At 33.9% G+C, this 72,089-nt stretch overlaps 3 protein-coding genes, 1 long non-coding RNA gene and 1 pseudogene across 4 annotated transcripts; all 5 read left to right on the top strand.

The window, feature by feature from the left end:
* Positions 1-23,872: 23,872 nt before the first annotated feature.
* LOC120124626 (ethylene-response factor C3-like) lies at positions 23,873-24,669 on the top strand. The gene has a single exon (XM_039143249.1). It carries the CDS (start codon positions 23,992-23,994, stop codon positions 24,667-24,669), a length of 678 nt encoding a protein of 225 aa, XP_038999180.1. The 5' UTR covers positions 23,873-23,991.
* Positions 24,670-30,562: 5,893 nt separating this feature from the next.
* LOC120124625 lies at positions 30,563-33,858 on the top strand (annotated as a pseudogene).
* Positions 33,859-36,239: 2,381 nt separating this feature from the next.
* LOC120124680 lies at positions 36,240-36,784 on the top strand. The gene is made up of 3 exons (XR_005516294.1): positions 36,240-36,271; positions 36,399-36,530; positions 36,700-36,784. It is a non-coding gene; the product is annotated as an uncharacterized LOC120124680 (long non-coding RNA).
* A 2-nt stretch (positions 36,785-36,786) lies between these two features.
* Positions 36,787-37,241, top strand: LOC120124624 (transportin-1-like). Its single transcript, XM_039143248.1, has 3 exons — positions 36,787-36,900; positions 36,976-37,053; positions 37,164-37,241. The coding sequence occupies exons 1-3, from the start codon at positions 36,787-36,789 to the stop codon at positions 37,239-37,241; spliced, it is 270 nt and encodes an 89-aa protein (XP_038999179.1).
* A 2,393-nt stretch (positions 37,242-39,634) lies between these two features.
* On the top strand, positions 39,635-41,454 carry LOC120124673 (cytochrome P450 93B16-like). The gene is made up of 2 exons (XM_039143279.1): positions 39,635-40,566; positions 40,675-41,454. Exons 1-2 carry the CDS (start codon positions 39,736-39,738, stop codon positions 41,317-41,319), a joined length of 1,476 nt encoding a protein of 491 aa, XP_038999210.1. The 5' UTR covers positions 39,635-39,735; the 3' UTR covers positions 41,320-41,454.
* The last annotated feature ends 30,635 nt before the right edge of the window (positions 41,455-72,089 follow it).

Here is a 72,089-nt window from a genome sequence, read left to right as displayed (position 1 = left end):
TCAGAATGGTAGAGGTGGCAAAATGGGTAAACCTGGTACATCTGAGACTGCATCTAATCGTGAAGGCAGAATTACTGCAAGAGTTTATCACATCAAGACTTATGATGATAGAGATGTTCCTGAGATTATAGCAGGTATCTTTTATCTCTTTGATGAACCTGTGTTTGTATTGATTGATCTCGGTTCTACATACTCGTATATTAGTACAAAACTGTAAGAGATAGGGGAATTTTTGTATAACCTATTTCTAGGGATATTGTGGTAATCAATACATTGGGTCATAGTGCGAAATTTTATTGGATTTGAAGCGAATGTCCGATAAAGATACAAGAAGTAGAATTTCCTGCAAACCTATTAGAATTGCCCTTTAAGGAATTCGGGATAATCTTAGGCATGGATTGGCTATCTTCCTACTATGGTTGGGTAGATTGTCATTTGAAGAGATTGTTTTTAAAGGATACAACGGGTTCAGAGATTATATTTGTTGGAGAAAGGGTAAATCCCTTATCCAATGTGATTTCAACTTTTACTACTAAAAAAATTGTTGTCACGGGGATGTCAAGCAATTTTAGCTAATGTGTTGGATACCAGAACTGCTGAAGTTAAGTTAGAAAGTATTCCAACTGAACGAGAGTATCCAGAGGTATTTCCAGATGAGCTACCTGGATTACCTCCAGATAGAGAGGTGGAGTTTGGGATTGATGTATTCCCTGGTACAACGGCCTATTTCGATGGCTCCTTATCGAATGACCCCAATAGAGTTAAGAGAATTAAAGGCTTAATTACAAGAGCTACTGGATCGAGGATTTATAAGACCAAGTATTTCACCTTGGGGTGCACCGGTGTAGTTCGTGAAAAAGAAAGATGGATCAATGCGTTTGTGTATAGATTATCGACAGTTGAACAAGGTGACTATAAAGAACAAGTATCCTCTTCCAAGGATTGATGAGTTGTTTGATTAGTTTAAGGGAGCAACAGTTTTCTCTAAGATTGATCTTCAATCAGGATATCATCAATTAAAGATTAAAGAGGAAGATGTTCCAAAGACAACTTTTAGAACATGGTATGGACACTACGAGTTCGTAGTAATGCCGTTTGGGTTGACAAATGTTCCAGTAACATTCATGGATTTGATGAATAGAGTATTTCAACCTTATTTAGATCAATTTGTGGTGGTATTTATTGATGATATTCTGGTATACTCGAAGACAAAGATAGAACATGATGTTCATCTTCGTACTGTGCTCGAAATACTTAAGGAAAAAAAGTTATATGCCAAACTATCAAAGTGTGAGTTTTTGTTATCAAAAGTTACTTTTCTTGGTCATGTTGTCTCGGCAGAAGGCATAAGAGTTGATCCTAAGAAATTTCAAGCAATATTGGAGTGGAAACCTCCAAAGAATGTTACAGAGGTTCGAAGTTTTTTGGGACTTGCTGGTTATTATCGAAGGTTTGTAAAAAACTTTTCGATGATTGCTTCTCATTTGACCAAACTTTTGCAAAAGGATATTTCATTTGCTTGGACTGAGAAATGTCAAGAGAGTTTTAAATCTCTAAAGAAGATTTTAACAGAAGCACCAATGTTGGTATAACCAGAATCGGGCAAAGAGTATGTGGTGTACAGTGATGCATCTCATAATGGTTTGGGTTGTGTACTTATTCAAGAAGGTAAGGTGGTAGCCTATGCTTCTCGACAATTAAATACCCACGAGAGGAATTATCCTACTCATGATCTTGAGTTAGCAACGGTAGTTTTGACTCTAAAGATTTGGCGTCATTATTTGTATGGTGAGAGATGTCACATCTGTACGGATCATAAGAATTTGAAATATATGGACTCAAAAAGAGCTCAATTTGAGACAAAGAAGATGGATAGAATTTTAAAGGACTATGATTTGATCATTGATTATCATCCAGGCAAAGCAAATGTTGTAGTAGATGCACTTAGTCGGAAAACTTTTGCAACTTTGCGAACTATGGATATGCGACTATTGTTGAAAGAAAATGGCACACTATTAGCTAAATTAAAAATAAAGTCGATGTTTTTAAATCAGATAATAGAGCTATAAAAGAAAGATGGCAGATGCTTGGAAAAGATTTCACTAGTGGAAAAATGTGAGACTAAGGACTTTGAAATCAAGTTAGATGGATGTTTGTATTACCGAGGAAGAATCTATATTCCACATGATGATGAGTTGAAGAAAGATATTCTTTCTGAGGCACATTATAGTCCACTGACTATGCATCCAAGCGAAGGCAAAATGTATCATGATGTAAAGAGTTGATTTTGGTGGCCGGGTATGAAAAAAGCCATTTCTGAGTTTGTTGTTACATGTCTTACGTGTCAACGAGTGAAAGCTGAACATCAGGTGCCTTCGGGATTGTTACAACCAATTTCTATTCCAAAATGGAAGTGGGAGAGAGTTACTATGGATTTTGTTACATGTCTACCATTGACATCAAATAAGAATGATTCCATTTGGGTAATAGTTGACCGGTTAACTAAATCAGCACATTTCATTCGTTGCGAATGGACTACGTCTTGGATAAATATGCAGAGTTGTATATCAAGGAGATAATTCAGCTACATGGAGTGCCAGTATCAATCATATCTGACGGGGATCCAAGGTTTACTTCAATATTTTAGATTTCTTTGCATAAACCATTAGGTACTCGATTGAATTTCAGTATGGCATTTCACCCACAGACGGATAGTCAGTCTGAGTGGACTATCAAGACATTGGAGGATATGTTGAGGGCATGTGTTATTGAGTTCGAAGGATCTTGGGAAAAGTATTTGCCTCTAGCAGAATTTTCTTACAATAACAGCTATCAATCTAGTATTAAGATGGCTCCTTACGAAGCTTTATACGGAAGAAAGTATCGGACACCATTAAATTGGTTCGAGTTAAAAGATCGGGATCTGGTTGGCCCTGATTTATTGAAGGAGATTGAGGATAAAGTGAGGATAATCCAAGATAATCTCAAGATTGCAGCTGATCGTCAGAAGTCTTATGCATATTTGAAGCGAAAATAGATTGAATTCCATAAAGGCGATAAAGTTTTTTAAAGTATCACCTTGTAAAAAGATATTTCGTTTTGGACGCAAAGGAAAATTAAGTCAAAGATTCATTAGACCTTATGAGATATTAAAGAGAGTTGGACCAGTGGCTTACCAGTTAGCATTACCTCCAGAGTTGGAAAAAATAAACAATGTTTTTCATGTGTCGATGCTTAGAAATTATCGATCATATCCTTCACATGTTATTGCATCATAGGAAATTGAGATCCGACCAGATTTGACTTATGAAGAAGAACCAGTTCGGATCTTAGCTCGAGAAATCAAATATCTGCGTAACAAGACGATTCCTCTAGTCAAAGTGCTTTGGCGAAATCATAAAGTCGAGGAAGCTACGTGGAAAAGAGATGAGGAAATGAGGAAGCAATATCCTCATATGTTTTCATCATAAACGTATTAAAAATTCGAGGAGGAATTTTATTTAAGGGAGAGAGAATTGTAATACCCCAAATTTTTTGTTAGTGACCAAAATGTAACTTTTGAAGTTTGGTGGCCAAAGTATAAAACTTGGAAAATTTTAGGGAATTAAGTGATAAATTTCCTAAAAAGAATTTTGTTCCATAAATAGATAGTTTACTCTTGAGGGTGAGGATTTATAGAAATCATATTTTTGGAATTTGAATTTTTAGTAAAGAAAAATTAGAAAGGGTTAAAGCCGGTAATGAATCAGTAATTCAGATCGAATTGGAATTTTACAAAAATTTGAAGGATGTTATAAAATGGTTGGAAATATTATTTTAATATTTTGGATAAGAGAAATTGGTTGGGAAATGTTCAATTTTTCAGATTTAACCGAAACAGTGGAATTTAGTGACTAAAACGTAATTTTTGAAAATTCATGGGGAATTTCGTAAATCAAAGTCAAATTAATTCATCTTTGACTTTGAAAGATGATAAGGATGAGGTGTTTTGGTTTTATGGTGAATAGGAAGATTCATTAAGGGTATTTTGGTCTTATCTCAATTAAATGAATATTTTATTCATTTATAGTGGAATTAAATGTAAACTAATATGAAATGCACCCAACATTTCATCCAACTTGCTTATCTTCTTCTCCAAGCTACCGTGGGTTTCTCCTAAGGTGAGAGAAAGCTTCAATTCAATTTTTAAGCAATTTCCTTAGGATTTTGAGTATGTCGTAAAATATAAATTGTTATATGCGAAAAAACGCTATCATTTTGTACCAATATTGCATGATAATCTTGATGGTGTTCAAAGATCCCAAATTCTATAGTTTGTGTTCATATAAGGGATCATGAAATTGATGATGAATCTTGATGTTTGTGAGGTAGTAGATTCATATTCAAGCATGTATGATGATTAGAACATGTTTAATCTTTCTAGAACTTGTTCTTTAAGTTTCGGCCATGGATTATTTGAGTGAGAAAAATTATGGAAAAATTATATAAGGGTTGGAAATGATGAAGGAAGTATTTTACAAGCCTTAGAAAAATTAGGGGATCATTTTGTAATTTTTTGAAAAATTGGGGATCAATTTGGCATTTTTGGAAAATTGATAGGTTGTTGTGTAAGTGTTATATAATTTATGTACTATGCTGGAAATTGTTTTTTTTATAATTCAGAATTTAATTACCTAAAGTAAAGTTTAAATACAACCAATCAAAAGTCACAAAATCAAAAGAAATCGACCTATACAAAAAGATTGGTTAGACTATACCCCAAACATCACAAAGCTTAAGATTAGTATATCTAGTCTATTAATATTAGTACCCTTAGACGGATCCCAACAACATCTTTAACTTCCTTGAGCAAGTATTCCACCATTCTATGACGTCCTAAGAAGATTCTTTGATTTCTTTCCTCCCAGATGAAGTAAAGAAATGCAGTCCAAGAAATTTTCAAAATGGTGGTAAAGAGTGACCTCCCTTTCCATGAAGAAGTTTCCCTTGAAACCATTTCGACCCATGTCATGGAAGATGAATTCATCCCATTAAGCTTTATAATAGCATTCCAGAGAGCTACTGCCAGTGGGCATTGCGTGAAGAGGTGGTCCCTTGACTCCATATTAGTGCTACAGTTTACACAGTGGAGATCAGTGCAAATTCCCATTGTATTGAGTCGGTCTCTAGTTGGCAACCGGTTGAGAATTATCATCCAGGCAATCAAACTTAACTTTGGAATATGTAATGGGAACCAAATTAATTTGTACCAAGTTACTTTCTGTTCTTTGAATCGGATCAAGTCCCATATATCCCTTGTTTGCACAGGATCGACTGAAATAATCGGTGAAGCTTTTGTCTGCAATTTCAATAGTCTTCTTATACTCCAACTAACGTTTACACCATCTTGGAACTGCCAAAATTTCTGTTCCTTGAATACATAAGCTTTAAGCCAAGCTACCCATAGAGAACCATTGTCCGCAAGAATTTTCCAAATGAGACTCAGCAGGCATGCTCTATTCCAAGTTTTAATATTTTTCAGTCCTAATCCTCCTTCGGATTTAGGAAGGGTAATTTCCCCCCAGTTAATTCTTGTACCAGCAGCAGATTTATCTTTTCTTTTCTAGAAAACCTGAAGCAGCTTTGTTCCACCTTTTTATGGATTAAAGCTGGCAGAACAAGTTGCATGCACCAGTAATTGCAAACATTGAATAAAATAGATTTTATGAGTTCTAATCGCCCTGCGTAATTGATATTTCTCCCGGACCAGATGTGAAGCTTACGTTTGATGTTATCAATAAGAGTTTGTCAATCCTTCTCGGTAAGCTTGCGGGTAACTAAGGGAATTCCAAGATAGCGAACATGTAAATTTCCGACTTGAAACCCTGTGATAAGTTTTACATTCTCAATGGTTCTAGCATGAATACCCGCAGAAAAAATCTTACATTTAGATGAATTCAACTTGAGTCCAGAGACTTCATAGAAATGATCAAGGATACTGAGAACTCCAACCACTAATTCAATATTTCCTTTTCAAAATATTAGAAGGTCGTCAGCGAATGAGAGATGAGTAAGACCTATTTTCCTACTTTTTGGATGAAATCCAAATATACCTCTTTCGGCTGCCAAGTTAATCATTCTTGATAAGATATTCATAGCAAGCACAAAAAGGTAGGGGAAAGAGGATCTCCCTATCTTATACCTTTAGCACCTTTAAAATATCCAATAAGAGTCCCATTAAAAGCAATCGAGTATCTTGCTTGTGTGAAACAAGCTTCGATCCAATCAATGAAAGTGTCAGGAAGAGTAAGAGCTTTGAGAATATCATAAATGAATCCCCAATGGATGGAGTCGAAAGCTTTATGTAGGTAGATTTTCATAGAACATCTCGGGGAAATAATCTTCCTTGCATAACCTTTAACCATCTCCTGAGCAAGGAGTGTATTATCAATTATGTTTATTCTTCTAATGAAAGCATTTTAATTCAAAGATATAATCTCAGGAAGGAAATCAGTGAATTTCTCACAATGATTTTTGTGATAATCTTGTAAATCACTGAACAACAGTATATAGGTCTAAAGTCTTTTACAACACTCGAATTGGAATTTTCAGAACAAGAGCAATTATAGTAGAGTTAAAAGTCGGATGAATAGAACCATTATGAAAGAAAAACTTTACTGCTGCAATAACATCCTCACCCACGATAGACCAAATAGACTTGAAGAAATAGGGTGTAAATCCATCGGGTCCAGGGGCTTTATCATTGCTTGGCTTAGAATAGCTTTTTGAATTTCATCTCTAGTGACTTCTTTGACAAGTCTAGTAGAATCTTCAGAGGGCAAAGTGTAGTTAAGGAGATCTTTAAGGAGATTAGGATCAATCTTTTTAACCGATAAGTCAGTTGTTCTGATCAGATTGGTAAAAAAAAGAAATTACTTCTTTCGCCATTGCATCAAAAGATTCCAATCGGTTTCCTTGATCATCAACAAGAACATGTATTGTGTCCCTCTTGTTTTTACAAGCAATAGTAGAGTAGAAAAATTTGGAGTTCTTATCTCCATCTTTAATCCACTGTATTTTTGTTTTTTGTTCAAAGAACATTATTTTTGCATCTTCCAGATTTTTCAACTCTTCTTGCAGTAATAATTCCTTTTCTATAGCTTCTCTCCCCTTAAAGTTAAGAGTTTTTGTTGGTCCAACTCCCTTCTCTTAAGTTTTACTCGATCTGAGAGATTACTGTAATTTTCTTTGTTGAATCTCCTAAGGCAAACTTTGAGTCTTTTGAGTTTGGAAAGAAGAATTTGCATAGGGTTTCCTTAAGCAGGTTGAAGCCAAGATTGACTTACTTCATTCAAGAAACACGAATGACTAGTCCAAGAATTGAAGAATTTGAAAGGCTTTGGCTTATTAGCGGGAATTTCTTTGGAAAGCCAAATAAGTGACATACAATGGTCAGAAATTCCGAGAGCAAGGAATTCAACAAAAGATTGTTGAAATTAAAAGCCCAGCTTGAATTTATCATAACCCTGTCAAGCTTCCTTGCAAGAAAAGAATGATGTTGCTTATTACTCCAAGTATAAGTTGGCCCAAAATAAGGATGGTCTTGGAGATCAAGCTCATAAGCAAGTTCTTGAAACTCTTGCATTTTAGAAGTAAGGTAGTGGCCAAAGACTTCATGGTCAGAGCTTTCATGAGAATTCAAGATTATATTAAAGTCTCATCCTAAGACCCAAGGAGCTTTATTAACAAGAGAGTCTACTTCTTTTAACTTTTACCAAATATTTCTTCGAGCAATCCCATCATTACTACCACAAATAGCCGAGATGAAGAATGGAAAACCAAGATAAGATCCTCTAGCAGTAATGCACTGATCAGAAATGCGGATGATAGAAAGGTCAATACCCTTATTCCATAGGATCCAAGTCCTACCATTGAGAGCATAGTCTTAATTAGAACAAGAATTCCAATTATGAAATTTAGAATTGGAGATGATCTATGCTTTATCGATCTTGACTCTTTTCTCCAAAAGACAAATGATGTCAACATTGTTTTTGGTGGCTCTGAGGAGCACTTTATTCTGTTTTAGAGGACTGTTAAGTCCTCTAATGTTCCAAAAGCTAATTATCATTGAGAGGGAGATCCTGTAGAACCCCCCTGACCTCCAACAGAAAGAATTTTAGCTCTACTAAGCCTGCAACGCCCAATGATGATGCCCTAGGTTTTCTTTGCTGACTTTCTAAAGTATTAGGATTCTCATCAACTGAGTTAAGTAATGCAAATCTGTTGTTTGAACCTAAAATAGAGGCCTTTACATTATCTTTTGAAGGTCTACCTCTACCCTTGTTGCGAACAGTAGGTGCATCAGGTTTATCCATTTCAGCAGAGTACTCTAAGCAGTTGAGGTCAGTATCAGCAGTAGAAGTTTGATCATTGGAAACCATTTCATTAATTTGCATGTTATCAGCAGTAGAAGAGAATTCTTTAACCTCTAATTCAACTTGCTCGTTAACAACAACCACATCCTCTTGTGTTTTGTATTTTCTTCGCATTCAATAACATAATATTACTGGGAAACTTCCTTAGCAATCTGGTCATTACAAGCAGTATTTGGAGGACTAATATCTAATTTTTCAGGTTCTTGTAGGATTTCTACTCCTCCTACTTGAATAGAAGCAGAATTAGGTATGATTTCTCCCTTCTTTTTCCAGACTTGTGAAGCAACAATATTTGAGTTAGGTTTAGTCAAACAACCTTTTTCATTGTGCCCAAAAACATTACACCTCCTACAAGATTGAGGAAGCCAAGGAATTCTACATAGATCGAAGTTGTTTGGCCATCCTTGAGAACAACATCAATGTGCTTAGGGATAACATCTCTAACTCCTATTTCTATACATACTTTAGCAAACTAGAGTCTTGTTTTAGACACTGTGATTGTGTCAATAGAGATTGAGACTCCAATGGCACTTGCTATATAGCTTAAGCCTTCTCTAGTGAATAATTCAGGAGGGACGTTGTACATTTGAACCCAAACAGGGATTTTTGACAAATTAAAGCTTAGTCTTTTCATGTTAGGTTCCCATTTCCTAAGGATTAGAGGCTTATTAAGCATATTCCAAGGATCGTTTTCAATTACCCATTCTCTAGCAGTTTCAGAACTAAAAGAGAAAATGAAGATATTGTTTCCAGCTGAATTGACCTGTAAACGTGATCCATGTAGAGTTTTATTCCACAAAGAGCCAACAGTCTGATGAATAGAGGAGAAGCTTGGAACTGCCCCCAGAAACTGGCCCACTAGGGAGAGCTTCCACTCGAAAATTCCATCCTCGAGGATCTCTGAAGGAGGGAGAACAATCGGGCTTCCATCGCGAAATTGGGGTGAAAAAATCTAGGTTTTGATCGGCTGAACCCCCAAATAGATTTCGCCAATCCATCAATCAAACAACAATACTCCACGGACATAACGAGAATCAGAAACAACAGTGAGGATCTAAAAGGATGATCGAAACTAAACACAGGCAGCCGTAGGAGAGATTAGGCTTCATTAAACCTGTTAATGTACGCCCAGAGAACCCTCTTAATGTACGCCAAATAGACTTCATTAGACATGCTGGAAATTGTTGTTTGGGAATTTTTGTATTGAAATTTTAAATGGTAAAATGGTGAAGGATCATTTTATATAAGTTGGAAAAATTGGTGCCAAAATTAAAAAGAATTAATAAGTGTTAAAATTTTGGTGCAAAATAAGTTTCAAGTATATTATGGAGTTGGTAGGGGATATGTTTATGTTAGTATAATACTAGCATATGTATCGTTATGAATTTGTGATTTATACAGCTCGTGATTGATTTGTGATCGAAGCAAGTTAAATAGAAAAGGGTTTATTGTGGATAATAGTGAAGCACATATATTTTGAAAGATATAAAGTGTCAAGGTGAGTACAATACATGCATGACATTATACATGGTTGTTTTATACATCATCAGGAAGACTTGTGATAAGTCGACCTTGTTTATATCAGCATGATATTATGTCATTTTTTATAACTTTGACATGACATTGATATGTCACAATATGAAATTATAATGCATTGATCATAGAAAATGTGATATTTTACCATGAATGTTTTCGGGTATGAATTTCCCATTGTTAAATTATGATAATATACTTTTCCATGGATGGATTAAATAAAATAGACTATATGCCCAAGTAAGTCATTGAGGGACAGGGTATAGTTGGCATGCCATAGAGTATAGCAGCTACAGGTTTATAATACAGTTCGGTGTATAATACACTTCGGTTATATGGTGGGCACGACCTTATGTGTAGCATTACGGTGCAAATATTACTCGAATATCCAGGGTCCTCAGGGTTTTATAATGGGTTATTGTCTATGGTTTTATATATTATTGGTTAATAAATGGTAAGCATGAAATTAAGCTTTCGAGCTTATGGAATAAATGACAAGTATATTAGTAAGAAATTTTATACTCAGTTATATTATTTTGATCATGGTAAAATATTGGATATGTTGGTAACATGATTTTATGTTATTTGATTTTGACATTGATATTCATCCATGAATTGTATTACACTATTTATTGTTTTAAATTGCCTTACTAAGTATATACTTAGCGTGTGATGATTTTCACACTTAGGTAAAAAGCCAGTAGTGGAATAAAGATTTCAAAGTGACATCAAGCATCGGGGAGTATATTTCAATATCAGTAAGACATCCTATGATGTAATGTTGACTTTATTAGTGGCATGTACTTATTAATGTTTTATTTGTTTTGTTGAACAAATTTGGAAACAAAATGGAAATTTTATAGTGATGAAAGGTTAAGTTTTTATGAGTTATATATATATATATATTTTTTGTTGAAATTACTGTAGCAGTTACTGTAATAGTTACTGTAATAGTGAATAGTGATGAACAGTAATGACGTTAAAAATTTCTAGGATGCTACAGGGGTATCGATACCCTGCTACAGTGTACCGATAAAAAAATCTTTTGAATTAAATTTGTTATAACGAAACATAATTCATATGATATGGAAATTTTATAATATCAGTTACCATTTTAAGAAAATAAATTTTAAATCGCTTTTGAATTGGAAAATGGTTTTAGAAATTCGGGTGACATCTATAATCTGTATAGGTTTAATTGTACGTGTTATGGGTGTTACAGAGCTTTTCATCTCTGTGTATTATAACCCCTTTTTCCATTAATATAGATTATTTACGTTTAACGAACACGTTTTTGGTGGATCAACACCTCTTTTGAATTATGCAAATGATGAAAATAAAAGAGAATAAAAATGAAAAGAGTTAGTAAGGTAAATCAAAACAATAATGAAAATAAAAGGTTGTAACATCCTCAATACCGGGTTAGTGATCAAATTGTAAAGCTTCAGAATTTGGTGACTAAAGTAGAACCATGGATTAGTTCAATGATTTATTTGAAAATAAATCATAACAGTTGTTGGTAATTATTAAATGAAGTAAAAGGTAAAATGTTCAATTGAAAAGGAAAGATATTTTTTCCACTTTATTAGGAGATTAACACGTGGGGGAGAGGAAGATGAAAACTCTCTTCTTTTTCACTTGCTTTCTTCTTCTCCAACGTGCCCAAAGCTAGGCAAAGGTGAGTTTCTTTATTTGTTGATTATTAGCTGAAATTTAAGGTTGAGTTTTGATTATTAGGTGATAATTAAGCATAAGAAGAGCTTAAATTATCTTGAAACAATAAGATGAAGAGAATAAAGGGGATTAAAGAAAAGAGAGGAATAAGTAAAATCTTGAAAGAGGGTTCTTTAATGAGATTTTAGAGTGAATTTGACTTGTCATCAATCTAATTAACATGTATGAAGTACTAGAATTGGATTTGTAACATGTTAAAATTTGGGTATGATTCTTGAATTTCTTAAGGAGAATAGGATATGGAGGTTAAAGAAGTGATTATTGAGTAGAAATGAGGGCAAATATGTATATGTAAGTAAGGAATATGAAAGGGGATGAAATATGAAGCATTTGAGTTGAATTAAATGGATTTTCGGGCTTAAAATACAAATTCTGGGCAAGGTGTATCGATGCACATTGAATGTGCATCGATGCACTCTTTAAAGAAGAAATATCGAATGCAAATGGTGCATCGATGCATAAGGAGTGCATCGATGCATCACATCGAAGGTAATTTGTGTATCGATGCATGAGTAGTGCATCGATGCACATGTTAAAGAATGCATCGATGCACTATAGCATGCATCGATGCACTTCAAGGGGAAATTGAAATAGACATTTCTTCTGGTCTAAGAAATGATAGATTAGATTATAACAATAGGATATTGATATGTATCAATGTATAATTATGTAGATATCGAACATGAACAAGTTCCGGGTTGTGTATCAAGTTAAGATTCGATCGAAAGAGATGAAATCATAAAGTAGATTGAAACTTAGTGAGGCCAAGGTGAGTGCACATTATTTAGTATATGATGTTAAATGGAAAATAAGACTTATGATAAGTCTATTTCCAATAGTAAAATGCATGAATTCATAGAGGGATGTGTTTGTTATGATTTATATGTGTGCATGAGTATATGTGTTATTGATATGATTCTATAATCATAGGATGTAAACTATGTGATAAGTGATAAGTGACTATATGGAATTATATGAGAACAAGAGATGGCAATGATTTACATGTCATATGAAAACCAGAGAAGTGTTATAAGCAAAGTGACATATATGTGATAAATGAATAATATGAAAAGTGAGATAAACAAAGTATGGTTGATATAGGTAATATAAGAATAGCTCATAGGTTATATGATAAAGATGAAAGTATACACATGAATACATATATAAGTTTATATGTTATTTTATATGCTATGGGATATATCCATGAACATATGTGATGTGATATATGTTATAAGAAATAACCCATGTGACTAAGTGTGAATTGATATAAGTATGTGATATGAAGTTATGGGTATATGTGTCATATGTTATTATATGTGACATGATATATATGAGTTTATGTGATATAAAAGTGTATATGTGAAATAACATGATAGGTGATAAAACCGTGAGCCTATATGATTATGTGTTATATGTTACATGATATGACATGCGAGTTACATGAACAAATGAGAAATGATATAAGTCATATGAAATGATCTATGTGAATACATACACTTGTGATACATGTGATATGATATGAGATATATGGTTACACATACATGTGGTATGTGACAGAAGAGAAATAACAAGTGATATGAAATGTTATAAATGATAATGCCCATGTTATGTGATATGAGAGCTAGGGGTATAGTTGGCATGCCAAGAGTCGAGGGTTTACCTATGTCTTTCGAGACATATGAACAGTTTACCTAGGTTCTTCGGGACCTATGGACAGTTGCTGAGGTTCTTTATGACCTCTGGATAGTTGTCGGGGTCTTTATGACCTCATAATAGGTCCTTCGGGACATTTATACGAGCTGTGGTGACAACATAGTGGTGCACAACCTCAATAGACTCACGTATCTACAGTTCTCACATGTGTATCATGGGCTAATAAAGAGATAATATTAATAAATTGGATATGATGATATGTTTGTTTCCTTATGAAATGTTATGTGTGATATATGATGGTACAAATGGTAATTATAAGATTATATGATAAAAGGAATCAATGATAGTGATAAGAATGAAGATGATGATATAGTTGCTTGTGTGTTTGATTTACGATAGTATATATGTTTTACATAACATGATATATATATATATATATATATATATGGTATATGGTATATGTGAGTACATGTTAAGGTATATGTGAATGAGTATAATTGATTGATATGATGATATAATAACAAGTCTATCAGATATATAATATGGACATAAAAGATCATAGGAACAGGAGATAAGAGATATGAATGATAATGACATATGTATGTATGTATGTATGTATTTATTACATATAACAGTATATGAGTTGTAAGAAATGATTACTAGTAAATGTTTACATTATATGTTTATTGCCTCACTAAGTCATAGACTTAGCATGTGATTGTTTCACACGTAGGTTACAGAAGTGAGAAGAGTAAAGAGCAATGTGGAGCAAGACAAGTCAGTTCTCCTTATCGAAGGTCAGATCAAAAGAAAGATGAATAATATGTATGTTAACAACTAAAGTTTTAGTTGGCATGTATTCAAAATAATATATTGTATAAGCTCTGAATAGTTTTATAAACGTTTTGAATAAGTTATATGTTATAAAAGTTTTAAATTATTCACTAATTTTGTATAAGCAAAAGTTTTGAAAAGTCAATGTGATACCTCGGATCTGGGTCGGATACGGGTTGGGGGTGTTACATTTAATGGTATCAGAGTTAAGGTTTATCCGATTCTAGGCTTAAACCAAAGTCAAATGAGTTTTAAAAATGTGTACATGCCAACATAGAGTGAAAATTTCTGATCTGATAGGTTAAGGAGTGTGTTGTCTTATTATTAGAGTTAAATTGTTATGTTATATAAGATAAGTGAATACTTGAGAATGATTTAGGAGATATATATGTTATATGATATGAATTGGATGATAATATGCACATGTGATATATGATAGAAGAAATAATATGAGCACATGAATATATGAGAGCTTCCAAAGTGAAGCACAAGGCGATAAAGAATGTTTCATGATGTTGAATGAATGTATAAAAATAGTTAAAAGAGTTAAGAGCACCTGAGTTCAAGGGTGAATTCGAGAAAGGTTCTGTTGTTACAGACCTTTGAATAAATGATATGAAGATAATGTTAGATGGTTGTTATTTCTCCAAAATGGAGAAGTTAAATTGAGAAGTTTCGTTATTATGAGAGAAAGCTAGAGTATGGTGGATAAATGTTACCATAAGAACGTTAAAAGATCAAATGATGAAAAGATCATGTGTATTAAAGTACAGACAAGGATTAAAAAATGATGAAAAGTAAGATGTATATGATTGGTTGACTAGGGTTTGTGCCCTAGATTGAACAGATGTTATTGACTAGATATTAGAGTAAAAGTGATAGAGTTATAAGATTGGAGGAAAAGATAGAGATGAGTATAGGTGATAAGACAAGAGTATATGAATATGAAAGGAAATATATGATTTATGTATAAGGAGATTTCAATTTGAAACAAATAAAGGAATAATGGAATAAAGGAATGAAAGATTAAGTAAAGGAAGTAGCATGAGAACATTAGAAGATATGTTTTTACTGATATGTTCAGTGAAAATTTGAGGACGAATTTTCTTTAAAGGATGAGAGATTTGTAACATCCTCAATACCGGGTTAGTGATCAAATTGTAAAGCTTCAGAATTTGGTGACTAAAGTAGAACCATGGATTAGTTCAATGATTTATTTGGAAATAAATTATAACAGTTGTTGGTAATTATTAAATGAAGTAAAAGGTAAAATGTTCAATTGAAAAGGAAAGATATTTTCTCCACTTTATTAGGAGATTAACACGTGGGGGAGAGGAAGATGAAAACTCTCTTCTTCTTCACTTGCTTTCTTCTTCTCCAACGTGCCCAAGCTAGGCAAAGGTGAGTTTCTTTATTTGTTGATTATTAGTTGAAATTTAAGGTTGAGTTTTGATTATTAGGTGATAATTAAGCATAAGAAGAGCTTAAATTATCTTGAAACAATAAGATGAAGAGAATAAAGGGGATTAAAGAAAAGAGAGGAATAAGTAAATCTTGAAAGAGGGTTCTTTAATGAGATTTTAGAGTGAATTTGACTTGTCATCAATCTAATTAACATGTATGAAGTACTAGAATTGGATTTGTAACATGTTAAAATTTGGGTATGATTCTTGAATTTCTTAAGGAGAATAGGATATGGAGGTTAAAGAAGTGATTATTGAGTAGAAATGAGGGAAAATATGTATATGTAAGTAAGGAATATGAAAGGGGATGAAATATGAAGCATTTGAGTTGAATTAAATGGATTTTCGGGCTTAAAATACAAATTCTGGGCAAGGTGTATCGATGCACATTGAATGTGCATCGATGCACTCTTTAAAGAAGAAATATCGAATGCAAATGGTGCATCGATGCATAAGGAGTGCATCGATGCATCACATCGAAGGTAATTTGTGTATCGATGCATGAGTAGTGCATCGATGCACATGTTAAAGAATGCATCGATGCACTATAGCATGCATCGATGCACTTCAAGGGGAAATTGAAATAGACATTTCTTCTGGTCTAAGAAATGATAGATTAGATTATAACAATAGGATATTGATATGTATCAATGTATAATTATGTAGATATCGAACATGAACAAGTTACGGGTTGTGTATCAAGTTAAGATTCGATCGAAAGAGATGAAATCATAAAGTAGATTGAAACTTAGTGAGGCCAAGGTGAGTGCACATTATTTAGTATATGATGTTAAATGGAAAATAAGACTTATGATAAGTCTATTTCCAATAGTAAAATGCATGAATTCATAGAGGGATGTGTTTGTTATGATTTATATGTGTGCATGAGTATATGTGTTATTGATATGATTCTATAATCATAGGATGTAAACTATGTGATAAGTGATAAGTGACTATATGGAATTATATGAGAACAAGAGATGGCAATGATTTACATGTCATATGAAAACCAGAGAAGTGTTATAAGCAAAGTGACATATATGTGATAAATGAATAATATGAAAAGTGAGATAAACAAAGTATGGTTGATATAGGGTAATATAAGAATAGCTCATAGGTTATATGATAAAGATGAAAGTATACACATGAATACATATATAAGTTTATATGTTATTTTATATGCTATGGGATATATCCATGAACATATGTGATGTGATATATGTTATGAGAAATAACCCATGTGACTAAGTGTGAATTGATATAAGTATGTGATATGAAGTTATGGGTATATGTGTCATATGTTATTATATGTGAAATGATATATATGAGTTTATGTGATATAAAAGTGTATATGTGAAATAACATGATAGGTGATAAAACCGTGAGCCTATATGATTATGTGTTATATGTTACATGATATGACATGCGAGTTACATGAACAAATGAGAAATGATATAAGTCATATGAAACGATCTACGTGAATACATACACTTGTGATACATGTGATATGATATGAGATATATGGTTACACATACATGTGGTATGTGACAGAAGAGAAATAACAAGTGATATGAAATGTTATAAATGATAATGCCCATGTTATGTGATATGAGAGCTAGGGGTATAGTTGGTATGCCAAGAGTCGAGGGTTTACCTATGTCTTTCGAGACATATGAACAATTTACCTAGGTTCTTCGGGACCTATGGACAGTTGTCGAGGTTCTTTATGACCTCTGGATAGTTACCGGGGTCTTTGTGACATCTGGATAGGTCATTCGGGACATTTATACGAGCTGTGGTGACAACATAGTGGTGCACGACCTCAATAGACTCACGTATCTGCAGTTCTCACATGTGTATCATGGGCTAATAAAGAGATAATATTAATAAACTGGATATGATGATATGTTTGTTTCCTTATGAAATGTTATGTGTGATATATGATGGTACAAATGGTAATTATAAGATTATATGATAAAAGGAATCAATGATAGTGATAAGAATGAAGGTGGTGATATAGTTGCTTGTGTGTTTGATTTACGATAGTATATATGTTTATATAACATGATATATATATATATATATATATATATATATATGTTATATGGTATACGTGAGTACATGTTAAGCTATATGTGAATGAGTATAATTGATTGATATGATCATATAATAACAAGTCTATCAGATATATAATATGGACATAAAAGATCATAGGAAGAGGAGATAAGATATATGAATGATAATGACATATATGTATGTATATATTTGTTACATATAACAGTATATGAGTTGTAAGAAATGATTACTAGTAAATGTTTACATTATATGTTTATTGCCTCACTAAGTCATAGACTTAGCGTGTAATTGTTTCACTCGTAGGTTACAGAAGTGAGAAGAGTAAAGAGCAATGTGGAGCAAGACAAGTCAGTTCTCCTTACCGAGGTCAGATTAGAAGAAAGATGAATAATATGTATGTTAACAACTAAAGTTTTAGTTGGCATGTATTCAAAATAATGTATTGTATAAGCTCTGAATAGTTTTGTAAACGTTTTGAATAAGTTATATGTTATAAAAGTTTTACATTATTCACTAATTTTGTACAAGCAAAAGTTTTGAAAAGTCAATGTGATACCTCGGACTCGAATCCGGGTCGGATACGGGTTGGGGGTGTTACAAAGGTCCTACCCCACATGATATCTACCCCATATGCTTATTATTCCTACCCAGACATGATCTCTATCCCACAAGTTGATTTTGAACAAGTCCTAACCGAATAAATTTCTAGTTCACATGCTTTGAACATAAAATAAGGCAGGAAATGAACTCAAAATAGCCTAGGGTTTGAAATGAGGCTTTGGGGTGGGCTCTAATTCTCCATAGTCTCTCGGTTTAGGTTCTAAAAAAAGGTCCTCGAGTTCTCCTTGCTGGTGCCCCCTTGCGCTTGCCGGACCCTTAGTCATAAGCCCATTACAAGCTTATGACTAAGTTAAACTCGAGAGGAAACATTCATTTATGCCTGCACAGTGAATAAATTCACACGAAGACATAAGGTATATGAATCCCGAAGGTTACTTGCTAGGCCCACACGGAGAATAAATTCTCACGAAGGCGTCGCTTTCACCCCTTTCACCCCCACTTAAAAATGATTTGGAGCTCGGGTATAGAGCATGATATGAAAACTTTTCAAAAATCTGAAATCATTAAAAAAAATGTCAATACATCTATTTATTTGAAAATAATCAAAGGTAAATAATTGGAATCGAATAAATAAATTAAAATTTATTATTTTCGGATAAAAAGACAACCGAAAATTAATTATGGCCTGACTCACTTACCTATCCCCAGCAGAGTCGCCAAGATGTCACAGCCGTCTTTCGGTTGGGCCCAAATCGGGCTTCGACTTGGAATAATGGGTTAGAGTCGCCACTGATCACTTTAAAATATTTAGGTGGATCGGACACCATCTTACCTGATCCGCGTTTTACCAGAAATGTGTCGGGTTCGGGAGTCGGTTACGGTCAAGGAATGATTAACACCCTTGAACCGCCCTTTCGGTATCGATTAATTTGTCGGTTGTCTTTAAATGCGAAAATTAAAAATTTAAATTGAAATTTAGAAATTTGGTTCAAATTGCTTACCTTTGATCGACTGGAATTTATTCTAAAAATAAGTCAAAAATGTTAGAAATAAATAAATAAATAAATAAATAAATAAGTCTATAAAGTAAAAATAAAAATGAGAATGAATCAAAGGAAGAAAAATATTAAATAAATTAAGAATAAAAATAAAATGTTAAATTTTAAAATTAGTAAAATAAAAAAATATCAAGAAGTGAAAAATAAAAAAGGAAATAAAACAAATAAAAGAACATACTAAAAAATGAATAATGATAAAATAAAAAGAAGAAAGGAAAAACAAATAATTAACAATTTAAGGGACCAAATTAAAATAAATCAAAGTTGATGGAGGGAAATTAATGCTAAAAATATATTGTAAGAGAAAAAGACAAAATTAGGGAGGTTAATTCGCAAAATATAAAAAATAAACAAGGATTAAATCGATTAAATTGGAAATTTGGAGGCATAATTACAACTGGTGACCAAATTGTAAAGCGATTCAAAATACTAGGGACGACAGAAAGAATTAAAGACTTCCCTTTTTACACAATGGTTCTTGGTATATAAATACCCCAAAAAGTAATTTTCAGTTCATTTTTCACATTATGTTCCAAACTTCTTCTCCCCTAAACGAGAAAAGCTCCCAAGCTCTCTCCCTTCCCCCCATGGCCGATCAAAGCCCGGCCAAAATCCAGTGGCTCCTCTATCGCACTGGCCACCGCTCCGGCTGTCGGTGATAGTGGCCAGAAAAAAAATAAGAACCCACCAAAATGATCACCTCCGCACCCTTAACCCGAATCCAACCCCCGATTGCTCATAACCACGCCCAAATCGTGTAGATCTAGGCTAAAATGTCTCGATGTTTACCCTTTTCCGGCGTCTTCTCGTCTTCTAGGATGGGGATTTTGGTATTTTCTTGTGGTATTTTGGGTTTTATTTTTCTTTTGTTGGTTTCTATGTTTATGTGGGCTTTCGGTTTTGGTTTGTTTGTGTGGTTTGGGTTCTCAGTTTCGACCGACTGTTTGATGTGTGGTTGTGCCTTGTTGAGGCTTTTGTGGTTGTTTCTTGTGTAGATGTTCTGGTCGTTTGTTCCCGTTGTGGGTTCTGTTCGTGTGTTCCTTTCTCCCTTGGTTCGATAATGGTGGGTATTTATACCCACCCCACCGGTGGCCTGCTCCGATGATAACGGGGTTGTTCTGAGATATTCGTTCGTGTGACCGTTCGTGGTTGATCGGCTAAAACGGGATGGGTCAGTCCCGATTTAGTCGGGGCTGACTGCCACGGTTGTTTCGTGACCGGATTTCTCGCCTGGCTGTTGGTTGTGTTGTTGTCCCTCACGCGGCGCAATGCTTGCCTGTGGAAACCCTAGTGCACTTGGGCTGGTTCAGGCCCATTAGCCTATGCTGGACCCGAACATACTTGTTGGATTCAAAATAGACCTTAATAAAAAATAAAAATAAGTTAATAAAAAAATAAAAAAATAACAGTAATATTACTATATATATAAAAATATTTCTAAAAACATATAATATATAAATTTTCAAAATGTTTTTTAAAAACCATATATTATACGTATTTTCAAAAACATTTTTAAAAAATTATATAAAATATATATTTTTCAAAATGTTTTTAAAAATTATATATTATATATATTTTCAAAATGATTTTTTAAAAACTATATAATATATGAATATTTTCAAAAGGTTTTCAAAACTATATATTATATATACTTTCAAAAAGTTTTTTAAAAACTATATAATATATAAATGTTTTCAAAATGTTTTCAAAACTATATATTATATATATTTTAAAAACGTTTTTAAAATATATATAATATATAGTTTTTTGAAAACCATTTTCCGAAAATTATATACTATATTACTATATAAATATACATATATAAAATAAAATATATATAAAAAAACAAAATAACTCCGAGCGAAAATGAGTGTCTACACCTGGTAGATAACACCAACAACGTAGGGCACTTCCAGAAGGAAACCTAACAAGCTTATAATTTTGCAGCTATGTTATTCATTTGTATCCGATGTGTGCACTGCATATAAACAATCATTATTAAAAGAAGATGAAGATTAAGAAGAAGGGGGTTAAGTGTCACATCGGCAAAAACCAACATGAGGTAACGGAAGGGATCAAAATGAAAACAAACTAAAAGATTGATGATTGTATTGTAAGTTTTAAAAGTTGAATGACCAAATTGCAAACACCCTAAAAGCTTAGGAACTATTTACATACTTTACCCTAAAACTATGGATAATCTATGTCCTCAGATATTGCCAAAACCAAGCAATATTATGTGTTAATTGCAAGGACCACTTTTGCTTTAGTTATGTAGGACAGTTTGAATCAGACCAATCATGCTATACAGTGGAGCAAAATATTACTTTTCTTTCCTCCCACAAAAATTAGCTTAGTAATTTGAAAATGCCTAAATTTGTGCAGGTATGCAGCTTTATATTGATTAAAATTTTATCTGATTTTAAAAAGTTATAATGTTAGTTTTGAATCATTTGAATCGAATTATTTAAATCAATTCAAAATTTTTATTCAATTTTTAAATTAAAATAAAATTTTGGTTTTAAATTCAAATAGTCTATACTTAAATAATTTGATTATTTTATCCTTTAGGTTCTTCCACTTGTCCATAGGACGGCATGTAGTTTGGTTGGGAGAGCAGGGTCCGCTTTTAAGTGATAGTTTGGTTTTCGGTTGGAGTTTTTGGATTCCTTTTGTTTTTGTAACGGTGTTGACTAGTCGAATTTAGTCTTGTATGGTGACCTTATTATGGATATTTTATATTAATTAATAAAATTAATTGATTCTTTTATGATTTGTTTTGTTTTTCCTTATTTTATGTTTGTTGTTGATTAGATTTTAACTTTAATTTTCTTTTTCGATTTAGCCTCTCAATCTTATATTTTGTTCAATTTAATCATTTAATTATAACTATTTACAATTTTCTTTTTCTTTTAACAAGCTCCTTTACACTTCACCAATATTCTATTCTCAAGATATATTCTTTAAAACAATAATATTCGAGTTACACATGTGAAAAATATAATATATATATATATATATAAACACACACATGTACATGATATATAATTAGAAAAAATGTTTAAATTAAAATCAATTAATATCATAATATTATAAATAATTACATTTAAATGTAAATAAATATATTTGACTCAATTTAAATTTTATAAGCTTATTATAAAAAATTAAATGATAAAATATTTTTATATAGACACAAATAGTTAATAAAATTGGTGTAATTACACATTTGATCCTCAATATTTATATCTTTTGTTAATTTGGTCATAATTTTTAATTTAATTTAATTTAATAAAATTTAATCTCTAATTAGAAGGTGTCACGTGTCACAGCTATATTAGAAGATATTTTATTAATTTTAATTGTCACTACTTTTTTAAGGCAAAGCATTATAAATTGCAGTTGAAGGGGATCAAACTACAGACCTTTGGTTCCCTTGAGCAGACCTAAGCCATTAGACAAAGCAATCCACTTGGTATAGTTTTAAAACATTTTTTATATAAAGGGAATTAAATTATTATTTTTATATATTTATCCTATAAAATAATTTATCACATAATTCATTTTCGAACAAGAAATTTATAAAATCCTTTCTTACCGAACTAGTAAATTTCACAAGATAAAGTTGCCTTAATCAAACAAAAGTTCAGTGTGAAATAATATCTTCTAATATCTGTGTATATCTTCTAAAAGAATTTTGTTGTATCTTGGTTTAATAAAAATAAAAAACTATATGATGGACTAATTTTAAAGTTTTTAATTTCAAATTCAATAGAAATTCTATAAAAATAAATTCCATATTTATTTTTAAAACTCGTCATCAAATATAAAATATTTAAAAAAAAACGTAATTTAATTTGAGCAATATATATAATAAAAATGATGGTCAAAATGAAAAAGAACTATAGTTAGTTGGTCACTTGTATAGTTTACCCAATGTTTATCTACTGGATCTGGATCCTATTACGATTAACCAGGTATTTGGGCGAATAAATTGCATTAATTCCAAAAGATACAAAAGTAACAAAAGTTGTCAGCTTTTCAACATGTTTTGACATTATTGACATGTTGTACGGCATTCAGATTCATCATCTGTATCTTCCCTCGACCTTGGCTCCAAATGCCAAGTGGGCAAAAGCCCCTTACCTATTGATGGTATCATCAATCTGACGTCACCTTTATTTCATTTTTACCCGGCCGCCATTCCCTTGTCCCATCTGCTCCAATAATGTTGTTTTTAAAAACCCACCTACTGTACAGTAGTTTTATATAAGGTAAAAAATGTTATAAATAAAATTAATATTTTAAGTATGTATAATTTAAAATATTAATTTTATTTTATTTTTTTAAGTTGCAATCAAAATTATTATAATTATAATAATATTTTTAGTTAAATAAAAAATATTAAAAAAATTAACATTTTAAATTATGTAACCTAAAATATTATATTATTTATAATATTTTAAATTACAATTTTTCTTAACCTTATATTAAAAATATATACCATATATCTCCCCTTCCCTTGCATTTTGCATTCTTCTAATTTCACCGCTTCGTAGCCTTGTCATCACCCTCGTTTCCCCACATATATATTTTAATATGTTTCTCCTATGAACTCAACTCAATTCAAAACAACACACAAACATTCAAAGAAATTCAAACTGATCAATGGATTCTTCAGATTTCCAATACCCATATTCTCAGTTCTCTCCTCAATCATCTTCTTCCCTTGTTTCTCAAGAAACATTCAATCAAGCCCTTCCTTTCAATGAAAACGACTCTCAGGAGATGCTTCTCCTAGGAGTTCTAAAACAAGCAGCCCCAGAGAGGTCCTTCTTATCAAACCCTAGAGACGATGAAGTGAGCTTAAAAGCAAACGACGAAGTCAAAATCTCATACAGAGGAGTCAGGAAGAGGCCATGGGGGAAATACGCAGCGGAGATAAGGGACTCGACGAGGAAAGGAGTGAGGGTTTGGCTCGGAACCTTTGATACTGCCGAGGCAGCTGCTTTAGCATACGATCGAGCTGCATTGACAATGCGAGGTTCCATGGCTATACTTAATTTCCCAATGGACAAAGTGTATAGGTCGCTTGAAGAAATGAACTATGGATTCGAAGAAGGGTGTTCGCCTGTTTTGGCAATGAAGAAAAGACACTCCTTGAAGAACAAGGGAGGGGTAGTGAAGAAGAAGGTGAAGAGAGAAAACATGGTGGTTTTTGAGGATTTAGGAGCCGATTACTTGGAACAACTTCTTAGCTTATCTGATACCTCTACTCTTTTTAGTAATTTTTTTTTTGAAAAAAAAATGTTTCTATCATTTTTCATTAATAATATGTACCGATGAAACTTCATTATAAGAAGAACAAAGAGATTGTTGCACAAAAATGTATGCCGAGATTGCACAAATGATAATTTAATTATTAATAACAAAAATTGTATAATTAATGTATTTTATTATTCGTGAGAGTAAGAAGATTGCTACAAAACTTTGCAATATATTTTTATAATGATGAGGATTAATGAGATAATCCCTTGAAATTATATTGATTTAGATGTTGAGATATTTTTTTTGTTAAAGAAATATTATTTCTTCTTCTTGCCGTTTAGATATTGAGGAATTTGTTCTATTCTTTTTCCTCTTAAATAATTATCCTTCTTTTAAATGTTAGGATATGATTGAAAAAGGGATTAAAGTTTGTGGGACAAAGAATTTTATATGTCAACTTGGCCAAGTTGACACTACTGTTTTTATTTGATTGGTTTTCTTTTTGTTCCATTAAAATGGAACTTTATCTATCTATATAAATAAAGTGGATGTATTTTTTTGTAACTCATTAGATTTTTCTAATTAATTATTAAAAATAGATTATTATTATAAATAATTACTTTAATAGATTAATAATATAATTTTTAAATCTAAAAATAAGCTAGAAAGACCCTTAATTAAAATTTTATTTTGAGTGACAAATTTTTTAAACTCCGTTAATGAAATTATTTAAAAACTCAAGAGTTTCATTCTCATTTTATTTTCTTTATTACAAAAATTAACAAACATTTCCTGATAATTTTGTCCATATGGTGTTATATATATTGCAAAAGGATTTTTCTTCTTTAGGTTATTAAGAATATGACAATATATTCATCTGATAAAGTAAAAAAAAATATGGATATAGTAATGTCACTATAAATACTGAGAAGAATTATAAAGAAAGCATCATTTAAAGTTTAAACTTATTGATCAACAAACTAATTGAATTAAGGGGTTGTTTGTTTACTTCAAAAATGATTAAGCGCTGAATGATTCAGAGGCTTTATATGAATTAGCTATGAATGTGACATGTTATTTGATAATGGCTCTGAATCATTCAGATTGTACTTCTATGTTGAATCATTCAGCACTGTTTTGCTGAATCAGTCAACACTAAATCATTCAAAGGTGCAAAACAAACGCGTTGAATGCTGAACGGTTCAGCATTCAGCGCTGAATTATTCCATTAAGAGGCAAACAAATAGTCCCTAAGTTTCGGATTTGAATGAAACCATACTTGCATCATTCAACTGAATTTGAAAAAAAAAAGCCCTATATAATAAAATTGAAGTCAAACCATTAATGGGAACAGTACACTAATTAATTATAGAAAGAGGTGGTTTAAAACCTTTAATCAACCATTAGTTTAGCACTAGATAAAGCAGCATCCCATTGTTAATTATTGGCTAATCAAATATTAATACGAAGCTATATGTATTTATAATCAACCTATCCACTAGTACAATTTAATTGAGGATCATTATCCACTGAGTTGAATATGACTTGGCGCTGGAGGCCCAATTTTAGGCCAACCATCTTAAGACAAAGACAGATCACTAAATTAATATTTATTATCATTAATATTAAGTGGAACTTACTCCAAGCCGAGATGTCAATTTGGAACTACACCTACAAACCATTAAACCCGACTTTCGGACACGTGTACTTGGAAGATATACTTGTAGACATTCACATGTATGGATGCCAAAAACTGGATACAAAGATGATATCAGAGGAGCAAAAGAAAATCGAGAAAGGCAATATAAGAGCCGAAACAGAGTCACAATCTTGAAAGATTATTGTAACATAAAATTTATGTATACGAACCAGTGGTGTGCTTGGCTTTGAGCTGAATAAGTTGGGTTAATAAGCTCAGATGTCTATCGGTGGTGGCGGTGAATTTTGATACGATGGAGTCTGCCGCTTAGGCGATGGCGGTGGTGATAATTTAGCCACCCGCTTCGACACGGACCTTAGCTTGTACGGAAAATGGCGGCCTGACGCGTTTGTTTTGGAATAAGACGCTTCATTTTGCCAAAGTAAGAGGCCACTGATCAATATAAATATGAGAAACCGAGATTTGACATCCATGGGTATTCTTGAGAGACAATGTGAAATAGACTCTGGTGCATTCTGTCTTTATATTATCAGCCAGCTAGAGTCGAAATTCATGGTAGCTCAAAGCTCAACTAAAAGATATATTTAAAATATAATCGTCTTTAGTTAGACAACAAAGTCAAGTTCGTGCGGTGGATCCAAAGCAGCCTAGGCCTATATATTTTGTTTACTAGTAGTGGAGTTGGTGATTTGCAGCTAACATTCTAAAAAAATGTAAAATAAATTAATAAAAAGCATACAATTAAAGTGGAGTTGGTGTTTTTTCAATCCGTTGTTAAATAATTATAGGTCGGATGCTTAATATTAAAAGCGATTAACCTATTTCTAATCAGTTAAATTATGAGAGTCGAATGAGTATATGATATTTGTGAAACTCACCGGTTATTAATGGCAACGATGGAATCCTTTACACCTTAAATATCGCCGATTTTTAAATTTAATTGTATTAACAAAAGGAGCAACAGAGAAATCTAAACAAAGACGAAAGCAGAGGAGCACAGGAAAAGTAAATAGTATCACAATCTACAAGTTTATTGGAGCACATGCTGGTAAGCTCAAAAACCAAAGTTGAGTTTTACGTATCTTCTATTGTGGACTGCAACACACTACGGCGCATCAAACTTCCCATACGAGACTCTCTGACCGGCAATCGAACATGCCTGGGTGCTAGGGTTTGGGCTAGCTGATTATGCTGGGTTGATAAGCTCAGATGTAAATTGGAGGTGGCGGCGAATCTAACTGCTGCGGAGGAAGGCGAAGCCTAGGTGACGGCGGTGGTGATAATCTGGTCACTCGCTTCGACACCTCCTTTAACTTGTATGCGAAGTCACGGCCGGACGGATTGTTCCAGAATAAGACGCTGGAACAGCTTCATTTTGAGAAAGCAAGAGGCCAGAGATCAACATGAACATTTGAAGACAAAACTTGGAATCCATGGAGGCTCAATACTTGCCTTCAAATTCCGTGTGTGTAAAAATATTATCTTTTGGCTGTCCAGCTAAGTCAATGCTTACCATATTTATCCCAAGAAATTTCGAATTTGTTCACCTTTCTTTCAAATGTAGCAGTGTAAGCCAGCTTTCTTTGTAAAAAATACAGTGAAAGTCAAATTGCCAACCCTTGAACAGTTAAACTCCAAGCATTCACGGCTCTACTTTCTCAGCTAGTTCTGGTTTTTAATTATTAAATTGCAAATTAGTCACTGAAATCGTTCTTTCGCAATTATTTTCTTAACCGATGAAATATATTATAGATTTAAAAAATCTTAGAAAATACGCTATAACAACGTAGGATATCTCTAAATCAAATAAAAAAGTCAGCTAAAATGAGATGAAATCAACGCAAATTACCAAAGTACTAAAATAAAAATTAAATTTAAGGAAAGAAAGCACAGTAGCAAGGATCATGGCTCACACTTTTCTTCTTGTTCCCACTCGACTCAAACTCAACTCGGGACGGAATAGCTGGTAGTGGGAGGATGCTTGACCCCAAAGTTTTTTGGGTTCAATTTTTGGTTTGGTCCCTCGTAGTTCTAAAATCAGGCAAATTAGACATTGATTCTATTTTTCAGATTAGATACTCTTAATTCTCTTTGTATATGATGTCTAATTCAATGGTTATCCATATCAGCCATGGCAGATTTGTTTTTAAGACAATAATTCTTTTACGGTACATTTATTTTTATTTAATTACTTAATTAGTGCTAATGATCTGCTTTACAATAGTAATATTTCTAACATTATAACTTGCACTTTTAAAATTTTAAATTGAAATGCTAACAATTAAGATCTTGATATCATAATTTAGAATATGACATTAAACAACAAGATTTGCCACTCATTTTCTCTGGTTCTCATGTCTGATTGTTTGCCTCGTTTTGAGGTTAGGGCTAAGATAGTATGATTCTCAGCAATACGACGACATGACCACAATTTAATTTTTTATCATTGAAAAGAACTCATTTATTACACTAATAAAATTACCACATTATAGTAAAATTGTTCTACAATGGCGTTTTTAGGAGCGTTTTGGGAGTAAACACCACTAATTTTAAACATTTAGCGGCGTTTACATACCAAACGCCACAAAAATGGTAAAAAAAACGTTGCGATAGAGTAATACTTTAGCGGCAATTTTATACAAATGCCGCAATAGGTTCATCCATAGTGACGTTTTTTCAACAAACGCTACAACAGAGTAGTACTTTAGTGGCATTTTTATACAAACACCGCTAAAGACTCATACTTTAGTGGTATTTTTATACAAATGCCGCTATACACTTGTAGTTTAGCAGTGTTTATGTTTGCAAACGCCGCTAAAGACTCGTATTTTAGTGGCGTTTTTATACAAACGCCGCTATAGACTTGTACTTTAGTGGCGTTTTATACAAACGCCACTATACACTTGTACTTTAGTGGCGTTTATATACAAACACCGCTATAGACTCGTACTTTAGTTGCGTTTGCGGCGTTTACAATTTTTAAGTCCCGCGCCCTTTAATCCTTTTTCATTTTTTCCCCTTCACCCATTTTTCAATCTCGCCGTTTACCCAAACCCATTTGCGTTTTTCATCTTCTTTTCTTTCTGGTTTTCCTTTATTTCCTTTAAATTAATTTTTGCCGATCTCAGTTCTTCTTTGGTTGCTTCGTCGATCTCGCAAATCCATTTCTTTAAATCTGTTGCTTCGCTGCTTTGCCCATCTGCTTCGCTGTTTCACTTTGCGATTAAACAAGTATCTTTGGAGAATATAGCACAGGAGGATCTCAATATTATAATGGTTCAATTTTCCTATTTGATTTTTGCCCTGGAATTTCTATATTTGTGCATACTTAGAATTAGCATGGGGTTTTTAGTAAGATGGCTTGCTAGATTAGGGTCAGTTCATTAGTGGTTATGTTTCTATATAAAATTACAGTCAGGTTCTTTTACTTTTTGCAACCCAATTGTTTCAAGGCATTCTGATGGATGGACGAGTGTTTGAATATGTAGCTTTTCTGTTGGTTGGCATGTTTTTAAGTTTCTATTAATAATGAACTTCTTTTCTCATGATAGAACATCAGTGATATACTTAACCTTATATTGACAAGCTACATGATTTGTATCCAAGTTAACTAAGACTTGCCATATTTAAGTTTATTTGTCTGATCAGCAACGTTCAGTTGCATTTTACTACAGACGGCTATAGTGTGCAATCAACGAGACTGGATTGGATTTTAGTCTCCGAACATATTCCAAGGACTTATTGATTGATTTTAGAGTACTTGTAAATTTTTCCTTGTCAATAAAATTGCCTTGTTACAATGAAACATGTTGTATTTATTATTATTATTATTATTATGATTATGATTATTATTATTATTATTATTATTATTATTATTATTATTATTATTATTATTATTATTATTATTATTATTATTATTATTATTATTATTATTTAGAGTTCATTGATCATTCGAGGTCATAATCGCGGTCTGTTTAATATATTTTCCCAACATTTCAAAAGAATTAGGTAACAAACACTACAAGAAAATATACCTTTAATGACACACGAACGATGACACACGTTAATTTATAACTTGCAAAAAATGTTTGTCATAAAAAAATGTCATGTTTCTTAAAATCTGAACGATTTATGACTTACAATAATGTCTGTTATATTTAATAGTCATAATCCAAAAAATTTAGCAAACACGGAGTACACTTTTCATTGTGTGTCATCTCTAAAAGTCGTCTTTTAATTTATTTGAGTTTCTTTAACCCTTTGTGTATTGTCGAGCCCACTCGAAGGATGAAACCCTCTTAAACCGACACCATGGGTTCAATAGACACGCTGACGATATCGGAGAATGGTTCAACATAATCCCACGCCGCTGTAGAGCCGGTCGGTGATGACCAGAAGCCCCTGGCCTCCTCTAACGGAGCGTCGGAGCCTGAGGCAACGAAAAAGAGGAGGTCGAGTATACTCCCTCTAGAGGTGGGTACTCGCGTGATGTGCTGCCGGAGGGACGACAAGTATCATCCTGTCAAAGTCATCGAACGCTGCAAGATGCATTTTTCTGAGCCTAATGATTATGAATATTACGTTTATTACACCGAGTGTAAGATTTATGTTCTCCCTAGGGTTTCTAATTAAATTTAATAACTTTAGGTCTTTATTATTGAATTGAAAATTTTAGAATTATTTATGTTGGGAACTTTGGAAATTGTTATGTTTTTTTTGTTATAGTGATGATAGTTAATAGGAGGCTAGATGAATGGGTGAAGTTGAACAGCTTGATCTTGATTCCGTGGAAACAATTGTTGATGTTAAGGTTGAAGACAAGGTAAAGTTTCTTTTACAATGCCGAGCATTACATTTTAGTTTCTTCTCTATTTGTGTTCTGAGGGTGTATTTATGTGAAGATTTTGCTCATGGGGTTCTCAGGTTACAAGCTTAAAAATAACTCGCCACCAAAAACGTAAGATTGATGAGACACACGTCGAGGTTGTAAGTAAATGCACACCTTTTGCTCGGTGATGTGTAAAGATCAGAGGCTAATTTGAAATTTCTACTTGTTACTTTTGTGAAATTCTATTATATGTAACTGTATGTTGCTTTCTTTTCTGCAGGGTCATGAAGAACTAGATGCTGCTAGCTTGCGTGAGCATGAGGAATTCATAAAGGTGAAAAATATTTCGACCATAGAACTTGGAAGATATGAAATTGAGACATGGTATTTTCCCCTTTCCACCAGAATATAATGATTCATTGAAGTTGTAATTTTGTGAGTTTTGCCTCAACTTCATGAAACGCAAAGAGCAACTTCAAAGGCATATGGTGAGCTTTGCTTCAATATAGTAATAAAAATTCCCCCTTACAATACTTAGGGTTGTATTAGTTTATAGTTACTTAATTGTTGACTATGTTCTAATTTCTTTATGGTAACCTTGAATATTGTAATGTGATTTTAATTTTTTTAATCATGAATATAAGTTTTGTTTACCACGTATCTTTGTTCTATATGTTTTGGCTAAAAGTAACTGAGTGTCAAAAGATTTGATAAGTGATGCATGACATTTCTTCTCTCCATGTATGTTGTGGATTAAAGTCAATGATCTTGTCTTGGAAAGTGATACTTCTCATCTTGTTGTTGTTTTGCTTAATTTGTGCATAAGACAAGAATTATCCTTCTATCGATCCTCTAATACTATACAAATTATGTAGGTGTAGATTTGTGAGTCGAGGTTTTCCTCGTTTTCGTTCCTTTTTGTCCTAATTGGTTAAGATATAAACAATTATGGGATGTGTAGTTTGCTTGCTAAACTGCAAGTATCTGGTTTTTAGGTATGATTGATTATCAATATATTTTTTTCTTTAAGTACCTGGAAATCACAAAAACTTAGTTAATGGTGCCGGTGTTATTATTTATTTGTTTCCCAAATGGTTAAGAACGGAGCTTTTGTTTTAAGATCAATATATGGAAAGAATAATCTTTATTCTCCACGTCTTCAATTAATATCTTAAATTGCATTCCCTGTAGTGTAATCACCTGTCTTATAACTTGATAGGATGGAATGTTGTACAGATGTAAGATATTGCTGCCTTGAAAAAAAAACTTTTGGAAATTCTTGGTGATATATGTGTGTGTGTGTATTGTCTTTGATTTTACCCCCATTCTAATTGCTGCAAGTTACAAATGGGGCAGGTAAAATCAATATTAACTCTCTGTTTAATTTTTACTCTGTAGAGGAAGTGTGATTTGAAGCATCTCCCTAGGGACGAAATATATCGAAGTGGTACACTGTCAATGTTCGAGGTATATTCTTGAAAAGCTTTTATTGCTGCTACTTTCTGTTCCAAATCTCAAAAATGAAAAAGAAAAGTCTTTCCTCATTCTAGTTAAGTAAAATCTATATGATTATGATTTTCTTTGAACTCACATTATTGCTTTTGCTTTTTGTAAGTTTAATTTTCTCTGCTTTTTGTTTTTACATAAAGTCAAATAATCATAAGATTTTCTTGAAAGATATTTTGAAAAAGGTGGTGTATGCTTTTTTCAACTTATAATACAAGCATATAAATGTTTTTCACCATTTTTCTTTTTCTTTTTCCTATATCTTTGTTGTGTTTTCCTGCTTAAACATGTCTTGTTATAGAATGCTGCAGATCTTTGCTAACATTGGTATTCCTTTGTTCAAATATTTTGAGACAAGTTGATGGCAAAAAGAACAAGGTTTATGGGCAGAATCTTTGTTATTTAGCAAAGTTGTTCCTTGACCACAAGACCCTTTATTACAACGTTGACTTACTTTTATTCTATGTTTTGTGTGAATGTGATGATCGAGGTTGCCATATGGTTGGATACTTCTCCAAGATAGCTTCTATGTTTTTGTTGCATATGATTTGATGCGGTCTGGAGTTAAAATAAACCTTATAAGTTTGTGGCTGTTTTAATATTTTTTTGTTGCAATCTACTATCTATAATAGCATCATATAGGTGATTTGATTTATAGAACTTATTGTCTATCCGTGAATTATAGCATAATTACCGATAATGTGTTGGTTAAAAACTTTGTAGTTCTAATATTCGGCTTTGCTTAAGATGTTGTGAATCTTTCTTATTTCTTAAATATATAAATATATGTATTTCATTGTTCACAGTATTTAGACTGCGTTACCCTAACACAAACAAAAATATATTAGCATTTTTCATCTAATCATGCAGGAAAAACATTCGAGGAATCCTATAATTTGGCATGTATCCTCTCCCTTACTCTATATCAAAGGAAAGGCTATGGAAAATTTTTGATTGCATTTTGTAAGCTCTATGCTTGCTATTTTCTTTTATGATTTTTTTTCCCTTGTGATCTGTCCTTTGGAATTTCATCCTATCGGTTATTAACTAGAGCTTTATTGCTTATTTTTCTTCGTTTTGGACCACAACATATGAACTCTCAAAGAAAGAAGGTAAAGTTAGCACACCTGAAAGTCCACTTTCCGACCTAGGTCTGTTGAGCTACAGAGGGTACTGGACAAGAGTTCTTTTAGACATCTTGAAGAAACATAAAGGAAATATTTCCATCAAGGTATCACCACTGAAGCCATATATCAAGTCTAGTGGGCTGTAATTTATGCAATTTCTTCTACTTTATCTATTGTGAAAACTTTAATTCCATAGTGAAGTTAAAAAATATTGTCATACGTCTCCTTTTTTTTCTTTTTTCTAATTTTTAAAAATTTATTTTAATATATCCTAGAAGGGTATGCCTAGTAAACTTGTTAGTGGATTTCAAAAATTTGGTTAGCAGTCGATGTGCTGCTGATATGAGTGGATGAGTAGACTAAAGCCTACACGGTAAATATTCTTGAGTTCAACTCAACTGGACCCAACTATCAGAAAATTAAGTTGCAAGTTTGATTAGGAAGACCTCATCTCCTATTCAATAATATATGAAAAGAGAAATTTTGAGATATTGGATTTGAAAATTAGAACATGCTAAGACTACTCAAACCACTTCAATTTGTCATGTGGATCGATTGTCTCTAAGAAAGGACAATGACATCGTCCTAGTGCCATATAATCCCAGGTTTGTTTTTTCATTTGATTATCAATATATTTTAGTAATTGTTTGTAGTGTCCCTGTCAGTCGGGAGGTACCGAGTGTGGATATTATGTTTGTAAGTTCATGAAAGAGATAATCGAGAACGGACTTGAAGTGATGGTTAATAAGAATGTAAGAAAACTTTTTTTATACACATCTGTCATATCATACATACACATTAGTCATACAACTATCATATGAACTTGAAGTAGGATGCTATTCTAAACAAATTAATGCAAGTACATGTTAGCAAGACTGAAAACTGTGAATTCGTGCCGTGATAATGTATATAATTTATATGGGAAGTTTTACTAATTAAATGTGTAAAATTTATTTTTACATATGCTTCAAAGAATGCATATGTAAAATTGGTCATTTTAGTACTCTTTGATAGTTATATACTTCACTTTAAATAAGTATAAATTATATACATATTTCAGATTTTTTACTTAGGTTGGCGATGGGAAGGAAGAATACACGGATGATGACATTGATGATATTCGCAAAGAATGGGTATCTTATGTGGCAAACTTTATTATGCCGTGTTATTTTGTATCGACATATGATTACAATATTTTTGATAACTTAATGTTAATATATTGTATGCAAATGGATTGCTTATATATAATATGATATATATTTAGTATTATGAGGCATTAAATGTGATTTAGTTTGATTATTTATCAATCTACAATATATATATATATAATTTATGGCATACAATCACGACACACGAATGTGTGTCATCTCTTTTAATGACGTGTGCTTCAATGACACGCAATGTAAGTCGTAAATGCGTGTCATAAATTTATGACACAAATGTGTGTCATCTTCATTTATGACGGGGGCTTCAATGATGCTTAATGTGCGTCATAAATGCGTCTCATAAGTGCGCGTCATAGATTTATGGCACACAATTGTGTTTTATATGAGATTTATGACGGTGGCTTCAATGACGCGCATTTGTGTGTCATCTGCACTAATAGATGACGCGCAATGCGCGTCATTAAAGAGGTTTTTTCTAGTAGTGAAACATGCAAAATGAATATAAAATTTTATTTCTGGTCCATAGAATGTTATATATGAGATATGCATTTACTATTTCTAGTTTCTTTTGTGTTAGTTTGGCTGACAAGTTGCCTTTTTCTTTTGGATACACTTGGCTGGTGGAACGGGTTAACATTCCAGCAAGAGATTGATTTACTGAAGGTAACTCCCACTTTTAACTGTTTCTTGGGTCTATTAATCTATTTTGGTGCTTCTTGTACTTAAATATGCTACATCAAAATTCTCTCTTTCTTATTTGATGTATGGGTTTGCCATATGTGTGCTGAAGATGTCTTATTGCCTGTTGTCTGTGACTATTAATCCCTTTTAATTTCCTCTTGTCCTTTATTTGTTGTTTACTGATAATCTTTGTTGTAGTTGTCTGCTGCTGGTTGGAATACATGGTATAAAGTGTCAGTATCTTGCCGATGCTCATTAAAATTTGAGCTTCTTCGCAGAATTTGAACCATAAAAACATTGTGAAGTATCTTGGATCTTCGAAGACAAAATCTCATCTGCATATAATTCTTGAGTAAGAAATAGAAACCTTACGTTGTGATTGCATGATCTCTGAGATATTAGAAACTTATAGTTATTGTTTCACATTTTAATAGGTATGTGGAGAATGGTTCTCTTGCTAACATTATCAAACCCAATCAATTTGGGCCTTTTCCAGAATCATTGGTGGCTGTTTATATTTCCCAGGTTTGTATTTCTGCAATTTTCTGCTTCATTTCCCTATTCAAGTATCAGATGGATATGCTAACGACTTGTTAAACAGGTTTTGAAAGGCTTGGTTTACCTACATGAACAAGGTGTTGCAACCAAACTAACTAAGGCTGATATTAACACGCACTCGATTGTTGGAACACCATATTGGATGGCCCCAGAGGTAGTTCTTTGGTTCCAACTGATGATTGGAGTGTGGCTTTTAATTGTCAAACTTGTTTCTCCAAGTTTTCACGTGTGATTTGTGTGGTTTATGGATGCCTTACATTGGAAGTTGAATTATATTTCAGGTGATTGAAATGTCAGGGGTATGCGCTGCTTCTGACATTTGGAGTGTTGGCTGCACTGTAATTGAACTCCTTACATGTGTGCCTCCTTATTATGATCTACAGCCTATGCCAGCTCTCTATCGGATTGTGCAGGTTTGTCTGGCATTTATATTGTCACAATTTTTTTCATAAGAGTAAAGTCTTCTCTGAGTTTTTGTTTTTCTTTTCCTACCTACTGATTAAATCGTTCCATATCTTATTTTTACCGCTTAAGAATGCTTTAACAAGCACATTTTTTTCAATGTCTTTTTTACCCTCGCAGGATGAACATCCACCAATACCTGACAGCCTATCTCCAGACATTACCGACTTCCTGCGCCAATGCTTTAAGAAGGCGAGTGGAAGAAAAATGAAGTTCCGATTTGTAATACAGATTTGTGAGGATATACCGCAAGTGCTGGATTCAGATGTGCCTGGGTTAGTTGAAAGGCCTATCAACATATTTCTTCCTCGGTTATTTCAGGTGAAATGCGTATTTGTATTTTTAAATTGTCAGCATTTTAAAACTTTCTAACTATATCTGTTTTTCTATGAGCAGTTTTTTCAGTGTCCCCATGCCTCTCTGAGAAAGCTATCATTGGGTTCTGTAAACCAATATATTATGTTGATGCCTTCTGTAAGTTAACTTAGAAGTTATAACCTTTTATATTCTTCTTGTGATGGATGTTATTCTGAATTTCTGATGCTTTCAGAGTAATACTTGAATTGTGCCCTAATTTCTTTCAGGCCTTATATACATCCATGGATAAATACCTTCATGGTTTGTTTGCCCTTACTAATGACCCTGCTGCAGAAGTGCGATAATTGGTGAATAGTTTCTTCTTTTCTCATTTATTCTTATTGTATTGATAATCTAATATTTTCCATGGAATACTCCACTGTAAATATTTCCTAATTTTCCTTATCATTTCTGATTTTATGATTTGAACACTTATTTTGAATGCATTGTTAGAATCAGAAATGTTTTGTCATCTAGTCTTCGATATTAATGGTTCTTTTTTTTTTCCTATCACGAGCCCTTTTGCAGCGTTTGTATCCAAAAACATCGCTATAGATCTAACCTTTTGTGGCGTTTGTTACAAAAACGCCGCTATAGATCTGACCTTTTGTGGCATTTATTCCAAAAACACCGCTATAGATCTCGACCTTTTGCAAAAACGCCGATATAGATCTGACCTTTTGCGACGGTTGTTCCAAAAACGCCGCTATAGATATCAACCTTTTGCGATGTTTGTTCCAAAAATGCCGCTATAGATATCGATCTTTTGCGGCATTTGTTCCAAAAACGCCGCTATAGATATCGACCTTTTGCGGCGTTTTTTGTTCTCAAACGTCGCTAACTTTAGCGGTGCTGGTATGGCCGACGCTTCTTGCATCGTTTTTCCTATCGCCGCAAATGCTTTTAGCAGCGCTTAAAAACACCGCTATAGGACTAAAAAACACCGTTAAAACTCTGTTTTGCTGTAGTGCTATAGTTTTTTATTTATGGATGAAATATTCAAATAAATTACAAATAAAGATGACCGACTGACACACATAGAAATTTTTACCAGGAAAGGAAGAATCCAAGTGGACACTAGTAAAAGAGGAACATGTTATGGGATCATTCCTCCCCCGTTCCCAGGTCTTTCGCCACCATAGATAGGCCTGACAAAGAGTGGCCGTGGCGGCGGCGGTGTTGCTACTGGTGGCAACGGTGATTCTTGATCCCCTACCGATATCTGCGGCCCTGGTGGTGTATACCCGGCTTGTTTTGCTCTTTGAGGTTTTGGTGCTGGATAAATAATGCTCCAAAACGTGTCGAATCACAACCTTTGGGCGGCTCGGAAGGAATGCAGAGGAATTTCGCTGCCATTGCACGTTCGACCACCGATTCCATCAAGAATTCCGAAGTCCAACAGTGTTAAGATTACAACGAAGGAACCTTTCATTCTAGTATTATTATGTACGAGATAAGCTGACCACAATTCCAACTCTCGTATATATAAGCATATATAAGGACTTAATTAATTGAATTTAACTTATTTAATGAACTTGAGTAGAAATTGTTTAATTAATAATCTGTCGATTATTGAAAGCTAATTATTATTTTATTACCTCGTGTGTTAGCTCAATTACGCGGTTTAGATAGATTGCTTGATTTCAAGAATGTATATAGGACATTTGATGGGGAGAATCAATTAAAATTTGTAGAATGTAGATAGGACATTTTTATTTCTAATATCATAGTTACTTTTTATTATTATTATCATTCTATCTCATTAAAATTTTAATAAAATAATTATAAATGCTATCATTATAAAATTTAATATTTTTAAAATACCTTCACTAGAAGTGTTAAGATTGAGTAATCTTTAGTATTCATATATCATTGAATAATTATATATATATATAAGGTAGAACATCATGACATGCAAAAGTCTAACCTTGAAATAAAGGTTACAACCAATTTTGAAAATAGCATGTGATTATGATATGTTTTAAATATTTGTTTTTAAATTAAAGTATTATTTTTATAATAAAAGTTACTCATACCAAATACCAAACACTCGTTATTTCAAAAAAGAAAAATCAAAATGATAATAAATAATGAAAGTTACTGATACCAGATACTCATTAATCATTATTTCAAAAGGAAATGGTAAGTAGTAATAAATAGTGAAAATCAACACTACCAAATACTAAATACTTATTAATTTTTTTTTAAAAAAAGAACTAAATAGGAGTAAAAAATAATAAAAGTTACTAGTACCAAAGAGTAATATTTTTTTAACCAATATCACTTATCGACTTTAGATACGGTAAATAAATAAAATATTATATTTAAATAATTATCATTAAACAAAAAACAATTTTGATATACGAATACAAAAATAAAACCTTTAAATATTTATTTTAATAAAAAACATTTAAATAAAGTTGATCCATCGTAAATATCCATATTCTCTTTGTATGAGAAATTGAACAGCTTACCATAGAAGTGTTTTCACTTTCCAGCAAGAGATTGAAAATTGGGGTTGAGGAATAACCTAATGTTGTTCAGGAGTCATATCCATCACACATTTTGCTTTGAGAGTATATAAACTAGTAGAAAACTTTATTCACTATAATTAATGATCTAATTATGAGTAGCTCCATCCTATTGAAATAAATACAAGCTGGACACAGCTCTTTGATTCGTAGAGCTTTGTGTTATCATTTCTTTTGGTGTTTCAAATGGTTCTTCAGTCGGCCATGAATCTCCAATTCTTATCATATGTCATATTGTTCTTAGTTTCTTTTTCTTGTAGTTAAATTAATGGTTTCCATCAAAAAGCATTCCAAGCTTCCGCCAGGTCCAGTGTCGTTACCGATCGTCGGCCACCTCCATCTCCTCTCCCCCTTCATTCATCAATCTTTCCACAAGCTCTCCTCCATCTACGGCCCCTTGATGTATCTCCGCATTGGGTCCAACGACTGCATTGTGGCTTCTACCCCGGAGCTCGCCGAAGAGCTTCTCAGAACTAACGAGCTCACCTTCTCCGCCCGCAAGCACAACGCTGCCATAGACCACCTTACTTACAACAGCTCCTTTGCATTTGCACCCTATGGACCTTACTGGAAATTCATCAAAAAGGTTAGCACTATTGAGCTGCTAGGGCATCGCACCCTAGGCCAGTTTCAACCTATTCGAACCCAGGAATTACATCATTTCATAACCTTCCTCCTTGACAAGTCTAAAGCACTTGAAACAGTTAACTTAACCGAAGAACTGTTGACATTAACCAGCAACTTTATATCTCAAATGATGCTCGGTATTAGGTGCTCGGGAACAGGAGAACATCCCGATGGCGTCCGAACCTTAGTGCGAGAAGTGAGTGAGATCTTCGGGGAATTCAACGTCTCGGACGTTATATGGTTCTGCAAGCACTTGGATCTGCAGGGGATCAGAAAGAGATTTGAGGATATTCATACAAGGTACGATACATTGTTGGAAAAGATCATAAGTGACAGAGAACAAGTAAGAAAATTAAAGAAACGAGATAACGATGATGAAGTCAAGGATTTTCTAGATATGTTGCTTGATGTCTCTGAAGATGCTCACTCGGAGGTTCAATTAACCAGAACTCATATCAAGGCCTTAATCTTGGTTAGTATGCAAGTGCTTTTGACTTTTCCTTATTTATCTTTTACTGAAATCTATTCATTCATATACTCCTGTTAGCTTGACAGTGACAAATGCAAGTAATTTTTGTAGGACTTCCTAACAGCCGGTACAGACACAGGTGCGAGTTCGATAGAATGGGCACTTGCGGAGCTCATAAACAACCCAGAAGTGCTAAGGGAAGCTCAGAAAGAGATTGATCAAGTTGTGGGAAAAGACAGGTTGGTTCAAGAATTCGACACTGGTCGTCTCCCGTACCTTCAAGCCATAATTAAAGAAACATTTAGGCTTCACCCACCAATCCCAATGATAATCAGAAAGGCCGTTGAGGAATGCAAAATCAATGGATACACAATCCCAGCTCAGTCATTGTTGTTTGTAAACATGTGGAGCATAGCCAGGGATCCTAAGGTGTGGGAGGATCCCTTAAAGTTTCAGCCCCAGAGGTTCTTCATTGATAATAATACTATAGATGTTAAAGGCTTCCATTATCAACTACTGCCTTTCGGTACAGGGAGGAGAGGCTGCCCTGGTATGTCTTTAGCCATGCTGGAGCTGTCCGTTACCCTGGCAGCCATGATTCAATGCTTTGAATGGAAGGTGGCGGAGACGGCGAATACTGGCAGTGGAAGTGTCTGTGTTGACATGACTGAGCGGCCTGGACTGGTAGTACCCAGGGCTAATGATCTCAAGTGTGTTCCGGTTGCACGCTTCACTCCCACTCTCTTTACATCTTAAGCAATTGCAAATTGCCCAAAGATCTGGTGACATTTTTATGCATTGAATAAGTATACATGTATTCCCTCAGCCAAAATAAGCAAGTGTGTGGTTGAAAGGCGCTATTCAACTTGCACTGAATATTGGTGTTTTCCATGAGTTGTACGCTACCGTTGTTCTTTTCTGCACAACCATCCCACCATCTAATACAGATATACAGTTACAAAATGGTTGTCTTTTTATTAAGTTTACACGTGTTCGATTCTGGCATTGCTAATTTAGTTTTTAAGTTCATGGAATGTAGATAAGAGGTATGGATTCCACATGGATCACTACAGCAAAACAAACAAGGATAAAATGTTTGTTGTGCTTTAATATTTTTTGTGTTTTTAATTGTTTTCTTCTTTCAACAGATACATTTTATTATTAATAGAAATTAAAAGAAAAATGATAAATTACAGACTTTACAACTCCAAATCACACCATTATAAAAAAAAATAAAAGCATATAATTATTAAACTTCCCTAAATTAGAGTCATATATGCTCCTTCAAATCACCAAAACTCAACACCACCAGCAGGTCGTATTCAGAAGCATGAGGGGAACAACACAAAACCATCCAGTACCAAACAATTATTTATGCATATATAAATTTATATGATCGACAATCTTTATTTATCTATTTATATGATCAACAAGTAATAATGACATATATATATATATAGATATATTCCTTTCAACTTCATTTATATTTGACGATCGCGGACACTTAAAGAAGATGGAATGGAGGACTGTACTCTTTTGATCATGTCGAAGGCGGCGGCTCCTGTGGTGATGGCATCCGATGTTGACGAGATGCGCCACTGACAATCGGGGAAGGTGGTGACCGTGCGGGAGGTTTTTTGCGGAGTTCTGAAAGCATTACATATTTTGAAGATCCGGGAAATGCTTTAATGGCTTCAACGCTTAAACCAGTATCGGATGTTAACAGGCCCAAGATCAGAAAGACTGCGAAAAATCCTGAAAAGGCAGACATTGTTGCTGGTTATTGAAGGCATCAGACTGCAAATAATTGCTATTTTTATATGCTGTAAAAGGTTTATTAAATTCTCGAGCTTTAATAAACCTTTTACAACCTGCGCAACCCATTATTCTCTTGTCGTTCACATTATCCATGAAAGAATATTGAAAGACTCCATTATGACCTTTATCAACTAATTAACTACTGTCGTGCAATATTATAGTTCCCATTTGTAATATTTATTTAATTTCAGTACATTTTTTATTTGTTAAATATTACAATGGAATTCAATTTTTAAATTTTAGGGTAAACATCCAAAGGTCATTAAACTGTTGTCTCGATCATATTTTTACCACTCAACCAGAAATTTATCAAATAAATCATTAAACTGTAATTTGATTTCAAACAAATCACCCACCGTTAAAAGTTAACGTGTCAATTAACTAAATTTGTTTAATAAGATGTTTAATCCTCTTTAGTTATTTATTCAATACTTGATCAAGGATGATAAATTATGTCTATATTTCTTTTTATAGAAAGCCACTAGTTTTATTAAAAATAAAAAATCCAGAATTATAATGAAAATCTACAAGTATAAACGTAAGCTAAATTATAATTTAGACATTTTCCTATAACATTTAACACAAAAAATAATCACCCAAATCACACAAGGACCATAAAAGGAAAATATTAAAAACCTAACTAATGCTTGAACTAAATAAAGATACGAATAAATCTGATTACATCGGCAAACAAACCACAAAAGATGATGAAACTACTGAAAGACCACCGATAAATCACAAATCATAGTCAAGCGATGTGAGAAAACTATCCACGAGAGCAAAACGCGTATCCAAATCAATCCAATGGTCCAAATCAAGAAAGATCAGTATGATAACAAGTAAGTGTCATCTTGATCAGTCGTAATGATATCAACAACCAAACGATCTAAAACTATCAAAGGCAAAGAAAAACTTACCACAAAGCCAAAGTTAAACGTGTCATAAAGGCATATATAAACATGTCACAAAGACATAATTATTCTTATTAAAAAATTAAAAAAACAAAGAGAAAAGACAATCGTCGATCGACAATCAGTATCAAAACCAGTGACGCCATTGGCTAAACAAAATCAAATAAAAAAATTGATTTGATTTTAGCACAAATTGTAAAGGAAAAAAAGGAAGAGAAGAAAGGGGAAAGGAGAGAGCGGCTAGGATTTCAATTCGTTAGTGTATTATAAAAAACATATAATATTATTTGTGTTTGTATTTTTACCTAGGTTTGAATTCTCTCAATCTCATTTTTATTTCTTTTATTTTTCATCAATAAGAAAAAGTATATAAAAAATGTTGTCAACGATAAATTAAATAATGAACCTGACTTAGTGGTTAGGTGTTTTTGAACTATCTTTTCCAAGATCAATGTTAATTTATTAAATTATTTTTAATGCAAATTGAGATTAAATTAATAGAATATTTAATTAATTACGATCAAATATACTATTATAAAATTTGCATAACTATCATGTTAACAGTTTCGTTAACTGTCGGTGGGTTGAGACAATCCCAGCTCAATGCTTGTTGTTTGTAAACACGTGGAGCACAGCCAGGGATCCTAAGGGCTGGGATGATCCCTTAAAGTTTCAGCTCGAGAGGTTCTTCGTTGATAATAATAGGGTAAACTATACGGGTGGTCACTCAACTACGATATAAAATTATTTTGATCACTGATGTTTTAATTTGATCAAACAAACTATCTAACTATTTACAAGTTTCTATCAAGCCACCGCCGTTAACAGTCAATGAAACAGATGACGTGACGGTTAAAAATATTTTGGTATAATTATACAATTGGTCCATATTACTTATATATATTAATCTATCAGTTTGATTCTCATTTTAATAAATTAAAATATCGACACATATCATCATTCGATTGGAAAACCAAATTTATTTTAATTTATTTTTAATTTAAAGATTTACTTTCCTCTACGAGGGTGACATTGAAAAAGAAAATAAACCAACACATATATAGAGGAAGTTGAGATCTGAATCCAAGTCCCCTTAGATGGAGAAGGAAACACCAAACTATTAGGTCAAGACAACCATTTGGTTATATTTGTACAACAATTAATATATATCTTGTATCTTAGTAAATTTCTCTTTAAACAACAATTAATATAGTACAAATATAATATTTTTTATTAACAAAAATATGAATACAATATTTTATATATCATAATTCTTAAATTTTAAATTTTTATTATTTTTGTCTTCACTTATGAAATATATTTTATTTTTGTCTTAACCTATTAAATATATTTTATTTTTATTTTAATGTAAAAATATATATTTTATCTTTATCTTCACTTAAAAATATTTTTTATTTTTATCTTAATTTTTAGAAATATATTTTTAAAATATATTAACTTAAAATATTTTATATATTTTATTATTATTTTAATATGTTTTATATATTCATATTTTTTTGTTAATGTCAAAAAATATTAATTTTCATTTATTAATTATATTATTTGTTGTCTAAAGAGAAATTTACTAAGATACAATATATATATTTTTTGTTGTATAATGATAACCAAATGACTCCTTGCCCCAATGGTTTGGTGTTTCTTTCTCTGCCCAAGGAGACTTGGGGTTCGGATCTCAACTTCCCTCATATATGCGTTGGTTTATTTTTTAAAATTAAAAATAAATTAAAATAAATTTAGTCTTTTAATCGAACGATGACACATGTTATTATTTTAATTTATTAAAATGAGAATTAAATTAAAAGAATATATAAGTAACATGAACCAATCGTGTAATTATACCAAAATATTGTTAACTGTCATATCACCTGTTCCATTAATTGTTAATGGAAGATGGTTTGATTGAAGTATTTAAATAGTTAGATAGTATGTTTGATTAAATTGAAACATCGGTGGTCAAAATGATTTTTGACTATAATTGAGTGATCACACGTGTAGTTTACCCTACTAAAGGCTAATGATCTCAAGTGTGTTTCAGTTGCACGCTTTGGATAATTCTACAATGCGACACCCATAATATATGTTAAGGAAAGACGCTATCGGTTTTGTTATTATTTTTTTAATAAAACCGGTAAAAGATTACATAAAACATTATTATTTCTACCTAAAACATTAATATTTTTTAATAATTCCAGTAAAATTCCCAATAATAACAAAACTATTAGAAAAAATAACAAAACCAGTAGCGCTTTACCAGATTTGTTAATAAAACCGGTAAAACGCCCAATAATTTTAAAACCGATAGAAATAATAATGTTTCTGGTAATTTTTTACCGGTTTTATTAAAAAATAATAATAAAACCAATAATATATTTTTTAACTGTATATTAAGATTACCGCATGTGATAATTTCTCGCACGCTTTACGGCCACTCTCTTTGAATCTTAAGCAAGCAATTGCCCAAAGATCGGATGACATTTTTATATGCATTAATTGAATAAGTATCCCCTATTAGCCAAAATAAGCAAGCGTCTGGTTGAAAGACGCTATTCAACTAGCATTGAATGATTAATATTGGTGTTTTCATGAGTTGTAAGCTATCCTTGTTTGTTTTTTCATTACCATCCCACGATCCAATGAAGATAATCCCTTAGAAGATGGTTGTTGAATAACGTAAGATTACAATATAACAATAAGTTTTGTTTTTTTATTTTAAATTTAATCATTCTAGAAGTACATATAAAACATAAAACCCTCTTCACATATTTGTACATCTATTTGTTTCGTTTATCTAAAATAATTAGTTTACATTGATAGTTATTTTTGTAATTTATTTTTAATAGACTTGATAATATTATACCTGACATAAAAATATGTTAATTTGCGTAATAACGTATGCAATTACTTATTTAAACATTATTTAAAATATTATTTATGATATAAAATTTGAATAGAATCTAATGAAAAGAGTTGTACAAATTTTTATACCAATATATAACAAAGGTGCTAAAGGGTTATAGAAATGTTTCACACATGCAATTAGATATTTCTTGTGGAGTAGATTCACTACTAGAAAAAACCCCTTTAATGACGCGCATTGCGCGTCATCTATGGGTGCAGATGACGCACAAATACTTGTCATTGAAGCCACCAACATAAATTTCAGATGACACGTAATTGTGCGTCATAAATATATGACGCGCATTTATGACACGCATTTATGACGCGCATTTATGATGTTCATTACGCGTCATTGAAGCCCCCGTCATAAATAAAGACGACACATATTTTTTGTGTCATAAATTTATGACACGCATTTATGACTTACATTGCGTGTCATTGAAGCACACGTCATTAGAAAATATGACACACATTCATGTGTAGTGATTGTATGTCGTAAATTATATATATATATATATATATATATATATTATAGATTGACAAATAATCAAATTAAATCACATTTAATGTCTCATAATACTAAAATATATATATCATATTATATATAAGCAATCTATTTGCATACAATATATTAACATTAAGTTATCAAAAATATTGTAATCATATGTCGATACAAAATATCACGACATAATAAAGTTTTCCACATAAAATACCCATTCTTTGCGAATATCATCATCCGTGTATTCTTCCTTCCCATCGCCAACCTAAGTAAAAAATATGAAATAAGTATATAATTTATACTTATTTAAAGTAAAGTATATAACTATCAAAGAATACTAAAATGACCAATTTTAATCATAATAATAAGATTATTGCAAGTATGGAAATAAATAAAGTAATTTGAAATAAGCAGACATATATATCCTAACAAGTGAATATTACAGTAATATTAACGAGTTTATCATACTGTGGACTCGAATTCCTTAACAGGCAGCAAGTAAATTTGGGCCAAAGGCAAAATATGTCAGTAAAGGAGGCCGAATCAATGCACGCTGAAAAATAATTATTGTCAAAGTGGGAACTATAGCAATATAGGAGAGCAGTAGTAGTAAAATTTGTAGAACTGAAGCAACAAATCTGTTCATATTGATGGATGGACGATAAACAAGTGGTTAGCCTACCTTCTATTCTATACATAATGCCGGAGTGTATCGGCCGAAGAATTCCTTAACCTACAGTTGTCCCAAATGGGCATCCCCGAAGACATACCTATATCACCAAACAATAGGTAATGAAAATCTGATACTGGTAAGAGGAGGAAAAGCCGGAGATAAAATAAAATATGGAATATGTATTCACAGTATTCAGGCCATGCACATCGAGTTTTTCCATAATCCCAATAGAAGTCATCATCCCTTAAGGGCCCTCGCTTAGCTATCAACATTATTATAATGAGTAAAACTCAATTAACCTTTGAGAAAAGAAGTAAAACAGTACGCCATTTTTGTAACAAAATTGGATGGTGTATCAACATGAATATCATGCCAAATCTGGAGACATAACTCTCGCATTAGAGCTGGTAATCTAACTATGTTCCTGTGATTTGCTACAGGAATATGATATCAATTTAACCCACTTGTAGTGATAAGGTGGAAGTCAAAGAATGTTACTTAACATTGTTAACTCAATTTTCTTGTAAAAGAAATGGTAAAAAAATAGGAAGAATGCAACTAACTTGAAAATGGTAATAACGCTCCCTCAACATAGAGAAATAAGGAATACAAAGTAATCAAGCTAAGTAGCTAAACCTTGAATGGAAGAAAAGCTTTTAAATATTTATTTTGATTGACATTTAGCAGGAATGCACAAGAGGTGTTTCTCAGTTACCATAACTCTGATTCTTATAGATTATGCAGGAAGTTGAAAGAAACGTTTTTCCAAAACCAGAGAGAACCATTTTTGATAAGATCCCTAACCAGACGTCGAGCCATAACCACAAGAATCATAATGTTAGGCTATTTAATATTCTTAAAAATGAATAGTAGCATCGAAATTCAATTCAACATAATCTGAAATCATACTTCTATGAAAGCCATTTATTAAGAAAAGCATCAAATATAATGTCACCTACCTTTATCAAGCTCCCAAACTGCTGTCTTCCTTTTGGGAATTCTTTCCGGGTCTTCATAATAAGTTATGTATTTAACTCTGGGTGACCTTGTCATATTGGGGACTATATCTTCATTATGATGCTCAACATTAAACTCCACTTGTACATCTGACACATCATGCTCTCTGACTGCAATATGCAATAGGAAGTTTACTATTTCAAACTCTCAATAATTATGTCATACTTAGGATATATAATATTAAAACCTAGCAAACATACTCATCGTATCAGATGGATAATGCCTCACATGTTTTACCTATTCGGTACACAAATAAATACCCTTTTTTATTATAAAACGGTTTGAGAGAAACATGGAATAAAAAATGTTATACAGCTCAGCTCATATAACTCATCAAACTCCCACTCAGATACATATGTTGCGTTGAATATCCAGAAGATTGAAAGCTTTTCAAATCATCATAAAAATACAAAGGTGCTTACATCCAAAAGATTTACTAAATTGACCAGGTATTCCTGTGGAGCTCTTGTTATGTTCACTCTGGCCCCAAGCCAGTTCTTGCACCAAGATAAGGAATGGTATGGTACTTGTCACAATTACGGGTACATTATGCAAGTGTTAGACCTTAACAATAAATTGCAGATCAGCGACCGTAATCTAGTAGCAAAGAGCTTACTGTCTAATCTCCGCTTGTAGCTCCTGGATTTCCTTCAACCTGATTCCCTGACCTACAAGAATAAGTGCTATGCTAGTTAAAAGTAATCACTGTTAGAGCAATTTTAATATTGATTACAGGGAAAGAGATTTATTCATGTATACATGATGTTGAACAAATTAAATGGTCCATAGTGGACAATACTTACCGCGAGAGCAGTGATCCTTCAACTTCATATATGATAGCAGTAATTATCCAGTTATCAGAGTAAGGTTTGCCACTTGGTGCAAAATAATAACCAACCTGCTTGCAGTTTAAGAAGAAAACAATACATACTTCAAGCTTCAAATCATCTCCTCCTTGACCATAGACCTCACCTTATAAGGAATCACAAACAATATAATATCATCAGAAGAGTAACAAGCAAAATTTAAAATAAAAATATGAACAAAGGTTTTCATGTTTCAACAAAGAGATTGTAAAGTTAATGTCTAGTTTATATAATTGTATATTGTCTTGTCTTTTTGCAATATTTGATAACAATATATGATCATCAAATCTTAGAAATCACTCAATGTCTGTCTCTGCATCCCTTTGTGAGCCATAATTTTCATGTCTTGAAATGGTTATGACTATTTGTTAATTAAATCAAATATTATAATAGGTCAATATCGCCCTGTCATCCAGTGCACAAGTCATAAATTTTACGACATTAACGACTATGATAGCTTTAGAGTTATGTAAACCAACTAATGAGGAAAAGAAACAAAGACAGAATATACCAAGCAAGATTATATCATTTCAAACCAACAATTATAAGGTATAAGCCTATATCACCATAAACAATTCTTCAATTATATTCACACATGAATAAAATGTAACAAAGGTTTCAAAAGTTGGAACCAAACTTACATTAGAAAGTCTAAATGGACAAAACTTAGGATTTCCCTTGCGTCCATATTTCAGAAGCTGAGCACCCTTCTTCAAAGCTATTAATGCCAACATAAGGTACAAAGATTATTTGCAAAAGGATAAAAACATCAAGAAAGTAATTTCATGATCAAGAAAATTTGCAGCCTAATAAAGCATGCACCTTCCAAATTCATTAACTAAATCTGCCAACCATTTTTGCCCGGTCCTAATAACCAATAAATAACACAAAATTTCAACATTCTCAAGCACGGTGCTCCAGATTCTCCTAAATCAGATTCCAAAAAAAAATCTTCCAAGCAATGTGAAGTCTCCAAAACTCTAGAAATAAAAAACCAAATGCTACTATTAAAGATTCCAAAAAATAGAAGAAAATCCAAAATTTCCTCCAGATAACCCTTTGTTTCTTCCCATGATCAGAAAATTTGAGGGAAATTTTGAAAGTGAAAGAAAGTTAACAACGAAATTGAGAATAAGAATAGAGTATAAACAAAATCTTAAAGGTTAACTATAAAACAAAGAAAAGTAGAAAGGTAAAAGGGAAGACCTGGTCGATGTCACGTTGGGCATTACCGTAGCTAACAAGATCTGTCATTCCATGTGAGGAAATTACAAACGCCACCGCCCTTTACGATCGCTCCCCGAAGCTCTGTTCATCATCTGCAACTACCAACTCTCCTATTTTCTCTTAACTTCGCTCCTCTTTCCCTCCGACGCTTACCATCCAAAATAAAACAACGCTTCAACTCTCCATTCCGAAACAACTAACGAAAACTGGAAGCAATTCCTTTAACAGATCTACCGTGATATCTGGTCCTTCAACACTGAAATCCCAACATTCACCTCTTTCAATGAACCATTCTTTATGAAGAATAGCAGAAGAAAAAAAGTGAAAGTGCAGCCAGAAACCATAGAAGTAACTAAGTATCAATGGCAAGTGACACGCAAAACAGAGAAACAAATGATGGATTAATTGAAAAAGATTAAAAAGAAGTTTCTAACCAATGACATTTTACACCAGCAAGCTTCCTTATCAAATGTGGTTTCCCTTCGGGTAAAGTTATGGTGAATGGATAAATCAGTGGACTGATGCAAAGAGAAAAAGGGAAAAGAGAAGGGGGGAAGCATGTGTGCGTGAACTGCTTATAGAGGAGGCCATGACTACAAGAGGGAAAGGATGAAAATAATGGGGGGAAATTAAAAGACGACTTTTACAGATGACACACAATTAAAAGTGTATTTCGTGTTTTTGTAATTTTTTTGGATTATGACTTTAAATATGACACACATTATTGTAAGTCATAAATCGTTTAGATTTTAAAAAACATGACATTTTTTATGACACACATTTTTTACAAGTCATAAATTAGCGTGTGTCATCGTTCGTGTGTCATTAAATGTATATTTTCTTGTAGTGATTGATAATGGAAAGGAAAAAGAAGAGTGGAGTGAATTAGAATAGAGTACATTTGAAAAAATTCCAAGAAGGTATCGATGTAGTGGATTTGAGGATAAAAAAGAATCAAGCTTTATTGTCGAAATGGGCATGCTAATGATTAATCAGCTCCTTGGAGATCATTGATTATTTTTGTAAAATAAGATTCATCAGAGCAGATAATTTATTGATTCAACTTGGCTAGGCTCGATTGAACAAGAGCCTTTGAAGATGGCAAATCCTAGATGGATTGACCTATGGAGTTGGGCTTGCACGCAGAAGACAGCCCAATTGAGATAAGAGAAAATCGCCTCAGTGACCAAAAAAAAGTTATAATATACGATTTTAACCAACTTTTTTTGGATTTGCCAAAATGACCAACAAAATCGCAACGCGAAATAAAAATCGCAACGCGATCCCCAGAATCGCAAATCAGTTTCCAGAATCGCAAATCAGTTTCCAAAATCGCAACGCGATTCTTGAAAATCGCGATGCGATAGTACAAATTCGCATTGCGATTTTCCAAAATCGCAACGCGAATATGAAAATCGCAACGCGAACACATAAATCGCAACGCGTATCCGTAAATCGCAACGTGTATCCGTAAATCGCAACGCGTATGGGTAAATCGCAATGCGTATCCGTATATCGCAACGCGTATCCGTAAATCGCAACGATAATACATAAAATCGCAACGCGTATCCGTAAATCGCAACGCGATATTTAAAGCGCCATTATAATCGCTACGCGTATTTTATTTTCAAATTACAAAAAGAATATTAAGACAAAATCCCGTAATCGCAACTCATAACCTAAAACCTAAAATCACAACTCAGTCCCATCTCCATCTCTCACTCTCTACGGCGAAGAAATCCGTCCCCATCTCCGAAGATTTCCGTCCCCATCTCCGGCGAAATCCCTCACAACCATTCACGGTCAGAAATCCCTCACAATATTCAGAAATGGAAAATCAACCTCCGAGGGTTAGTTTTTTTAATTATTTTTATTTTGAAATGTTTGCATTATTGTAGGTTTTTCATATTGAAACTGATGATAAGTTTACTGGTCATTTCAATAATAGATTAACCATTTCACTTAGATTTCATTTCGCGTTACGATTCTGTCGTTGCGATTTTCATTTCGCGTTGCTATTCTCTCGTTGCGATTTTCAAGTTAGTATTTGTCTTTGTCTTTGTTCTGTCTTTTGGTTGAAGTAATGCAATCCATTCAAGTTTCAATTTGCAGAAGAGTCGCAACGAGATAAATGAAAATCGCAACGAGAGAATGACTGTCGCAACGAGAGAATCGCAACGCGAAATGAAAATCGCAACGAGAGAATCGCAACGCGAAACCAAAATCGCATTGCGATTTTCATTTCGCGTTGCGATTCTCTCGTTGCGATTTTCATTTCGCGTTGCGATTCTCTCGTTGCGATTGTCATCTCGCGTTGCGATTCTCTCGTTGCGATTTTCATTTCAACCAAAAGACAAAACAGTGTTGCAAATTTTAGTTTCAAGAATAAACTACTACTTTTTATGTTTATTGTTTTTGGTATATCTTCACAGTGTAGTTTTTGGTATATCTAACTTGGTATGTTTATTGTTTTTGTAGAAATTTTTTTCGGCTCAATTGACCTTGAGAAATAAAGTCAGCCTGGCCACTACAATTGCAAAGAAGCTTTCACCTGCTCAAAGACAATTGTTTGAGGAAACCTGCTTCGGGCCATGGCTGAGAGTACAGCATCCGGGTGGAGATGCTAATTTGACCCATTTGTGGCTTCAGACCATGACATCAAATCTACCCGACAGTATACAACGTGGTGAGGAAGAGATATGGTTTCATTTTCCACCAGCGTATACTTGCTTTGGGCGGAAGGAGTTCTGCTTAATCACTGGTCTACGATTCGGACACGATGATGTAGGCCGGTACACTCGTCATATCGCCCGCCCATCATGGTTATCCCGGGTTTTTCCGGATGAGTCAATGGAGAAGCCGAACCTACATGTCGACGACCTGAAGAAATTATTTAATAAGAAAGCTGGTTTCACTCGGATGGAAGACGTCGATGTTGTCCGAGTATGCCTTCTACTACTTGTGTATGCCGGCTTTTTAGGCAGAGAGGCCAGACAACCTATTCATCGGGAGCTAATAATATTGGTAGAGGACCTGAATGCATGGAATCTGTTTCCGTGGGGTTCGTATATATGGAAAGCTACCTGGACTAAGTTGTCGTCTGCCTTTGATGACCGCAAAAGTTTGCGGGGCGATGGGTCCAAATACACTTTGTCAGGCTTTGTTTGGGCCTTTAAGGTAAGAATTTCTATATAATGTTTCTAAAATTATAATTAATTATTTAACAATTACTAATTTTGTTATTATATTGTTTGTAGATTTGGATATTCGAGGCTTTCCCCAGCATGCGTACATATGCAATAAAAACGTCAAATGATATTCCCAGGGCTATTTCCTGGAAGAGGAAAACTCTGTTGGATTGGGAAGACTTAATACCATATGCCACAATAAATAATGTAAGTTAACACAAATACTTTCATATAATATAAACAAGTTATTAATAGTAGACGTTTAACTTTGTTTGAGTTTTTATATTTTAGGAGGCCAACATTCCATTACAAAGACTGTCACCCACGGAGGAAGAGCTTGCCACTGATTGGTGGCAAGCTAGTCAGAGTTTTTTTGATGGCACGGATGATGAGCAGCATCCACTTCCTCCAATTCGAGAGCCATCACCTCACCTAGAGCCATCACCCGATCGTGACGACTATACACCTCTAGAACGAGAGCCATCACCTATCCCGTCACATCATCGAGCCTCTTCTCCACCATCACCTCATGATAGGCGACCGGCAAAGATGCCACGACTCCTATCTCCCTGTTCTCCACCTCCACCTCAACGGGATGAGTCAAGGGAGTTACGTGATGAGGTCAATGCCTTGCGTGAGGAGATCGGTACTCTACGCGATAACGATGGTGCATGGCGTGTGGAGGTGTCAACTTTACGTGGTGAGGTTGCCGCTCTACGTGAGATGATAGTATCGTTGCAGAATGAGGTTCATACTCTACGCAACGAGGTAAGTTTAAGATTTTCCATATTTAACTTAATGATAAATTTACTCGTAATTTCACTTAGATTAGCCATTTCACTTAGATTGCTTAGTAAATTTGTTCGGTTGCTGCCAATTCTGCTAAACTGTGTATTCTTTAACACTGTGAAATAGTATTTGTCTTTGTTTTGTCTTTTGGTTGAAAGTAAATTTGTTCGGTTGCTGCCAATTCTGCTAAACTGTGTATTCTTTAACACTGTGAAATATATTTGTCTTTGTTTTGTCTTTTGGTTGAAAGTAAATTTGTTCGGTTGCTGCCAATTCTGCTAAACTGTGTATTCTTTAACACTGTGAAATAGTATTTGTCTTTGTTTTGTCTTTTGGTTGAAAGTAAATTTGTTCGGTTGCTGCCAATTCTGCTAAACTGTGTATTCTTTAACACTGTGAAATAGTATTTGTCTTTGTTTTGTCTTTTGGTTGAAAGTAAATTTATCCATTCAAGTTTCAATTTGCAGAAGAATTTATAGTTTACTTTCGCAACACGAAACTTAAAATCGCAACGCGAAACCAAAATCGCAACGCGAAATGAAAATCGCAACGACAGAATCGCAACGCGAAACCAAAATCGCAACGACAAGATCGCAACGCGAAACCAAAATCGCATTGCGATTTTCATTTCGCGTTGCGATTCTTTCGTTGCGATTTTCATTTCGCATTGCGATTCTGTCGTTGCGATTTTCATTTCGCGTTGCGATTTTGGTTTCTCGTTGCGATTTTAAGTTTCGTGTTGCGAAAGTAAACTATTTCTTCTTCTGCAAATTGAAACTTGAATGGATTGCATTACTTCAACCAATAGACAAATCAAAGACAAATACTAACTTCAGGGTATTAGTTTGAAACATATTTTTCTTTGTTATCTGATGCATTTTGTGAACTATGATAGAATAATGACTTGGGTGAATACAATGCAAGTTTGAAACATATTTGTCTTTGTTTTCACTGTTTAAATATCATGTCTGTTTATTTACTGATTTTTGTATTTAATTATTTAGCGGCCCGATAGAGTGGATGCTTTACGTCGGGTTATGCTTGCACGACGGAGTTCACGCATCAGACAGCGTGCACGTGCTATTAAGTCTCCGTACACCCCAATAGTGCGAAGACACCGCAAGAAGAAGCCCGACTCGCCTGTCATCCCTCAAGAGTCCACTCCTATCGTTGAAGAGGCCCCCATATCATTCCTCGAGAGTCCCCTCCCACCGTTCAAGAGGCAACTGTCATCGTTGAAGAGGTCCCTCCCACCATTCCAGAGCCCGATTCACATGGGGTAATATATCGAAGTATTGAGAAACCCCCACCGGTTCCGGACATGATGGATGAGAGTTGGCTCTCGTATGAGTTACCGGCCAGTACCATACCGGTATCTGAAGAGGAGAGGGAACAACTACCGGACACAATTTTGGATAACACCCTTTGGGCTAAGACCGCAGTTGATTTTTATCTACATGAGCGGAGCAAGGGGTGTTTCACTGACATATGCAAGCTCACCGATGATATCTTTTTGTTGCTTGAACGGCCTTGGTGGGGCGTATTATTAGGGGTCGAAGACAATGGCTATTTCGATGGGGGGGTAAGTCTTATATTTTTCTTATATTTCAATTTGATTAATTTTTTTTTAAATTTATGTAAGTCACTAATATGTCTTTTTTGTAAAACAGCATATCGATGCGTGGGTGACACGTCTTCTAATAAGAAAACTTAAGAAAAATAAAAATATACGATATACAATAATGCCGACGTCTTTTCACGCCGTTCACTTGAAGAATGCACGAGATGAATCATTTGATTTGGGCAATGGACAAGCTAAACTTTATCCTGCATGGTGGGAGGTCGATAAGGTTAGTATTTATTTTAGATTGAGTTTAAAGGTTTTATGAAATAAGTGCGCAAATGAATGAATTATTACTTATGATTGCAGGTGTTTATCCCTGTTTTGGAACGTAAACATTGGATTCTCGTCGAGCTTCAGCTCCCATCCCTTAAGACAATAGTGTATGACAGCATGATAAATTACATATCATTGGCTGATTTAAGAGATGTTATTAAGGGATGGAGCTCTCATTTGGCTAAATTCTTGGATGCGATCAATTATTGGACTCGTTCTGGAAACAAGAAGCCAAAGAAGCTCAATATTACAGTTATTAGAGACGAGACCGCGCCACAACAAACGAGCGGAGCCAGAGGAGATTGTGGTCCTCTCGTATGCTTGGCGTTGGAGCGTTTGACGACGGGAAGCATCAAGTATCTACCTCCCACCGATAGAGATAAGCTGCAGTAGGCTTGTGGTTTCGGCATTATATGGCTAAATCGATATATACGAGACGCTGCCTACCTGCATCCGCGTTATAAAAATGTCCATAAACAATTGGTAAGTTTATATACTTATAAATGAAATGTTTGGTTAAGTAATTAGAATTCAATAATTTGCGTAGAAAGTGTTGTTTGAACAAATGTTTGGTTTCTGCAGGTTAATCTCAGAAGTGAACTGCGTGAAAATGATGTCGAGCTGCAAAAGTTGATTCAATAGTTTAATTGATTGTTTTTTGATTGTTTAATTGATTTGTAAAAGTTGATTCAATTTTTGATTGTTTAATTGATTTGTAAAAGATGATTTGTAAAAGTTGATTTGTGTAATTGATGCGAACATAATTCTTATTTGTGCTTGTTTAATTGATTGAAATGTAATGGTTGATTTTGTTGATTTCAATCTGCATTATGTTGAAGGCAAAAATGACTATCGCAATGCGAAATGAAAATCGCAATGCGAAATGAAAATCGCAACGAGAGAATCGCAATGCGAAATGAAAATCGCAATGCGGAAATGAAAATCGCAATGCGTTTATAATTTCGCATTGCGATTATCTCGTTGCGATTTTCATTTCGCATTGCGATTTTCATTTCGCATTGCGATTCTTTCGTTGCGATTTTCATTTCGCATTGCGATTTTCATTTCGCATTGCGATTTTCATTTCGTATTGCGATTTTAATTTCGCATTGCGATTTTCATTTCGCATTGCGATTCTCTCGTTGCGATTTTCATTTCGCATTGCGATTTTCATTTCGCATTGCGATTCTCTCGTTGCGATTTTCATTTCGCATTGCGATTTTCATTTCGCATTGCGATTCTCTCGTTGCGATTTTCATTTCCGCATTGCGATTTTCATGTTGGGATTTTCATTTCGCGTTGCGATTGTATTTTCCGTGTTGCGATAGTCAAATGCATGCCTAATAGTGATAACAACTGAATAACAAGAGTTGGTTAAGTCAAAATGGTTGGCCTGAGTCATTAATTCAACTGAAAATGTTAAAAGTTCACACATAAAATCCACATAATACAACGTTTGCATATGAGCTTTTGATGGCAACGTTTACATAATACACATAAAATGTTAAATGTTAAAACGTTTACATAATACAACTGAATAACAACGTTTACATAATACAAAGTTCACACCATATGAGCTTTGGATTTTGATGAGGATCCATATTTTGGTAGAGGAAAAGATGATTTTGATGGCACTGGTGATCCACATGTCAACCTTGTATGACCACTTTCCTTGCACCGACTACATGTCGATCTCTTCTTCTCTTTACCCTTAGACGGTATACGATCGTGACTTTTTGGTCGGCCAGGTAGCCTTCTGTCCATGGCTGGTAGCAAAACTGTTTGTAAGTCATCTGGTATGTCCCACTCAGAAGGATGTGGAATAGGGTAGACAATCTCGGCATAAGTCTGTCGATAAACTTCTGTAGTGTAGCAATCCATAGCGTATGCGCTTGAATCATCTTGGTTTAAATGAAGAGCAACTTTTATAACATGGCCACACGGATAACCAGATGTTTGCCATTTCATACAACTACACGTCTTTGCATTTAGATCGACTAGCCCATTTAAGTTATTATCCAGTACTTGAAACAAAGTGTTTGAACATGGTTCAACTCTCCATGACGTTGACTTCACAACACGTTTCGTTATCTTTTTTTCAGTCCATGGTGTAACACGATGTTCCAATGTTCCTGTAAATTTAAATAAACAATACTTAGTAAAATATATAAATATGATAAGTTACGAATTCAAAGAAATAATACCTGCATGGTTTCTTTTCTTGTAGTACCACTGTTGAATAGAGGCTCGAAAAAACTCCATTAACATAGTAATGGGTAATTTCCGGGAATGACGACTTAGAGCGTTGATTGATTCTGCACTATTAGACGTCATGAAACCATATCTTGCTCCAAGTTGATGTACTCTTGACCATCTTTCAAACCCGACATCTTCTAGTGTTTGAGCACACTGAGGCAAAACACGTCTTAAACAATTTATATGCTTATTGAAATCCACTTCCCGATAAGCTTTTACAGCCTTCCAGTATGTCCATTTGTGCTTTTTTATACCAGCAGACCTTGATTTTAGATTTCTATACAAATGAACACCACAAAGTCCATGAAAAGCATCTGGGAAACACCTTCTAACAGCGTTGTCAATTGAGTTTGCCCTATCGGATATGATTGTCAGATTGCTAATAGGACCTATGCAATCCCTAAGATGCCCCATAAACCATGTCCATGAATCAGAGGTTTCAGATTTGCCAACCCCGTAAGCTATTGGCAATATCCCATTGTTAGCATCCATGGCTACTGCTAATAAGTTTACTCCAAGGTATCGACCTTTCAAATGTGCTCCGTCAACTATAATAACTGGGCGCATGCAAGTAATAAACGAACGAATCTACAAATAATATACACAAGAAATATAATCATTTAAATGTGAAATGCATGTAACTAACAAAAATGAGTCAACAAAATTATATTGATTTACTAACCGTAGCACCAATGGCGATAAACAGCAACTCAAAGCGTCCATCTCTATCTGTTTTGATATGAGTTACCGACCCAGGATTTTTCAGCTTTAAATTGTGACAATAAGCCGGCAGTTGGGCAAACGATGCTTCTGGCGACCCCCTCAACAATTCCAAGGCATAACATTTGGCTCTCCAAGCTTGAGAATATGATATACTAATCTTGAACCGAGCATTCATGTCAGTCATAATTTCATGTCCCCGATATACCCTGCCATTCAAAAACATTAACTCAGCCAGAAAACCACCCAACACCTTTTTGTTTGCCTGTCTATGGTGAGGAAAAACTTGGGTTCTTGAACATGTATGTTTATCAATAAAAGTCCTAACTTGAAACATTTTGCAATCTTTTATTCTCTTTGCAATCATACGCCACGTACAGTTTTTGTCAATCATACACCTTGTTTCGAAACGATCTTTGCTTGATTTGTTAACTTTTAGTTGATAGCCATCTTCCACACATTTCGTATATAAAGCTATCTTCAAGTCTTCCTTTGTATCAAAACAATCATCTTTCTTGATACGAATAACTTTTGTGTAACAATCAACTGCTTTCTTTATCAACTCTTCTTCCGGTATCTGAAGTAATTCTGGCATATTCCAGTTATACGCCCGTGGCATTTTCTTTTCTTCGGGGACTTTTTCTTCTTCTTTTTCTTCTTCAGGATTATATGAATTACAGAATGGATGTTCAACATGTTCATTCACAGTCGTAACTTCCTCCTCATTATCATCAACATTACATTCTTCGGCAACGGCTGTTTCATCATCAAAATTCGGGTATTGACCAATATCAATATCATTACACGCATGGTCTGTTTCTTCTTCTGAAACATCATCAAAATCCGTGTATTGACCAATATCAAAGTCCGGATATTGACCAAGACCAAATTTCGAATACTGACTAGTAATCACAATTTTTTCTGTTGGCTCATCATCGTCTAACTGGTCAATACGAAAACCGGAATTTGGTGCTGAAAGTTGATTGGGATTTGGATTAGAGAAAGGTTGTGGGTTTTGAGAAAAACTTAGTTGATTACTACCCGCTACTGACCCAACAATACTACTTCTAGGTTCAACAACATACAATGTAACATCATCTTGTGAAACACTAATGTAAGCAATGAATCGTTCAACATCTTCATTGTCGGTTAACAAATAAACTTTACCATTTCTCTGATAAGATAGCCTAAATCCACTTAGGGGCTCTAAATTCAATTTATTTGAAACACGTAGCATTAGAGTTTCATAAGTTAACTTTTGTAAAGACAATTTTAGTTGAAGATTTATGGGTAAAGGCATATATTGTAAAACACCATTAACATTATCCCATGACCCTCCAAAACACAAATCTATCCAAACATGATCAACATTAGATGATTTCATGGTTGTAACTAAACAAACGAGATGCGAAACTAAGACCTGTTGCCGGATGGGGAAGGATGTCGTTGGATATAGGAACGGATGTCGCCGGAGAGAGTGATAGATGGAGATGGAATGAGTTGCGATTTAGGGATTTAGTTTATGATTTCAGTGTTATATACCCAAAATTTCAGTGTTGTGATTTACAGATTCTCGTTGCGATTTACGGATTATCGTTGCGATTTACAGATTCTCGTTGCGATTTACGGATTATCGTTGCGATTTACGGATACGCGTTGCGATTTACGGATTATCGTTGCGATTTACGGATACGCGTTGCGATTTACGGATACGCATTGCGATTTACGGATACGCGTTGCGATTTACGGATACACGTTGCGGTTTAAGGATACGCGTTGCGATTTACGGATACGCGTTGCGATATACGGATACGCATTGCGATTTACCCATACGCGTTGCGATTTACGGATACACGTTGCGATTTACGGATACGCGTTGCGATTTATGTGTTCGCGTTGCGATTTTCATATTCGCGTTGCGATTATGGAAAATCGCAATGCGAATTTGTACTATCGCATCGCGATTTTCAAGAATCGCGTTGCGATTCTGGAAACTGATTTGCGATTCTGGGGATCGCGTTGCGATTTTTATTTCGCGTTGCGATTTTGTTGGTCATTTTGGCAAATCCAAAAAAAGTTGGTTAAAATCGTATATTATAACTTTTTTTTGGTCACTGAGGCGATTTTCTCTTGAGATAAATGCACGCTTAATGGGTATCCAATATTTTCAACGACAAATGATTATCAGTAGAAAATGTGAAATTCGAGGATTGTACTCTTTGAAGGTGACGCTTCCGTTTGTGATGGCATCGGATTGTGATGAAATTCGTCACTGGGTGTCGGGGAAGGTGGTGACTGCGAGAGAGGTTTTTTGCGGAATTCTGGAAACATTACATATTTCGAAGATCCAGGAAATGCTCCAACGGCTGCAACCCTTAAACCGGTGTCGGATATTAACAGCCCCATTATCAGAAAAACTGCGAACAAGCCTGAAAGGGCAGCCGTTTTTGCTGGTTATTGCAGGCTTTAGACTGCAAATAATTGTATTTTTATATACTGTAAAAAGCTTTATGAAAGTCTCGACCGACCAAAGATTTAAATGTACAACTTGCCAACCGATTATTCTTTGGCAGTTCACATTATCCACGCGGAAGAATGTTGAAAGACTTTGACATGTTCTTGATCAATTTATTATTTACTTCCTGCAATATTATAGTTCACACGTGTCATATTCATTTAATTTAACATAGTTTATATTTGTTAAATACTACAATGGAATTCATTTTTTTAATTTTAGTATAAACTACCCTGAAGGTCATTAAACGAATAGCCCAATTCTATTTTGACCACTAAACTAAATATTTTTATCAATTAGACCACTTAACTCCAAATTTGATTTCAAACAAGCCATCCACCATTAATCATTAACGGAATTATTTGCGTGATAATTAAATTAATTTATATAATAATATGTTTGATCCTTGGAAGTTGTATTTCTATCAATTTATATTATTTATACATTCAATAAATTTAATGTTAATTTTAATTGAAATAATTTAATAAATCTAATAATCTAATAGGATAGACACCATCTTATCGATAAATTTAATCATCTAATAGAATTTAAAAACACCTAACAGCAAAGTCAAGTTCATTAGTGAAAGTTAAAGGAAATAAAAATAAAATTGAAATAATCCGAATCTAGATATGAAGAGGCATAGACTCACCTTATCATTGAACAAAAGTTCAATACTTAATCATGGATGATAAAGAACAATTTGATATACCAGCAGGCTTGGTTCAAGTGGTAAGCAGCTTGATATCGCTTAAATAAGATATTGAGTTTGAGTCTTTGTGCATTCAGAAAATTCTCGTTAAAAGACTCACCGACTAAAACCAGATGTGTGATGCCGATCATTTTAGATTAGTTGAGGCGAAGCCCTAAGAACCGAGAGAGAAAAAATTAATCTATATATAAATTGTTATCATCTATTGAATTTAACACAATGAGCACCTAATATACTCTTATTCATTTAGGTAAATTAGGTTCGAATCTCTTTGATTTTATTTTTGATTCTTTTAATTTTCACTAATAAGAAAATGTGTATAGAGAATTAGAAATATTGTTAACCATAAACAAAATAATGAACTTGACTTGGCGGTTAGGTGTCGTAAACTCTTTTATCCAAGTTCAAGTATCATCTATTTTCCTCAATTTTTCTTAATAAGATTGTGACACATATAAATGTTCTAAAATTGAGTTAGTAATTTAGTAATTTTAAAATATTTATCATTTTATTAGAGTTTCAACCGATATATATTATGTTATCCAAACTCGGATCAGACATATATATGTTTAAGGCAAATATGTTTATTTGCTTCTTAAATTCTTTTATGTATTTAAAATATGTAAAAATGTTATTATTGCAGTATTATGTCGAAATATACGTATGGACACAAATCATCAGAAAAGGTTCCATCTATAAGGAAATGACTGAATATTAGGTGGGCTTCGATCCAGTCTTTTCTCATGCGTTGAAGGGTGCGTTCAGACGAAAACATTTAAAATTGTAGAGATATTTTAAATGTTACTTATATTTTGTTTGGTTGAATAACTTTCTTTTTAAAAACAATTCGGTCCTTCCATGTATCCATCGTGCCTGCTCTTACTCGTATTAATGGCTAAGCCCTTTCGCCTCTATTTCATTCATTCGAAGAAAAAAAAAATTCTCAAATCAAATATAAGCGCGAACATAAAAATATAACTCATTTTATCATAAGAAAATGTTTTGTCAGTAAATTTACTGACGAATTATTTTATTGCGTCAGAAATTTTGATTCCCCATAAATTCAGTTAATAATATCAAATTCCGTCACAAATTCCCTTAGGTGGTGTTTGGTTGGTATGAATCCCTTGGAATTAGGAGGAATTAGAATCTAATTCCACCACTTTCCCATATTTTGTTCAAGTTTTCCAAGGGAATTGAAATTCCTCATGGCTTCAACTTTCTATCAAATGAGGGAAAGTAAATTCCATCAATTCTATGATGGAATTCAATTCCCTTGTTGGAGGGAATTGAAATTTGATCATACTACACTCATCAATCTTTTGGTAACTTATTCATATATTGAAATAAAATATTTTTTTATTATTTCGGGTCGGGTCGGGTTTCTAATTCATTTATTCGGGTCGGGTCGGGTGAAACTTTATTTTAGTTGAGTCGGGTCGGGTGAAACTTTATTTTGGTCGGGTCGGGTTAGTTTTTTTAAGTGTGATATTCGGGTCGGGTCGAGTTCGGGTTTAGGGTGAAAAATACCCGACCCGAAAATATATATAATTTTATCTTATATATTTAGAAATAATTACAATAATGCCCCTCTATATATAATTTTTTTCAATTAAGTCATTGTTTTTATTGAATAATTTTTTTTTATTTCGGGTCGGGTCGGATTTCTAATTCATATATCCGGGTCGGGTCGGGTGAAACTTTATTTTGATCGGGTCGGGCCAATTTTTTTTAAGTGTGATATTCGGGTCGGGTCGGGTTGGGGTTAGGGTGAAAAATACCCGACCTGGCCCAATAAATATATAATTTTACCTTATATATTTAGGAATAATTATAATAATATCTCTATATATATATATATTTGTTCAATTAAGTTACTATTTTTATTGAATAAAAATAATTTTTTTATTATTTCGAGTCGGGTCGAGTTTCTAATTCATATATTCGGGTCGGGTCAAGTCGGGTGGACCAAAAACCCGACCCATGACCATCCCTAATTAGGATGATTTTAACTTATGATGTTTATTAGCATGTTTTTTATAATTTATTGAAATGAATAATCAATCAATAAAATTTAAATTTACAATTTTTTAAAATTCTATAATATATTGCTACATGTAATTTATAAAACAAACTAAAATTAAGCAAAAAAAACAAGGGCAATCTTGTCATTTTACATTATTGAAATCAAATTCATCTGAAATATCTGCGAACTAAACAGAATATAGAATTGGATTTCAATTCAATTTTCTGCTAACCAAACAGAATATGAAATTAGATTTTAATTCCTTCACTGATTCCAATAGAAGATCCTTGAGAACTGTGTAACAGCTGCTCCTGCACCAGCTATCGCTGTAGTGAGACTAGATGATTTCTCAATGGAAGATCCTTTTGAATTCGAAAAGGATGCAGCAATGGATATGGATCCAGGCTTCAAGGAGAAAGGATCTCTGGGATTTGGTAATAGAAATTTTACCAACTGGGAAATTGAGCAAGGCCTCTAACAGCAGCCTCATATATCTGTTGCAACTATTCCAGATAACTCTCAATTCAAAGCCAATTGAGAGAGAGGCATAAGCATAACTTTTGCATGCTCTTACCTTGTTAAATTTCCAAATGGTATACTGTGTAATACCTCATCATGTTTATTGAATAGAAATGTTACAAATATATATACATTTCTAATCTAACTAACTAACAAATAATTAGTTATAACTGCAAAACTGAAATAACAAACTTAACTTCTTAACACTCCCCTTCAAGTTGGTGGGTAGAAAACATTCTTTACCCCCAACTTGGATACAAGATATTCATGTTGTTGCACTCCTAAAGCTTTAGTAAAAATGTCTGCTAATTGTTCTGAAGAAGACACAAAATCTGTCTTGATGAGCCCTTCTTGTATTTTCTCCCTTACAAAGTGACAATCAATCTCAATGTGCTTCGTACGCTCATTATAAACTGGATTTGTAGCAATCTGAAGGGCAGCCTTGTTATCACAGTGTAACCTGACTGGGTATTTTCTTTCTAGTCCAAGCTCATTGGCTAAACCATTTAACCATGTCAACACTGCTGTTGTAGTCGCCATGCTTCTGTATTCTGCTTCAGCAGATGATCTGGCTATAACATTCTGCTTCTTAGATTTCCATGAAACAAATGAACTTCCAAGCTTAATGCAGAAACCAGAAATAGACCTTCTTGAAATAGGACATGCAGTCCAATCTGAGTCACAATATGCGTTAAGTTCACAACTACTGTTTGAGTCCATCAAAATCCCTTGACCAGGACTCTTTTTTATGTACCTCACTATCCTCAACACAGAACGTAAATGAGACTCTTTAGGCTGTTGCATAAACTGGCTCAAGTAATGTACATCAAAGGTTATATCAGGCCTGGTATGTGTGAGGTAAATGAGTCTTCCAATGAGTTTTTGAAAGACACTTTTATCAACTAACAACTCATCATTTTCATTACTCCCTTTCATGCACAGCTCATCATATTCTGCTGTAGTGAGCTTAACATTTTGTTCAAGAGGAGTTCTTGCAGGTTTTGAACCACTCATTCCTGATTCCTTAATTAATTCAAGAGCATATTAGCGCTGGTTGACTAAGATTCCTTCTTTTGACCTCATAACTTCAAGCCCTAAAAAATACTTCAACTCACCAAGATCTTTCATCTTAAACTTTTTATTCAAAAAAATCTTCAAGTCATTAATCAAACAATCATCATTGCCAGTGATCAACAAGTCATCAACATAAATCAACAATACTACAATCTTCTTATATTTTCTCATCGTGAACAAAGAATAGTCAAATTTACTCTGTTCATAACCAGCCCCTAAAATGGCCTCAGTCAACTTTAAATTCCATTGTCTAGATGCTTGTTTCAAGCCATAAAGAGATTTTTGCAGTCTACATACCATATTCTCCCCCTGACTACAAAAACCAGGAGGGAGTTTCATATACACCTCCTCAAACAAATCACCTTGTAAAAAAGAATTATACACATCAAGCTGGAACAGAGGCCAATAAAAAACAGAAGCAATGGCAAGGAGAAGATGAACAGTAACCAATTTAACCACTGGTGAGAAAGTATCTATATAATCCACACCCTCTTTCTGACTATATCCCTTGGCCACCAAGCGAGCTTTATATCTTTCTATAGTACCAGCAGCAGTGTATTTAATCCGATAAACCCATTTACAACCAATGGGAATTTTTCCAGAAGGTAAGGAAACAACTGACCAGGTTTTATTTGTTTCAAGAGCAAGAATTTCATCCTTCATGGCATGTGCCCATTCAGGGTGTTGAATGGCCTCATGATAAGACTTAGGTTCAACGGAATTCGAAATAAAAGAAACAAAGGATTGAGTACCACAAGGAAGATGAGTATAAGAAATAAAATCTGAAATGGGATAAGAAGAGGTGGAAACAGAATTGCAAATAAAATCAGATAACCAATGAGTTTTCTTAGGAATTCTAGTAGATTTTCGAACCGGGACTGGAGCTACTGGAACCACATGACTTTCTAACTGTTGTGATGATTGCCCAAGTTCAGTACTGGAAGTAGAAACAGGTGGTGTAGTAGTAACAGGTTGCTGACCAAAAGAAATATCTAAAAACTCAGAATCATGGATAAAAGGAGTAGAAGGAAAAAAATTTGTTTGGACAGGAACGTGAAAAGGAAACACTTGTTCATGAAAAATAACATCTCTATTGACAAAGAACTTCTTAAAAGTAAGATCAAATAAGAGATAACCTTTTTGAGTGTTTGAATAACCCATGAAAACAGAAGGGAAGGCTCGAGGAGCAAATTTATCAACTGGTTTAGGAACAGTAGCATAGCATAAACAACCAAACACTTTTAGAATGGACATGTCAGGGACTTTGTGATAAAGAAGTTCATAAGGGGTCTTCCATTGTAAAAAAGAGGAAGGGAGTCTGTTTATGATGAAGCAGGCTGTTAATACACATTCACCCCAGGATTTAATAGGTACTTTTGAATGAAAACGTAAAGCCCTAGCTACTTCTAAGAGATGTCTATATTTTCTTTCTGCAACTCCATTTTGTTGTGGAGTTTGAACACATGAACTTTGGTGCAAAATTCAAAGAGAAGAAAAAAATGGAGAGCAATGAGAATTAAAAAATTCTGTACCATTGTCACTTCTGATAATTTTAGTGACAGAAGAAAACTGAGTGGAGATAAATGAAAGAAACTGTTTAAGAAACAAAATAGCATCATTTTGGCCCTCAAGAGATAAACCCAAGTCATTCTTGTGCAATCATCAACCACAGTCAAGAAATACCTATGACCACTATGAGTAGATATTCTATAAGGACCCCATAAATCGATATGAATTAGTTCAAAAGATAATGAGGATCTAGTAGAACTAAGAGGAAATGATAACCTAGTTTGTTTTGCTAAAGGACAAACATTGCAAGAATGAACAAAATTTTCATCAAACTTATCAGAAATATAAGAAGAAAGCTTTTTCATAGCAGAAGCAGAAGCATGCCCAAACCTAGCATGCCAAAGACTTGTTTTATTATTAACAGGAAAATCATGTACAGAGTGAGCAGAAGAAATTTCCCCAGTACTAGCTAAAGAATTAGAAATCAAACCAGTAGCTCCTTTAGACTCAAAAATGTAAAGGCCATTAAACCTTCTACCAATCCCCTTGATCATGCCATTGCAAAGATCCTACAAGATACAAATGTCAGGATAAAAGGAAATGATACAGGCATGATCTTTAGCAAGCCGAGAAACAGAGATCAAATTATGAGAAAAGCTTGGAACAAACAATACGTTGGAGAGAACAAGTTCAGAATTTAACCTATGAGACCCTACATGAGATAAAATTTCAGTATGACCATTAGGAAGATGAACAAAACGATGAGCAGAACATAAAACAGAAAATTGCAAGCCCTTGAAAACAGATAAAATGTGATCAGTTGCACCAGTATCAATAATCCAACGAACACAGGAATTGCTGGAAGTAGGTAAATTACTAGCAACGGTACCTGCAAGATTCACACTGGAATCTGAGGGTGGACTTTTGCTCAGTAACTTCAATATTTGATGGTATTGTTCAGAGGTGAAAGAAGGTACTGCTGAAATAGTAGAGGAAACCACCAAGCCATTCGCAGTGTCATTATCAGCACCGTGCACAGAATTAACAATCGTGGCAGCTAGAGGAACCTTCTTCTTGTTGAATTTAAAGTCCGGTGGAAAACCAATGAGTCTGTAACAACGATCGCGGCTGTGGCCCTTGATGTTACAGTAATCACATGTTCCACTAAAGCGTCTTCTTTCATTACCTTTAGAAGCAGTTGTGAACAACACAGAGGTTTCAATGGGCGAGGCAGAAAGTTGAGCACGATGCAGCTCCTCCTGAACGATCATAGAGTAACCTTGATTGACCGTAGGGAGGGGCTTCATGATGAGAATTTGACTACGGAGTGCAGAATATGTTTCGTTAAGGCCCATCAAAAATTGGAACAAGCGTTGTTGAGCCATATGAACCGAGTTCTGCTGGGCAGCTTTGCAGTCACAAAAAGAGAACGGAACCAGCGCAATATATTCGTCCCACAACAGTTTGAGACGAGTGAAATAGACAGAAACAAAGGATTCGCCCTGAACAAGTGTTGCAATCGAGCGATGTAGAAAAAAAACCCTAGAGCCATCGATTTTATCAAATCGCTCCTTGAGGTCTTTCCAAACGGCTTCGACATTTGAAGCAAAGACTATTCCAGCAGAGAGATCTGGACTTACCGAGTTCAGAATCCATGAGAGAACGAGAGCATTGCAGCGCTCCCATTGAGACTGCAAGGCATCGGGAAAGTCATCCCTTCGACAGCTCCCATCTACGAAACCAAGTTTGTTCTTGGCCAGAAGCGCGATGCGCATTGTCCTGCTCCAGAGGCTGTAGTTCTCGACTCCAGTGAGTTGTAGCGAGACTAGCTGAACCCCAGGCATATCCGAAGGATGCAGAAAGAGAGGATGGTTATAATCAATTGAGAGAGCCATTAGCCCTAAGAGAAGGCGATTTGGGGAAAGAATGTAATCTGGAACTGCTACAAGAGACAAGCCTCAGAAAACTCAGCGAGAAATGGGCCACAGAAAATTCAGCGAGAGATGGGCCAAATAGGAAAGGACGGCCTGGAGACTGATACCATGTTAAATTTCCAAATGGTATATTGTGTAATACCTCATCATGTTTATTGAATAGAAATGTTACAAATATATATACATTTCTAATCTAACTAACTAACAAATAATTAGTTATAACTGCAAAACTAAAATAACAAACTTAACTTCTTAACATACCTTCTTTTCCAGATTATAAACACGGTGCAAGCCTCTCATCTCCAATGGAACTAACAAATTCTAAAACAAAAAAATAATAAAACACAATATAAAATCTAATTGGAGAGAAACGGATTAACGAACAAATAGAATAGCAACTACCCGGTATCCAGCATGAAAAACCTTTGGTTGTTCGCCAAGCCAGCAAAAATCAGTTTTTCCTTCTAGCGTAACCTGAGAGCATGAAGAGGAAAAATGAGAAGGAACAAAAACCAGTGGATCGGAGTCGTTGCATACCATGCCGAGTGAGAAAACCTAAGTCGCCCACCCCTTCGGGCATCGTCTCCTGTCGAACTAACTCTTTGCACTTCTAACCGCTCAGAGTAGTTTCGGCAGAAGAATTAAGATTGCAGTATGTTAACAATGTTTTCCTACGTCAACAATTGGAAAAATCTTGAAGAAGCTTAGAAAGGAAGACAGATAAGAAGTATGCTAGTGTTATCAGCTGTATGAGTTGTGCAGTTATATAAGTTAATGTTTGTTATCAGGTTTCAAGGTTAGTTAGGTTTCTGTTATATGAATAGTTACAGATTGTTGTATAAATACATTGGCTTGATTAAATAATAAGTTCTGATTCTGAGGTTTATACATAAACGTTGTTCATAATCTTTCGCTGATGCATGGTTAAACATGGATTTGTGTAGTTTGCCTCCTTTTCTCATTTCATTTCTATTTTCTTCTGTAACACCGTTTGGTTGGTAAGAAACGCCGGCAAAATCTGGGTTTCGGCAATAGGTTTATACATAAACGTTGTTCATAATCTTTCACGTGACATTAGATATTGCACGTGCAATTAAGATGGACATTTTTTTCTCAACCCTTTTTAGGGTACATTACTTCAAATATCACTCACTTTTAAACTCGGGCTCGTTTATACCACTAATATTTTAATTTTATAAATTTCAACATTGACATTTAAATTTAACTGCAATTATGTCATCTCACTGTTAATGGCTTAAATGCACGATGACATAATATCTCCGGGTAGTGACATTGCTTACACGACTTCCTCGCCAAAAAAGTCGTTTTGGTGCAACTATTTTGATGCTCAAAAAACTCAAAACGACGTCGTTTTGTTAGATTTATTTGATAAAAAATTAATTTCCATGGGATTCAAACCAAAGTTCTTAATGATCTAATAATAAACATCCAACCATCAAATTAACTCAAAAACTTGTTATTTTCTTAACAAAAACTAATATATATGTTAATTTTTTTTTTCAGGATTGCGAACATTGTTCCTCTGCAATATTACATCCTCAAAATCCATCAGGAGTTGATTAATCTTTTGCATTGGCCGAAAACAGTAACCATGCCATGTGTGAAATGTTTGTACATTCGATCTAAATATTGTGTAAGAATGGTAAATCAAATTCCAGAATAATCAGCTTTGGCTTCTGATGAAATGGGGCGACATATGTCCCAGTCCCAACAAATGCTACTTTTTTTCAGTGAAAATGGGGTTTCTGGTTATCATTTTTGGGCATGGGTATGAATATGTTCCTAACATGTCATTTCAATGGAGCTCGTTATCTGGAACTTCTACTGGGGTTGTGAGTCATAATGGAGTATCGGCCAGTGCCACCGATGCCATTTATCAGAAGCAATGGAGATGCTAGAGTAGCAGGGTCGAAGGTGAAATCTGGTGCCAATGGAAATGCCTCAAAAGGCTTTGCCACTCCGTCAACATCAAATTTTTTTCAATGGTTATAATGAATCTTTAGGATCTAAGCTCGGCAACGTTGAAAACAAAAGGAAGGTTAGTATTGATTCCAAATATTGAAATGGATTTGAAGACAAGGGATTAAAATCTTCAGTAGCAGTCCAATCCCAATGAACCCCCAAATAGGCGAAGCCTATTGACTCCAACATTTGATGCTCGAAAATTGTTAATTGACAAGGCGAGGACTGAAATTCAGAAGAAACTGGAAGAGATGAAATCGGTTTCGCTGGCAGCTGCTGCAGCTTCAGTAGTTAAATCAGGTGCTAAAGAAGATGGTCAATCACAAGCAGCTAGAAAAGCTCTCGTGAGAAAAAATTAACATATATATTAGTTTTGTCAAGTTTTTAAATTAGTTTAGTTGGGCGTTTATTATTGACTTACGAAGAATTTTAATTATAATATCATGAAAATCAATTTTTCATTGGATAACTTCA

The sequence above is a fragment of the Hibiscus syriacus genome, unplaced genomic scaffold (genome assembly GCF_006381635.1).
Source record: "Hibiscus syriacus cultivar Baekdansim isolate YM2019G1 unplaced genomic scaffold, ASM638163v2 tig00110422_pilon, whole genome shotgun sequence".
NCBI lineage: Eukaryota > Viridiplantae > Streptophyta > Magnoliopsida > Malvales > Malvaceae > Hibiscus > Hibiscus syriacus.
The sequence above is the reverse complement of the archived record's forward strand: the minus strand, read 5'-3'. Positions and strand labels throughout refer to the sequence as shown.

Bases quoted from the DNA above. Each gene is read 5' to 3' on its own strand.
- LOC120124626 (XM_039143249.1), top strand. From the start codon at position 23,992: ATGGATTCTTCAGATTTCCAATACCCATATTCTCAGTTCTCTCCTCAA.
- LOC120124624 (XM_039143248.1), top strand. From the start codon at position 36,787: ATGAAGTTCCGATTTGTAATACAGATTTGTGAGGATATACCGCAAGTG. The intron at 36,901-36,975 runs GTGAAATGCGTA...TTCTATGAGCAG, and splicing joins TTCTTCCTCGGTTATTTCAG to TTTTTTCAGTGTCCCCATGC. The intron at 37,054-37,163 runs GTAAGTTAACTT...AATTTCTTTCAG, and splicing joins ATATTATGTTGATGCCTTCT to GCCTTATATACATCCATGGA.
- LOC120124673 (XM_039143279.1), top strand. From the start codon at position 39,736: ATGGTTTCCATCAAAAAGCATTCCAAGCTTCCGCCAGGTCCAGTGTCG. The intron at 40,567-40,674 runs GTTAGTATGCAA...TAATTTTTGTAG, and splicing joins ATATCAAGGCCTTAATCTTG to GACTTCCTAACAGCCGGTAC.